Source organism: Erythranthe guttata, chromosome 3 (genome assembly GCF_056151865.1).
Source record: "Erythranthe guttata isolate IM_541 chromosome 3, IM_541, whole genome shotgun sequence".
Lineage (NCBI taxonomy): Eukaryota > Viridiplantae > Streptophyta > Magnoliopsida > Lamiales > Phrymaceae > Erythranthe > Erythranthe guttata.
Genome location: NC_142535.1, coordinates 466,188 through 517,220, shown reverse-complemented (window position 1 = coordinate 517,220; position 51,033 = coordinate 466,188). Strand labels below are relative to the sequence as shown.

Below are 51,033 nucleotides of genomic sequence, written 5' to 3'. Positions count from 1 at the left end.
TTTTTTTTTTAAATAATGCCTAATGCAAGACAAGAAGTAAACATGAGAAATAAACATGAGTGAAGAGACATATGTGAATAGGATACTGCATGGACAAACAAAACATATGGGATTTATCTTCACATTCACGATAAGCGCAATCCCCAAAAATCCGACTGCCAATGCAACCAACAAACTTAATAATCCCAAGTCAAACACAAAGATGCTCGTATTAGGTAGCGTACACACACGTCTAATGGTAGCTTTTTCTCATGAAAAAAAGAGCAATTAAAAGGAACGAGATTATGGTGGTCGTGCAATGTGTAGTCCACTGGGCTTTCTAATTGAGTCTTGTAGTGAGTGTTCGGTCAAGTGGTTTACTGGCTCGACTCAACTAGGCTTCGAACTATTCACTAACCATATGTATAATTTATATTGGCCGTGCAATGTGTAGTCCCCTGGGCTTTCTAATTGAGCCGTGTAGCGAGCTTTCGGCCACGTGATTTACTGACTCGACTCAAAAAGGCTTCGAACTATTCACTGACCAAATGGTTGTAGATATATATATATTAGTAACAGTAGTTCAAGAGTAGCTTTCACTCATTAAAAGAGGCAGCTTTTCCCTATAAAAACATCCAACCATGACAAGACTATTCAGAGAAATAAATAAGTTGGAGCCTTTTAAGTAATCATTTCGGGAATTGGTGAAGTTCTACCCCCACAAAGTTTAGAAGTACACGAAGTATCAAACTCACATTTGTATCAATCATATGCAGTATGCTTAATGCAGGTCCTATATGAGATGCAAAAACATATGAAGTGTCCTACCACTAAAAGTTGCAAGTCTGGACACACAGACTGTTGCAACAGTTCATGCAACTGCATCAGATTAAACAACATAAACTCCCAGCGATTTTCGCAAGGAATCAAATCTCTGTGCATCAAGGGTTTTTGCAAAAGCATCAGTTAATTCATTCTCCGTTGCAGCATTATCAATTGAGACAACCCCCTTTTCAACCAAGCCCCTTATGAAAAGATGACAAATATCAGTAAGCTTAGTTCTCGAATGCTGAATTGGATTCATAAACTTATTTTTCGCATACAAATTATCACAATTCAGATTACCAAGTTTTTTATTCCCCAAACTATCTTTGTCACCAGAACTGTTGGAACAGTTAGTACTATCATCACATGAGTTTAAAGAAGTAATGGCAGATAAACAATTAAGATCAGACTTCTTTACCCAGATTTTTTGTTGAGTTTTATTCACTAAATCAACCTTTATCTTGGGTTTTTGAGACGACAAAAAAGTATGATCAATTTTAGCGGAAAGTGGTGAGCGGGCCATTATTCTTTTAACTAATTTCAAGTACTTAAAACACCTAGGTCGTATATGACCAGGAGCATGACAAAAATGACAGGTAGGGACAAAACGTTTTCTTTGAGATGACTGAGTTGATGCAACTGTCGCAACAGTTTGTGAAACAGTGGATTGTTTAACAAAATTGATTTTTCTTTTTGGATCTTCTTTCTGTTTCAATGCATCATTAGATAGCTGATTACGCCCTATACCTATACGACAGTAGTTCGGCTGATTTTTGTTCAAAATTTCATTCAAAGTTACTCTACCAGTATTAAACTTAGAAATAACATCTTGGGTTTGAACAAATTTAGCCTGCAAGCTATCTATTTCTCTACTAGAAGAAATAACATTTTGTTCAAGAGTAGAAATTCTTACCTTCAATACTTTGTTTTCCTCAATTAGAACAAGCTTCTCTTTTTCTAAGAATTTATTCGACTCGCATACCTGAAGCAATTTTTCGTACATCATTTCGTAGGACTTCTTTAATTCTTCCAAGGTTGTCTCGTCATCATCACTGTTGTTTTCTGAATCCTCATCATCACCTGCAAGAATAAAGGAAGTTAAATCGTTGTCGTCTATTGAAGGCAAATTATCATACCTGAGTTTTGTTGGAACTGTCTGTCCAACTGTTGCGACAGTTTCAGCGACAGTCTCTTTGCACTTGCTCATCTGAGTAGTTCCTTCGTAGGTCTCTTGTAGAACATCCCATGCCTCCTTTGCTGATTTGCACATCGATATCAGTTTGAATTGGTCGTCATCAATACAACTCAAGATAGCATTGATTGCCTTGGAATTATAATTTGCTATTCGTACTTCTTCATCACTCCACTTCTCTTTTGGCGTTTGAATGATCTCGTGTGACTCATTCATTGAGGTAGGAGGTGTCCAACCAATTAGAATCGCGCGCCAGGCCCATTCATCGATAGATTTGATGAACATCTTCATCCTTATTTTCCAATCAGAGTAGTTCAATTCACCCAAGAGAGGTGGTAGGAATGCGCCTTCACGATGATTATTCATGTCTGCACAAAAAAAATAAAAAATAATTAAATCCCAAAATCTCACTAAGTGTATCTAGTGATAGGCTCTTGATGCCAATTGTTAGAATTTATTTCGTGCATATATAAATTATTTGTGTCAGATTCAGTTTTTCGTTACTGTTGCGTGAAGAGTTGCAACAGTTCGTGAAACAGTTTGTAAAAACAGAAATAAACGAGACACAAATTTAATGTGGTTCGGATACAACTGTACCCTACATCCACGGGGACCTGCAAATAAAATTTACTAATTTTTAGTTTTACGAATACAATAATAGGACTTAATCAAAATACAAAGACTCCCTCTTTGTTGACGCCGTTCTTGTATACTACGCTGAATTATAAATCTTCAATTTGCAGCACGTCCCTTGCTCCGCACGGTTGAACTCCCTTCAACGCTGAATCCCTCAGTCGGCGGATCGATCTCCTCCCGAGATCTTCTGAGCCCCTCTCCCGAAGAACCGATCTTCTTTTTATATAGAAGAAGCAAACTGGTGATACTCCTTGAATCTGTGTCTTCACCACAAGCCTTGAAGCCGGTATATTTTCTATGAAAATCACGTATCACGATGGAGCAATAAAAACGAGAGAGAAAAAAATATTTCTCTGAAATCTTCTCTCGATTAACAAGACGCTCCGTGAGCAGCAAAAATAAGAGCGGAAAAATATAATTTTTCTTCTCCAACAAAAGGCGTGCTACAGCAACCAAGAAAAGAGAGATCGGCTTCTCTCCAAAACGACGCCAATAAAAACGAGAGTAAAGAAAATATTCTGCGTAAATTTTTCTCTCTAGGAAGACGTGAGATCTGAGGCGCCGTATTGCTGTATTTATACTTCTACATGTTATAAGAATCCTACAAGGAAAAAAGAGTCCATTAGGGTTAGGAAACTCTTAATTACGTAGGAAATAATATTTTCAAAACAAGGAAACTCTTTAGAAGAATAATTCCTATTATAAATCAATTAATGACAAATTAAAAGAATTAAAAGCTACAAGGACTCTTCCCTTCTTTAGCTCAGGGTATATGAAAACTTGTGGCACAAGTTTTATTAATTCTCGTACAATTAGAATCCATAGGATTCTAACAAAAATAATAAAGATGGTATTGCGCATAATGACTATTACATAAGTTTAATTGGTACATATATATGTAACGCTACATTTTGTTTTGTATCACCATGTTTATTAAACGTACCCAAGAACCGATAGAAATCATCAAGCCAATAATATCTAAGCAAAATAATTATAAACTTAAGTGTATTCATTACATCATTAAATATACGAAATTCATTGTCCATTGACGCATCTCGTATTGTAGGGTATTAAACTGCCCAGCTCCATAAAACCTAGATTAGTATAAGTCCCTCTTGAGCGGTATTGATTACTGCCAAGGAGAATTGATGCAGAGGTGGCGGAGTCGGAATTCTAGTTTGATTAGGATTTGAATTCCGCAAGTTGGGTTGTTTCCAACTTTCGGTATTCTATTAGGTTTAGGAGTTATTTCGTTTTTTTTGCCTTTTTTGGTAATTTTCTCGTTTTTCTAGTTTGATTAGGTTTTTCCTTTTTTTTTTGGTAATTTTCTCGTTTTCTTAGTTTGATTAGGTTTTTCGTTTTTTTTTAGTATAAATAGTTGCTCTAGGGTTTATTTTTCGGCATCTTTCATTATTAATAAAAATTTCTGAGTTTTCTCTCAATTATCTGGTGGATTCCAGAGTTATCGTGTTCTATAGGATTAATTCGTAGAAATTAGTTCCTTTTGTGCTCCTGTCCTGCGTCAGTTGGCATCAGTAGCGAGGTTTTTCCTGGTTAGATGGCGAAAGGTGCGGAACAAGGAGACGACAACCGCGATGGCGATGACCTCGAGGTTGATAACATTCAGGCAGCAGTCGAGCTCGCTCGAGAAGAATCTCGACAGACTATAGAGAAATTTCGAGTAGAGATTCGAGGCGAGCTTCAACAACTTCGGGAGTTGCTACAGGGAATTGCCCTCAATGGCAACAACAGGAGGGGCGAACCTAATATAGCGCGCGCTGGGGAATTAGCCCGAGGTGCACATGTTAGGAATCAGATTCGTAACCAACCATATGTTCACCCGGACAGTGACGAAGACTTGGATGAGAATGACAGAGCAATAGTCGACGGAAATCAACCTAGGCAGGGACAAAGGCAGTACGCAGATTATCCGACAAGGGCTGAGATTCCACCTTTCCATGGAAACCTCTCCATAGAGGATTTTCTGGATTGGGTGGTCGAAGTGGAGAGTGCTTTTGATGTGATGAACACCCCACCCGAGAGGATGGTCAAGATAGTTGCGTATAAGTTGAAAAGTGGTGCGGCTGTATGGTGGGACCAGTTGCAGCGATCACGGACTCGACAAGGGAAGGGCCCAGTGCAGTCTTCGAGGAGGATGAAGGGGCTTATTCACGATCGATTCCTACCGGCCGACTATGAACAACACTTATACAATTTATACCATAATTGTTCGCAGGGTAGTAGATCTATACACGAATACACCACAGAATTCCTAAAGCTGGCAGATCGAAATAATTTAAGGGAGTCGGAGAACCAGCAAGTGGCCAGGTATTTGAACGGGTTGAAAGCTAATATCCGTGACCGAATAGGTTTGCAGCCAGTTTATACCATCCAGGATGCGCAGAGTATGGCATTGCGAGCAGAAGAATTTGAGCGACGGAACAACGTGAATAATTATCGTAGACCGCCAAATTATGCACCACCGTCGGTTGATAGGGGTAAGTTCGTATCCCAAAACCCTAATCCTGTTGCCCCGCCAACACGGGCACCATAGATCCAGACGAGAGACGGTGCCGGTAGTTCGAGCACGCCCGTTCAGCCTCGAACAAACAATCCTTATACGAGACCAGTCCCTGGAAACTGTTTTAGATGTCACAAACCTGGGCACCGCTCTAACGAGTGCCCTGAGAGAAGACCCGTGAACTTAGTAGGTGGGTCGGAGCAGAGAGGCGAGAGTGATCAAGAAGGTTATGATGAAGACGTTTTTCAAGAAGAAGAGGATACGGCAGAATATCATAGTCAGGAGAATGGAGAGCAAGTTAACTGCGTGGTGCAACGAGTTCTTTGTACGGCGATGCATCAAAACCAACGAAATAGCATATTTCGTTCTCAGTGCTCAGTTAATAAGAAGGTGTGCGATCTGATAGTTGATAATAGTAGTTGCGAAAATTTTGTTGCGAGAAGACTGGTAGATTATTTGAAGTTACCGGTGGAAAAACACCCAGTCCCCTACACTATTGGGTGGGTTCAGAGAGGGCCAACAGTCAAAGTGACAGAAGTGTGTCGTGTGCCTATCTCAATAGGAATGAACTATGCCAATGAGGTGTCATGCGACGTGATAGACATGGATGCTAGCCACATACTACTCGGTCGGCCTTGGCAATTCGACATTAATATGACCTATCAGGGGAGAGAAAACTCATGCATATTTGAATGGGGTGGCGCAAGATTGTGATGTTACCCCGATCGGAGTCAACGGTCAAGCCTGCCAGAATAGCGGAAAAAGAACCAGTTTTTGTGGTCTCCCAATCTGAGAGCGAATTCATAAAAGATATCGAATCAGCAGCCGGAGTATACGTGACGATGATGAGGTCTTTGGGAATTCAAAAGGAAGAAGAGGTTCATAAACAAACCGTCGAAATTCCTAAGAGTGTGCAACCGTTACTTACGGAGTTTGACGAGTTGGTGTCCAATGACCTACCGGATTCGTTGCCGCCTATGAGAGACGTTCAACACCACATTGATTTAGTGCCCGGTGCTAGCCCACCAAATCTGCCACATTATCGGATGAATCCGCAAGAATGTGAGGTTTTTCGAGAGAAAGTAGAGGAGCTGCTGAAAACGGGGTTTATTAGAGAGAGTATGAGCCCGTGTGCGGTGCCTGTGCTACTAGTGAAGAAGAAAGACGGCAGCTGGAGGATGTGTGTCGACAGTAGAGCAATAAATCGGATTACCATAAAGTATCGTTTTCCCATTCCGCGGCTTGACGATATGTTGGATATGCTGGAGGGTGCGAAGCTGTTTTCAAAAATCGATCTTCGAAGTAGGTATCATCAGATTCGGATTAGACCCGGGGACGAGTGGAAGACAGCGTTCAAGACAAAAGATGGCTTATACGAATGGTTGGTGATGCCGTTTGGGTTGTCGAACGCGCCCAGCACTTTCATGCGCGTGATGAATCAGGTATTACGACCCTTTTCTGGAAAATTTGTCGTTGTGTATTTCGATGATATCCTGATTTATAGTAAACACGAAGACGAGCATATGGGACACCTGCGTGAGGTGTTAACTGTTTTGAGGGATAATCAGCTGTTTATCAATTTGAAGAAGTGCACTTTTATGGCTAGTCGATTACTGTTCTTGGGATTTATAGTTGGGGCGGAAGGAATTCATGTCGATGATGAAAAGGTTCGGGCAATTCGTGAGTGGCCCACGCCTAAGAATGTTTCGGAAGTCAGGAGTTTCCATGGGTTGGCGACATTCTAAAGACGGTTCATTCGGAATTTCAGCACCATCATGGCTGTTGGGGATCGTGCATGTATACGCAGCGGAATTTAAAAAAAAATTAGATCGAACTAGCTTCGATTACATGCATAAACTAATCACATAGTCAACGTACCTTAACGCTTCCGCCATACACATGGTAATTATCGATTTTATTAAAAACATGTAAAACCGAAAAATATGAAACATGCTTGTTCATCATATTACGAAATCGAAACATGTAATCACATATTACTCATGCTCGTAAATTAAAAATCATACAAACATGTTCGAATCGAATTACGAAAGTTCCGATTTAATTACCTCTTGTAGCGTGAGATTTCGACGAATCGAAATCCAAACTCAAACACGTACAAGCTGCGTTATACCACTCCTAGGGGCTGCAGGAACACCACCAAACGGCAGCTGGTCCGAAAGTGAGGCGACGGCGGCGCGTGCGTGTCAGCGGCGGCGGCGTGTGGGCGGTGCAGCGGCGCGTGCGGCGGTGCAGCGGCGGTGTGGCGATTCCGTCGGGGCAGCAGCTCCTCTCCAATTAGGTTTCACCTCGAATAAACCGATCTCCCCCTACTATAGCACTAGATACAAACGGGTTAGATAACAAGGGAAATACGTAAGAGAAAGGTGAGGAAAAACCGGCGGTTTCCGGCGGCGGACGGCGCCGGTGCGGCAGGGCAGCGGCGTCCGAGAGGCTGGACGGCTAGGGTTTTGGGGTGTGAAAATCTGATCTCAAACTCTTGTTTGAGGTCTATTTATACTAGGGTTTTCAACCCTTGTGGGTTTAAGTCATTAGGCTTGACCCACTGATGCATTAAGCCCATTCCCTCGTCGGCCTCGTTTCTAACAAACGATCGCTCACAAAATTATAACAAAATTATATTTATGACGAGCTCAAAGTCCTCGTCGATACGAGTGCCTCTTCGAAATTTCCAATTTCTAAAATTGGAAACTTCCACTTCAGTGGACCTGCTAAATCGGGAAACTTCCCAATTTTGAAAGTTCACTAAATTCCGCATGTCTCTTTTTCTCTACGTTTATTCCGACTCGTAATCCACAATCACGAATCTTGGACTCAATCATATTGACCTCCAACTTTGCAAAGATTAACATTTTAACCTATGCTTATTGTTATCAAGGATCCGTATTACACGAGAAGTGTGACCCTCAATGGTTCAGGTGTATGCTAGCCGTGGGCTCACAACTCTTTGTGATTCGAACAACACATTGTTCTTATACGAACTCCTCCCAAGAGTCCCGATTAGAGTAAAACTCGTTTTACTTAATCGCCGATCAAATCGGTGCCCAACGAATCAAGATTGGCGTCTAGCAACTACGCATCATGATTCCCTAGATACAAGTGAAGTGCCTGCAAGAACCTTATGATATAGTTAGCGTACAGTACGATCCCTTCGCAGCACATGTCCCGATTGAACTAGAGGCATTGGTTCACCGAGACCTCTTATAAAGTTCAATAACCGTGCGAACGTTCTAGGTATTATAAATCCGTTCGTGTGCGACTTAGGGAAACACATTTCCCTAATCACCCCACTATCAACTCTGGCCAGAGATTCCTTGGATTATAAACCGTCAGAACACACAGGACATCCATGACTACTCAAGCGCTCGAATCCCCTACTACAATGCACAGACTTCACACTAGATTTCGAATTGCACGAACGTTGGCCCTTGGAGTGGTCCGCTGTGGGACTCAGGGACAGGCCACGATACAATCGGTCCTCTAGTGAAGTCACGGTGATGTCTGGGTCTTAATAAGGACTAATGGTGTACAACTATATCTTAGAAACCTATTACTCGATGAATGAGAACCACTTATAGATTTCTAGGGCGAGGGAGTTCCGTGAACTCATCTAGTATGAGCACCCACTCAAGTATGCCGATGTCACAACACCGAGGACTGATGAGACGCAGTACACATACACTAAGTGCTAGCCTCAAAAGGGAAAGGCCGGTATCCTCATTATTGGCGTAACCCATCGACTAGGAACAAGGTTTAACAGTTACATTACATTGCTGAGTTATCTCACGATTCTACTAGATCAACTCACAGTAATAGAGTAACTCGTTAGGACTATATCTATGCTGCTTGCATGGGATAACAGATATAGAATGCCAAATGAAATATTTTATTATTACGAACGAAAAACGATTGTTTTATTACAAGGAAAAGAGAAAGACCACAACCACAAGTTGGCTTGTTGGTCACCTACTCTAACAATGGCACCAATTACTGAATGTATGAAGAAGGGAAAATTTATGTGGGGAGACAAGGCAGATCAGAGTTTTGCAGTGATCAAGGAGAATTAAGCAATGCACCTGTCCTAGCCTTGCCTAGTTTCGAGAAGGTGTTTGAAGTAGAATGTGACGCCAGTGGAGTAGGCGTTGAAGCTGTTTTGTCCCAAGAAAAGCGTCCCGTGGCTTTCTTCAGCGAGAAATTGAGTGACACACGAAGGAAGTGGAGCACTTACGATCAAGAATTTTATGCAATAGTTCGAGCTTTGAAACAGTGGGAACACTATTTGATACAACGAGAGTTCGTACTATACACCGACCACCAAGCTTTGAAGTTTTTGAATAGTCAGAAAAGTGTCGACAACATGCATGTGAGGTGGACGAATTTCCTGCAGAAGTTTCCGTTTGTCATCAAGCATCGGAGTGGAATCATGAACCGTGTCGCAGATGCCCTAAGTCGGCGAGCTGCATTACTTACCACTCTTAGTGAAGAAGTGGTTGGATTGGAGTGTTTGAAGGAGCTGTACGAGGGAGATGAGGATTTTGGAGAAATATGGTCTAAGTGTGTTGCGCGACAGCCAATGGAGGATTATTATATTAGTGAAGGATTCATATTTAGAGGTAACCAGCTGTGCATTCCGAGGACTTCTCTTCGCGAAAAGTTAATTGTGGATCTACATGCGGGCGGGCTAAGCGGTCATTTGGGACGAGACAAGACGACGAGCAGCGTCGAGGAGCGGTTTTATTGGCCTCAACTTAAACGAGATGTTGGTAAGATAGTTGCAAAGTGCTATGTTTGCCAAGTTTCGAAGGGTCAATCTCAAAATACGGGGTTGTATACACCTCTCTTGGTCCCAAGTGGTATTTGGGAAGATCTATCGATGGATTTTGTGTTGGGCTTGCCGCGAACCCAGCGGGGGGTTGATTCGGTTTTCGTGGTGGTTGATAGGTTTTCCAAGATGACTCACTTCATTCCGTGCCGAAAGACTTCTGATGCGTCTCACATTGCGAGACTGTTCTTTCGAGAAGTAGTCCGTTTACACGGCGTACCGAAGACAATCACATCCGATCGAGACGTGAAGTTCCTTAGCCATTTTTGGCTTGTCCTTTGGAAGATGTTTGACACCTCCCTCAAGCGAAGCACCACAGCACATCCGCAAACTGATGGGCAAACGGAGGTGACTAATTGGACTTTGGGAAATTTGATACGATGTATTTGTGGCGATCGCCCGAGGCAATGGGATCATGCTTTACCACAAGCGGAGTTTGCCTACAATAGCGCTGTGCATAGCGCCACTGGAATGTCTCCTTTCGCATTGGTTTATAGGGCAGCTCCGAAGCATGCAGTGGATTTGATACGCCTCCCTCAAGAGCACCGAAAAAGTGTGGCGGCTGAGCGACTGGCTAATGAAGTACGAGACGTCCAAGCAGAGGTTAAGGAGAGGCTCGAGCAAAAGAATGCCAAGTATAAAGCTACCGCGGACGAGCATCGCAGGCTGAAGACTTTTCATGCGGGGGACGATGTCATGGTATTCCTTCAAAAGGAGCGATTCCCGGTGGGAACGTATAGCAAGCTCAAGCCAAAGAAGTATGGACCGTTCAAAGTCCTTCAGAAAATTAATGACAATGCTTACGTAATCGACCTCCCGGCTCACATGGGTATTTCGAAAACTTTCAACGTTTCGGACTTATACGAGTATCAGGAGAATACCCCACTTTATCCCGATACAAGCTCGAGGTGGAGCTCTTTCGAAGAAGAAGGGATTGATGCAGAGGTGGTGGAGTCGGAATTCTAGTTTGATTAGGATTTGAATTCCGCAAGTTGGGTTGTTTCCAACTTTCGGTATTCTATTAGGTTTAGGAGTTATTTCGTTTTTTTTTTTGCCTTTTTTTGGTAATTTTCTCGTTTTCCTAATTTGATTAGGTTTTTCCTTTTTTTCTGGTAATGTTCTCGTTTTCCTAGTTTGATTAGGTTTTTCGTTTTTTTTAGTATAAATAGTTGCTCTAGGGTTTATTTTTCAGCATCTTTCATTATTAATAAAAATTTCTGAGTTTTCTCTCAATTATCTGGTGGATTCCAGAGTTATCGTGTTCTATAGGATTAATTCGTAGAAATTAATTCTTTACCGTGCTTCCGTTCTGCGTCAAGAATATATACTCAAGTACAACAGAAAGATAGAAATAAAGGTGAATAAAATTGAAAGATAAATAGATAAAGAATATCAGTCCAGTCTTCCAATTTTTCATACCAGAGATTCACACTTTCACTATACACCAACAGAGTACTTCAAGAATAACAGATCTTCTTTCTCTCTCAATACACAAACCCTAGTTTTACCTAGAATAACACGAAGGAAAGAACAGATCAAACACTCAAGCTTACCCACTCACCAAAACCCCAATTTCAGAACTCACAAATAGAAAACTGAGAGATTTAGGTCAAGTATAGGGTTTTATCTGTGTCTTATTCTCTTCCAACCTCCATGCCAGTATTTATAGAGACTGAAGTCAAATAGAGCCGGTGAAGGCTGTACTGGAGGGTGAAAGTCAGCTATGTACCGTGCTCTTTGACCTCCAGCCATTAACAGAGTCAAGGCAGTATAAGGGAGGAAGAAGACAAAAGCAGGAGCGGCGGAGAAGAAGGGGTAAAGGCTAGGGTTTCAGAACGAGAGAAAAGATGAGAGAGAAGAGAGTATTTAACTGAGAGAATGAACGGTCCAGATTCAGCCAGAAATCCAACGGATGGATTTAGCTCAGCCATGGACTTGGGCTCACTTACTCATTCTTGGGCCTAACTCAAATGGTGGTGTATAAAATAGGAGAGCAATTGGGCTTTCTGGCCCAAAACACATTTAGACCAAAAATCAACACGTATGTTTGTAAATGGAAAGGAATTTACTACAAGTTATATACCAATCAATGTGTTTTAACTTTGTTCCTGTTATAAACTCATGAGATGTATGTGTCAATGGTCAATCAATTTCTTATAGATAATAACTTTTAGTAAACTCTCTATCTCATATTAATTAGTATTTTGTATAATGAAAACAATTAAATTTATAATTATTTTGATTAGATATTATTGGTTCGATGATTTGTATCGGTTCACTGCGTATCTTTAATGAAGATGGTGATACGAAGCAAATTATGGCGTCCAGCTGGAAAACCTTAGGCATACATGTATGTACCAACAGGCTTATCATGTATTAGTCATTAATCATTATACAATAATAACATGTTTACCAAGTTGTGTATTTTAATTAATTTGCTAACTGCTTGATATGTCACATATCAAATAGTGATATGAAAAGCAAATGTGTTGAGAACATGTCAATGGACCATATGTTAACGTTGTCGCACTACAGTATTCAACGAATCAAGTTACTAAATTTGGTAACTATATTAACCATTTTTATTTTTATACTGTGATAGTTATATATTTTATCTTAATGTATATTCAATTTTAATTAGGTGAGATTGATGTGTCTAACAGATGGTACTGATCGCGACTGCTCATTTAATTAACTAGGTATTCCTTTCAATGTGTCTCATGTATTGCAAACTTTTTAAAAATTTGATTTTTTATAGATTTTTTATCTTTTAAAAAGAGAATCAAAGTTGACATATATTTTGGGTGCAAGTTATGTTATGATATAATTTAAAGGTGGCCCAAAAACATTACTCGGCCCATAGACAATAAAAGAAAATGTCGTGAATGGTGTTGGACCTCGTCCCAATATATGAAATTCAATTCGAATCAAAATAAGAAATTAATTAGGACTTTTGAGAAGAAAAAAAATAATCGAAATTGTTTATCATGTTTAGAAATTTTCAATTTGCCCTTACTATTCATACATTATTTCAAACACTGATTATAAAAAATAACATAAATAATTAATTAATTGGAGGGGGGGATACTTTAGTCAAATTGTGTATTTTTCTGAAAAAAGTAATAACCATACATACATATTTGAATAGCTTACGTGGTCCAATTTAATTTTCACACAATATTATAGGGGTGGTTTCGGTACGGTTACCGAACATTTTGTTCAATACCGTGTACCTACCGTATCTTTCGGTATTGAAAAATTCTATACCATTACCGTACCAACAATTGCGGTATACCGTTATTCGGTATACCGTTAGTTTCGGTACGGTATGATCAGTACGTGGTAATCTACCGTACATCATTTTGTTGATTAACTCGGATGATACCATATTTAAGATGAATACTAAATAAATGCATAAATACAACAAATTAAGCAAATGAGTATGGTAATCAAGCAATTTACATGAATGTACATTATACAACCGTAATAGCATTTCAATTAACTAATGATTACTAAGATATCTATAGAAAAATCGTAGAAACTAATGAGCAAAAAAGTTTCATGGTTTATTTAAAAAGAAATAAAAAAAAAAACTATGTTTCAATAATGCAAATGAAACAAAAGGCTGGGAACTTAGGGGGGAAAGAAAGGGAGAAGAAAATTATGGCAAAAAGTATTCCACAATAAGAGATTAGATGGACTTTGAAAGTACGTGGCATAAACAACTTCAACGAGAACCAAATATTGAGTTTGCATAAATATATGAAAATAATAAAAAAAATTATAATTATGTATATATAATATATATAGGATATATCATATCTTTATTCTTGTTTTTTTTTTTTAATAATATGTGTTAACTATATTTTTTTTATTTAACAATATAAAAGGAAAAATATGTTAACTAATTTTTAAAATAAGTTGCGGTACGATACGGTATTACCATGGTATTGAAGATGCAATACCGCTACCGTACCGTAAGACAATGGTACGGTACCGATACCGTACCAAATGCAGTGGTAACCGATAGTTCGGTATTTATTCGGTAATTTGTGGTAGGTATACCGTGGTAATCGGTATTTGATAATTTTTGCCCAGCCCTACAATATTAAGTTAGTCCAACACTTGAAAAGGACAGTCCTAAATACTTAAAATAAAAATGGGGAAAACACAACCCCATATTTTGTGGTTTAAATGTTAAAAGACACGAAAACTAAAATAAAAATAAAAAGAACCGCTCGGTATATATTTATTGTGGATTTAATATATTATCCATTTATGATATAAGATTTTATTATTTGTTAGTGAAGAGAGGATGATGAAGAATCCAGAGTCTCCAACATATTCGTAATCAACGGCTGGCATCTACTCCTTTCATACGCACGAGCTTACCACCATCACGGCCGACTCCCCATCTATATCTTATATATAAAAGAAAGAAACGCAACCCTAAAAAATTCTAATGTATTTCTGTAATTATTTATTTTTCATATTTTTCTCTACTAATTTCTAACTATAATTTTTAATAATTATCAAAATTTAAACTAAATCGTGAGAATCCTACTCTAATGATACTTCTGTAATTATTTATTTTTAATATTTATTCTCTACTAATTTTCTAACTATAATTTTCAACAATTATCAATCTCTTATTTTTCATCAATATATCTCAAATCTTAAGAGATAAAGATAGAAATACGATTTGTTAAGTTTTAATCTATATATTTGGATTATAAATTTTAATATGTAAGATTTAAAAAAACTAATGTTATATAAAATATGAATAATACTACATTATTATACTATGTTAGTGTATTATATTTTCTTATCATGTATTAAATTGATTATTTTTTTCACTTTTAAAATAATATTCCGTGCATCGCACGGGGAAAAATGCTAGTAATAAATAATAATAATAATAATAATAATAATAATAATAATAATAATAATAATAATAATAATAATAATAATAATAATAATAATAATAATAATAATAATAATAATAATAATAATAATAATAATAATAATAATAATAATAATAATAATAATAATAATAATAATAATAATAATAATAATAATAATAATAATAATAATAATAATAATAATAATAATAATAATAATAATAATAATAATAATAATAATAATAATAATAATAATAATAATAATAATAATAATAATAATAATATAATCCCTTATTTATTTAACCTATTTAATTCTCATCATCTTATATACTCTTATTTTTCTTTTGTACGATGTACTACCGGATATCTTTGTGCAATTGATATAAAATCTATATATATAATATAAAAAGAGGATCTATGCCCTCAATGATTGACATGTGGCAAATGATGATGTCATTTATTAAAATTACTTAGTTGGAGTTCAATTGATGAGGTGGATTCTTCAATTGGTGAGTTGTCAATTTTATTTTGGTATGTATTTACGTTATTTCCTATTTAACATTTATACACTCATTTAAACAATTACCACGTGTATATATATTATTTTCAAAATTAATATTTTATAAATTCGAAATAAAAAAAATCTTATTTACATTTCCAGTATTTCAAAATATATTTATTGGTAGTCTTTTTAAAAAAATTCAGTACACTCAATTTTTTTACGAATATTCAAATAATTTTCAGAAAAAAAAAAAGCATTTTTTTTAATATTCAAATATTAAAATAAAGGGATACAGTTGTTTCTTTTTTTTTCAATATTCTGGAATATTCGAATATCCATTCAACAAAAAACAAATATCAAAAAATAGTATATTGATATTATTTAATAATGCATTAAAATTCGATTTCAAATTAACAAATTAATAATATATTATGAAATTTATAATTTTATTATTGAAATACAGAAGAAAAAAAAAACCGTGTATGTTTTATTTATTTTAAAATTTTCTAAAATCAAAATATACATTTTATGATATGAAATTTGATTTCTTACCTATTTAAGATGATTGTATTTAATTGATATAGTTAATTTAATGAAAATATTCAATAACCATAAATATTGTTTAATATTTTAAAATTAATTCCTAATCAATAGAAATCAAATCATCCGAATTGAATTGATTTGATTTCTTACCTTTTCTTTTTTTCTTTTTCCACCTATAATCATGTCATTTGAAATTTGAATTAAAAAAATTTCCTAATTACTATATACTTATCAAAACTATATAAACCCCCATTTATTTATTTCACCCTACACTATTCTTCTTCACCCATTCCATTCGAGTTGTTTTTGTTTTTCGTTTTTCGTTTTCTCTTTTTGATTTTTTTTTTGTAATTTTTTTTCCAATTGATTTCATGCATTTATCGTATTATAATTTAATTTAGATGGTTTAAATATGTTTAATATTTTTATTTAACTGAAGAACTATGCTAATTCTTTTTCTTTATGTATTTCTTGCAGTTGTTGTTTACGAATCCAACTTATGTCCTATGTACTACATAATTACGGTTTGCATATAATTTTTGTAATTTAATTTATTTATTTTTTATGTAAAAGTTTGTATTTAGTTTTTTAATTTAATTGACTTATATATTTATCATTATCCAAAAATCGATTATTGTTTTGTCAAACAGAAATGAAAGAACTTGAAACTGAATCATGTATTGCATGTGGAAACGTGGAAATGAAAGATTTTTTATTTTTCTTTAATTTTAAAAAGAGGATTGGACAATATTGTTGTATGTACAAGTGTCACCATAATTGACATGTATCGTCTTTTGAATGTCTTATCTTTTTTGTAAATAATAAAGACAACAAATTTCTGTACTTTTACTTCATTAGTGCAATTTTGGAGTTTTATTTTATTTTCTTATAGTTTACATATTTTACATTCATTATAATTTTCTATTTTATGTTCCGATCTTAATTTTTTTGAATAAATTACTACATTAACATTAAGAATATTCAAATATATTCGTTTTAACGTCCTTTTTTTATGAACATTCAAATAAATTTTAGGATTTTTTTTTCATTGTAATAATCGACTTATTTTAATAATTAAATATATATATTTTTTTAATTTTCGTAATTATAGAATATCGAGATATGCATTCAATAAATTATATTTGTTTAAAATACAACATATAAATATTTTTATTATTTAATTATTTCATTTCATAAAATATAATCATATATTAATAAAACAGAATAATGTACAATAAAAATTATTCTTTCTTTTTTTTCTGAAAAATATATAATATTATTTTTTTGCGATAGATAAAATTTCCATATGAGTATTACTTTCTCTTAAAAAAAACATATATATATATATATATATATATATATATATATATATATATATATATATATATATATATATATATATATATATATATATATATATATATATATATATATATATGATTCATTCATATATATTCAATTATCTCAATTTTAAGATATGATTCATTCAAATCAACTTTATTTTTTATTTTTTTTCTTGATTATGTGTATATCAAATAATTACAATTTTTACATTTTTTCATAACTATATTTTCTCCCATATTATATGCATCATAAAATAAGACAAATTATATCTTTTATTGTGGCTTAACTTTTCTCGGATTAGGTGGCTCAATTAGTTGTCAATCAAAATTAATTATTTCCAAATTAACTTAATACATATTTACTAACTGCCTTGATTAACTATTTCCAAATCAATTCAAATCAAATCAAATCATTTCATTATATAATCAATGATTTCAATATTTTAGATTGTCACTCATTTTATAATTCAAATTTTGAAATTTTAAAATATTTTCAAAATTACGTAATAATTCATGCTATATAATCTCCTAAAACAATGTGATTTTCAACATTCGATCCAACTACGTACTTCATATTATCATATCCAATTATGTTTCTGTTTTAATATTTATATATAATTTGCAGCACTTGATCCAACTACTTCATATGATGATCTTCTTCATATTATCATATGTAATTGTCTTTCAGTGTTAATAATTATATGTAATTTTCAACACTCGATCATCCACCTTCTTTTGTTCCAATTTTTTTTCCTCTATACGCACTCGATCCAAATACATATCATTAATATTCCTCACGTTTCTTTTAAATTTTAATGTTTTTTTTATTGAAATGGGATTTATAGTTGTAGGATCCGATATTTTATAAAATTAGATCCCCTTTCAAGCTTAATTTAAATAAAATATTAAAACATCAAGTAAAACTTTTTTAGTACGTATTTTTCAACTTTTGGCACTACTTATGTTTCATCGCTATAAATTTTTATTAGTTGATACATATCCCCAAATTTTATGCAATTCGTTTTTATATATGAATTAATTCGTTTTTATATATGGGCATGGAGAAACGGGAAAGACTTTCATATGGAAAACTCTATCGACTGCTATCCGTTCAAAAGGAGAAATAGTTATAAATGTTGCTTCAAGTGGTATTGTTTCGCTTCTACTTCCATGTGGCAGAACTGCTCATTCCAGATTTGGACTGCCAATAATTGTACATGAGAGCTCCACATGCAGCATCAAACAACAGAGCCCACAGGCAGAATTGTTGTCTAGAGCAAAGCTAATCATATGGGACGAGGCACATGTACTGTTTCGAAGCACTCGACAAAATAATGAAATCTATTCTTGATTCAGATATGCCATTCGGAGGCAAGGTTGTAGTGCTTGGAGGAGACTTTCGGCAAATTTTGCCAGTTGTGTTGAAAGCGTCGAGACAAGACATTGTTTATGCTACAATCAATTCATCACCGTTGTGGAGACAATGCAAGGTTACGAAGTTAAACAAGAACATGAGACTTGAGTCGTCCTCCTCTTCCGCTAATGCAGATGAAATAAGAGAATTTGCGGACTGGATATTGAGAATCGGCAATGGCGATGCTGGCGAGATAAATGACGGTGATGCCACAATTGAAATTCCCGATGACATGCTTTGGAATCCTGCAGATCCCTTTTTGGATCTTATAGAGTTTGTCTATCCCGATCTGGTGACCAACCTTTTCACTCCCGAGTATTTCGAAGGCAGAGCAATCCTTGCACCCACTAACGAAAGTGTTGGTTTTGTGAACGATCATTTTTTGTCGATCATAACTGGAAAGGAGAAGGTCTATTTCAGCTCAGATAGTATGTGCAAGGAGGAGTTGTTGTCGGATGTCAACGCAGAAATATACTCACCGGAGTTTCTCAACACCATATCATGTTCCGGAATTCCACCGCTTAAGTTGACATTGAAAGGAGGTGTTCCCGTTATGCTAATCAGAAATATCGATCAGGCCAGAGGATTGTGCAATGGAACAAGGCTTCAGATTATTAATATGGGAAAACACGTTCTCAACTGCAGGATCCTGTCCGGTAAACATGTTGGTGATATGGTGTTCATTCCTAGAATGACTTTGGTACCGTCCAACTCTGCATTGCCTATTAAATTCCAACGACGTCAGTTTCCGCTGATGGTATCATTCGCAATGACAATCAATAAAAGTCAAGGACAAACTCTTTCTCACGTGGGCCTGTACTTGCCGATACCTGTTTTCAGTCACGGACAGCTCTATGTCGCACTCTCGAGGGTTAAGAGTCAAAGTGGCATAAAGATTTTGATTAACTCGGAATCTGGTGATACGACCAACGTTACAAATACTGTTGTATACAAGGAAGTTTTTCAGCGTATATGAAGATAATTATTTATACAAAAAATTACAATTTTTATTGACGACCTTTATTATCTATTATTTTTATGTTTTGTTATTCCTCATTCGTAGGTTTATTTTAATTGTACTAGGAACTTGCTATGGACTCCGCTCGCTATATTTCATGAAGGTAATCTTTTTACAATGATTTTATGCAATTAAACAGTTATATTGGTATTGTTTTGGTAACAATTTACATTTTCGTGTGACCATTTTACAACATATGCAGGTCAGTTGCATTGTATTGGATTTGTTACATGCGTTTAGGGCGGTTGGTATCAAACAATTCAAGTTTTCAACGTTCATGTCATTATGGATGTACAAGTTTGGGACCAAATATATATTCGTTCTTTTGTATGGGGAAATTAAAACCTTCGATGTTTAGTTTTTTTCACTTATTTCGGCTTATTTTGAACTTACACCATACAAATTATTTTTATTTTTGAATATGTTCTACTTCTTTCTTTTACTTATTAACAATTAATATCACTATTTGGAGAACCTTTTTTATTATTCAATATTTGTTTTACGATGAATACCCCGTGCATCGCACGGGTGTATTACTAGTTCTATTTAATACATGATTGATATATCAAGTTGGGTCAATACAATGGGCCTACAATTGTTTTATTTACTGGGTCATAAACCCAATATTGAAGACCACTGTCACTAAGTCCAATCACCTTCAAAGTAAGGTTTGTGCCCGACAATCTAAATAAAAGTTTTAACTCATTCATTAAGGTACGTCCTATTACCTAAGCAGTTTACAACATGTGTTCTCTGAACTATTTCTTCTATCCGCACGTCTGATTTGAGCGCCGGAGGGGTTTCTGCCGGATCAACCCCAGCTTAAGTTACGTGTTTTATGATCGCAGGTATCTGAAGGTCATCAAGCTCGGAAGCCAATGATCCACTTTGCTCTTGCATGTCATTCTACTTCAACTCTCTAAGGTGATCTAATATTTAGCATCATCAATGACAATAATAATATAATACTAAATAAATAAAGTACAAAATAGGAGATAATAGCCAACCGAAAAATTACACATAAAATTATTTAAAAATTACAAAATAGTTATAAAATTTCGTTAGAGTATTTTCTGTAATGTATGTAGGGATTATTGCTTTTATATATAAGATTTCGTTAGAGTATTTTCTGTATGTATGTAGGGATTGGAAAATTGAAGTTTGTTTTAATAAAGACACAACATCCAAGAAGATTTTATGCTATATATAGGCATTAATTAATATTTTGGGATTACTATCATTGTGTTTTGTTGGTCTTAAACCTTCGGTTGTATTATCCACTTTGTATTTCTTGCTTTTTTTTAATAGTGAAATTCTCTATTTTTATTTATTTATCTACTTATGAATTATTGATATAGGCTTATAATAATAAAAAAAAAAAAAAAAAAAAAAAACAGAATCTAGAAGTGTGTTTAAATAAAATAAAATAAAATAAAATAAAATGCAGGCACTCACAACAATTGGTATAGGTGCGTGGAATATATATTGGCCGTGTAGTTAAAATCCCCTTTGGCACGTTTCCTTCCCTACAAAATAATATAATTATTTATTTCCATTTAGTATGAGTCAATAATAAAAATAAATAAAACAATATCTTTGAATATAAAAATAATAAATAAAAAAATAAATAGCTCAAAAAATTCGACCGCCTTATAATTTTATTTTCTTTTCTTGTAGCCCTCCTCTCTCTCTCTCTTCACTCACCGTCTTATAAGTTAAAACACACACAGAGGCACAGCCGTCAACCCCCACCTTCGCCCGTCATCTCCCTCCATACATATATACACACACAAAACACGCTCTTTTGGTGTTCCGTTTTTTCATCAGGTTCCTAACTAGGGTTTCGTTTAATTCATTCTCAGATTCATTACTTTTATTTTTGTTGAAGGCAGACAGTATACTAATAAATGTATGTTTCTTGTGTTCATCATCATCAGATTCTTGTGCCGGAAAAACAAGAAAAGAAAAGCTCCGACGGCTGCTTCAAGGGTCAAGAAAATCATGGTATTTTTTTTGAATTTTCATTTCACTCACTCACCCACTCTGTTTATAATAAAAACAGAGTACTACAAAACCCTTTTTTCAAAATAATAATAATAATAATCAATTTAGGGATTGATATTGATTAGAGAGGGGATAATTGAAATTGAAATGCAGGTGAGCCCAATAGTTGAAATGGGAAATGAGGGAATGGGGCCGCCATGGTTAAAACCAATGCTTAAAGCAGATTACTTTGTACCTTGTTCCCTCCATTTTGATTCCAATAAAAATGAATCCAATTTGTTCTGTTTGGATTGCATGGGTAACGCCTTCTGCTCTTACTGTTTGTTCCATCACAACCACCATCGTGTTCTTCAGGTCTACTTCCTACTTATTCATTCTTTATTTTATTTCCTTTATTTAGTTTTCGATTGAGGGAAATTAATTAATCGAATGATTGATTGTGCATAAGAACAGATAAGGCGATCTTCGTATCATAATGTGGTGAGGGTGAATGAAATTCAGAGGTTTATAGACATATCTTGCATACAGACATATGTTATAAATAGTGCCAAAATCGTGTTCCTTAACGAGAGGCCTCAACCTAGGCCTGGCAAGGGTGTCACCTTCACTTGCGAAATCTGCTCACGTGGCCTCCCCGATAATTTCAGATTCTGTTCTTTAGGCTGCAAGGTATTTCATTCTTCATTCTTCATTCTTGTTCCGTTTTCGTTGAATTCTATTGTGTATCGTTATTAGTCTTATGTGCTACTTTTGTGACTTTGTTCCTCTATGATCTCTATTGTTGTTTTTGTCAATGAATCATTCTACAACTTTCTTGACCCACAGTTTTGGACAAGAATCGAGTAGAGTCACTATTGTTTTCTTTTTATTGCTTGTCTGAATTTGATCCCGTGTTTGTTTTGGAGAACGTACAGATGAATGGGATGAAGAGAGGAGATAGTGAGCTCTCATTTTGGTTGAAGCCGAATAGCAACAAGCATAACAGGGAAATGTTTCTTGCTGATTGGGATTCCGATGAGTCATCGACCCCTACGAAGATCCACCGTCCCAATAACATATTCAACCGATTTTCAGACACATTTGAGAGGTTGTCTTGTTCCACTAGTTCGGGGGACGAGTTGGGTAATAATAATAGTAATGTTATATCACCAAAAACTCCTCCGCAGTTCAATCATAGCAACTCAAGTCGGAGGAAAGGGGTCCCACACCGAGCTCCGTTCTGAGATTACGAAAACAAAAGGAAGACTGTAAATATTTGGGCAGGTTGTTTGATACAAGAAGCTAAGGGTTTTCTTTCTAATGGTTTATAAGTTAGTAGTGGTGGTTATTGTGAAAATGGAATATATGTAGAAAATAGGTGAAAATATATATACGTTTGAATATATAGTAGGGTTACTTTCTTTGTGTGCATACAATATAATATAATACACTCCAAACTTTGTTATCAAGTAATACTTGGGTTATTAAAGATAAGTGTGTACATATATATATATATATATATACATATTAATCACTTTTTTTTATAGTTTTTCTTTGCTACTCCTTAATTAATAGTAATAGTATTGGGTCGTTAAAAGTATGTTTATTTGACTATTAATTCATTGTGACTCTTTATTTTCCTGTTTCTCCTTGTTTTATTAATCTGTCATTATTAATATTAATATGTGATTAATATTAATGAGCAAAAACAATGTCATAATTACAAAGAAGTGGAAGAGTGAAATTGTAGGCCAATCTGAGTTTTGGTTGTACATTTGGTATTGTGTTATTAATAATTGAGAAGTGTGTGTTTGTTTGTGTATGTGGTTGTAAGTTAAGGTGGACTAACTCTTAACACTGAAGTTGACGAGGATTACGACGAATAACAACGTTGATTTTTCAACACTTTATTTATTAATTTATAATAATATATAAATAAATAAATAAATAGTGTTTGTTTGTTGATGGGTGGTGTAAAATCATGGTCAACAAAAGCTTAGAGGACACGTAACACCCCCACCATCGACACCTACTTGTATAATCGACACTTGTTTTTTGTTTATTTACATATTTGTTTATTATTTATTATCTGCAGATGTTTGATCACTTAATTGTGCACCACCATTATATCTTTATTCTTTATCCCTTTGCTTTTTATCTTTGATGTATGCATTTTTGTTGGCTAGTTCAATATTTGTTAGGCATTAATTAATTAGTTGTTATACATATTATTTCTCTATTTTTATGGAATTTAATTTTAGGAGAGACATACATGCATGTTAGTCTTGGTCAGTCTCCCCATTACAGATGCAACCACAATCATCTATACACACACACACACACACAATTAAAGTGAATTTTCGATAATATATATCTATAATTTCATATAATAATAGGTTACAAATTAACCGGATTATGATCGAATCATAGCAGCCGTAATGTGGGGATTTCAACTTCAATGGATGTTGGTTTCCTGTGGACATCAGATTTGAATCCGCTACCCTAACAGCCGTTGAGTCACCTTAATTTAAATTGCACCATCAAATACTTATCGGGCCAATAAATATAGCCACGTGGGTAAGGAATTTGTCTTTTGTACAAGATTGCACACCAATTAGGCATAAGTGATTTGTAATAAGGTTCGAACTCTGGCTCATTTAATTTGAGTCTCTTGCTCTATACCAATTGTAAAACAAGTGGATGGATGGAAGAGCCGTGATGAATCAGCTCAACTTTCCTATATTCATATTTTTATCCCCACACACACACATATATATATATATATATATATATATATATATATATATTGATGAATTAAATGTTTTTCAGCAATTTTTGTACTGACTGCCACCCAAATTTATGTTTAATTAATTTTGAGTTTGACTTGATAGGCAAGTAAGTAATATTCACAACTCAATGGTTTTTATTTTAACCATCTCTTTAATATTATTGTCTGACTAGTAGTCGAGCTCAGTAATTCCTATATATGGTTCCCCACCATAGACCATACTAATATATTTTATTAATATACATTAATTTGATGTGTTAAAGTTTGATTTATCAAATTATTAAAAAATCACCACCGGGCCGTAAAAACTCTTTATAATTTGCAAAGAAGCGGTAAATTTTAAAATAGCTGCAGGAGATTCTCTAATAATACACATACATAAGAATGATTGTTTTGTGAACAATTGATGTTTGATTTATTGCATTTCCTTCGTATGGAATACATAACATGGATTGAGAAAGTTGGGTTGGACCCTAATTTTGACCTCTTAATTTATTTGTGGATCCAATTGCGCATTAATAATATATATTTGTTACAACTTAATATGATGTTTTATTTGGCCTATGTCACATTCACATCAATAATAATTTTATTAAATAATACTAAATTACTAATTTTAAAATTTTACAAAATTTTGTACTACTTGGGGCTCTAATTAAACGGTTGTTCTTATCCTGAGCTTAATTTAATGCTAGAGAGGACCTTTACTATATATTTATCAACTTATTATAATCATATCATATACTAAAAAAAGTACAAATATTACAGTATTAGATTGTTGGTGTACTGTTCGATAAGATCAGCCAAATGCACATTCAGTAATTTGGATACGCAGCGACTATATGCAATCCAAAATTTACTTAGGGTAAGACCAAATAAAATTTTATACCAGAGAATCATTTGCAGATTCGCCGGCGCGCCGTCGCCGATGAAGTCGACCACCACCGTCGTCGCTGTTGCAGTCGACAGTCGCCACAAGTTCATTTAGAACATAGGGTATGATTTTAGGGTTAGATTCCACCACCATTGTTGAAGGAATTGTGGTTTTAAAAATAACGACCTGTACTTGTAGATATTTTTGTAAAATTTCGACACATTGGTGTAAAAAATTTCACTAAATTTCGACAATAAGTTGTTGTCGATTATTTGCATTTTTTTCGACATTTGTGTGTCGATATTTTGTTCAAAATTCGACATCAGTGTGTCGATTTTTATCAATTAAAACGACATGCTGGCGTCGATTTTTCAGAAACTGAGAAAATCGACGTTGTAATGTCGTTTTTATTGCTAAATATCGACCTGTAAACGTCGAATTTTTGTGTACGCAAAATTATTATCGAAAAACGAAAAAACGATCACAAAGCTAAATAAAGTACAACATTTCTTATCTCATTGTGTTCTTCGACCTAAGAATCATCCATATTAATGTTTCGTGTGTCCATAATGTCGTTCTTTTCAAGTTTTAGTAAGATTATGAAAGAGTTTTTTGTGAAGAAGAGGAGGTTGGGTTTTGTTGGTGAAGAAGAAGCATTTTTATTTTTTATTTTTTTGGTCTTGCAATAGCAATTAGGCATATTTTGAATTAATAATATCAAAATTAATATTGGGGTCATATTTGTAATTTTCAGTCTTGCTCTTAGTAAATTTATTAATATTTTGGTCTTGCATGAAGTAAGGTCTTGCGCTTAGAAATTTTAAGATTGCAAATAGGTGCAGCCATTTGGATAAGCATAGTGTGAAGGTCTACGTTACAGCTTCTAGAATATTTATTATATTATATTATATTTATATTACTCGACGCGTTGGTCATATTGGCCGTGATTTTCTCCCAAGCTGAGTCACCACCACTCAGGAAATTAAATTCAAAAAAATACAATAAATAAAGTCCGTCTTAATCGCTTATTTAAAACTGCGTCTCCCGTCACAAACCGTTATCACCCTTTACCACAAAAAAAGCTCAAAAGTCAAAACCCACAGCGTTGTTGTAATCGTTCCTCTTTGACCAGACCCTAATTCTCTATTTCCCGGCGGCGACCTTGTTCCTTTTAAACATTAATTTCGTAACGGTTTCTCAACATTCCATACAAATTCATTTCCCAATTTGAGAATTTAAAACGAAATTAATTAATTAATTAATGGGTGGCTGTTTGTCTAATTCTGAATCCACCGATATTCGGAATCCCTCCTCCGCCAATTGCAATGTCGTTTCCCCCTCCGGAGAATTGCTCCGCTACCCTCTCCCTGCCACCGTCGCACAGGTTCTTCAATCTCACTCCCCACCGGATTCCGTTTTTCTCTGCAATTCCGACCGATTGTATTTCGACGATTTCATACCCTCTCTCGACCTTCACGAACAGCTCGAGCCGGCTCAGATCTACTTTCTCCTCCCTACCTCCAAGCTTCAGTATCGGCTCGCCGCCTCCGACATGGCCGCCTTGGCCGTCAAGGCCAGCCTCGCCTTCCAGCAGATCAACGGCTCCGATCGCCGCAGGAAGAGCAAAAATCGGATCTCCCCTGTTTTCGTGTCGTCATCGTCGGAGGAGGATCCGCAATCGAATCGTACGTTCAATCCGATTAAAAGCTCCGGCGACCTTCACCGACCGGCCGGGTTGGGAATTACGAGATCCGGTTCGGTGAGGAAATTAACAAAGTACTCTTCGAGGCGAGCTAAATTGGCGGTTCGATCATTCAGGCTTAAGCTTAACACAATATATGAAGGATCTGTGCTGCTCTTAACTTAATTAAACCAAGATTCATGTTTATTCTTTCTTTGTTACTTAATTGTTTTTTAAATGAGATTTTGTTAGATGAAGAAATTCTGCATGTAATTAAAAAGCTCATTAATCAATGGATAATTTTTGTATGCGTTCCCATATTATTCATCAAGATGTATGTCCATTCGTCGTTAACGTACTTAACATGATTTATTTAAATTTACGTCCATATTAGTATTAATTATTAAATTGGGAATTCATTTGAAAGGCAATACACGTTTATTGTTGTTACCTGTGAATTTATTTAATTAATTTATTTTGAATAATAAATTATAAACAACTGCACCACCTTGTGGAAATCAATGTTTGTATATTCGTTGGTAATGTTCATACTATATATTATGCATGAAAAGTATTTGTTGAAGATGGGAATTTGACCATTTCATCCTAGACTATATTAGAGTTTATTTTTTATTCTTTTACTTTTTAAAAGGTCAAATGTCCACTGTTATTAGGGGTGGCAATTTGGATCCGGTTCTATGGATCCGATCAGATCCGGTTCGGTCCACATTGATCCAGTTTAGATTAAATCTAGTAGGAATAAACCGGATCGAACCAAGTTGATTTTTTTGAAAAACTGGATCCATGTGGATCAACTTTAGATCCATTGAAAGTTCAAGTAAAAATGAAGTGGGTCATATTAGATCCAATCAAAACCCATTTAAATACTAAAACAATTTTCTCAAAACAAAAGTCAAACATTATTTTATTTTTATTTTAATTATGAATAATAATCAAAATCATTTTATAACAAATGTTAGTGTGTATGTGTGTGTGTGTAATGTGTGTGTGTGTGTGAATATGTGTTAGTGTGTGTGTGTGTGTGTGTGTGTGCAAATTTGTGTTAGTGTATGTGTGTGTATGAATATGTGTAAGTATGTGTGCGTGTGTGTATCTGTGTGTGCAAATATGTGTTTGTGTGTGTGTGTGTGTGTGACTATGTGTAAGTATGTGTGTGTGTGTGTCTGTGTGTGAAAATACGTGTGTGTGTGTGTGTGTGTGTGTGACTATGTGTAAGTATGTGTGTGTGTGTGTCTGTGTGTGAAAATATGTGTTAGTGTCTGTGTGTGTGACTATGTGTAAGTATGTGTGTGTGTGTCTGCGTGTGAAAATATGTGTTAGTGTGTGTGTGTGTGTGAATATGTGTAAGTGTGTGTGTGCGCGCGAATATGTGTTAGTCTGTATGTGTGTGTGTATTTGAATATGCCTAAGTGACATTTTATAGCAAATGTTAGTGCGTGTGTGAAATGTGTATGTGTGTGTGTGTGAATATGTGTAAGTATGTGTGCGTGTGTGTGCAAATATGTGTTAGTTGTGTGTGTGTGAATATGTGTGTGTGTCTGTGTGTGCACATATGTATTAGTGTGTGTATATGTTTAAGTCTGTGTGTGTCTCTGTGTGTGCGAATATATGTTAGTGTGTGTGTGTGTGAATATGTGTAAGTGTGTGTGTGCGAATAAATGTGTGAGTCTTTGTGTCAATATGTGTAAGTGTGAAAGTTGATGTATAAAACCACATAGGTTGAGATATACATCTCTAAAAGTTGAAATATTCAACTTCATAAGTTGAGTTCATGATGCAATGAATCCATATGGATCCAATCCGGATCGGTCTTAATCTGATCCACATTAAACCTATTTATATAAGTTAATTTTGGATTCGGTTCCTTTTGAATCCGATCCACATGAATCCGGATCGGATCCAGTCCAAATTGAAAAATTGCCACCCCTAACTATTATGCAGGGTTGCAGACTCTCAACTTGCATAAGAGAAACCTAAGTCAACGGTATCATACACGTGTCACAACACTAATAGCCCCAAAATAATCAATTTATTGGTGTATTTATTTAAATATTCAAATTTCGTTTATAACATTGAAAACTATATCTTATTGAAACAATTGAGTCCCATGTGTGTCTTTTTAGTAAAAATGTTAGTTATTAAGGTCTTATCATATCAACAAAAACTTGTATTTGATTTGACTTTGTATTAAATTTAAGTAATGTCATATTAAAATCAACATTGAGTCCTCTTTAGTTGTGTTTTTATATTAAAATCAAAATGTTGAAGTATAATTCTATGTTGAAATTGGAAAAAAAATTATGAAATCGAAATCTACGTTTTGAGTACGTGTCGTAGTGTACTTCATTTACTCGAATTCGATATAGGATGAATGAGTTAATTTTGTTCGGGCTTAAAAAATTGAGTCGGGCCACAAGCTAAGCCCACTCGCATAGTAGCTTATCAGATTAATCCCATAAGGCTTTAAAGTTCTTCAGCTAAATATGTAATTTCTATCATAATTCTTTTTATTTAATTCTACTCAACCCCTTCGAATCAAATGCCAACTCTCATTAAAAATAAATAAAATTCTCTTACAAAATAAAAAAATAATTATCTGTATAAGTAAAATTCAAAACACAAAAACTGTAGTCCTTTGAGTTAGCTCAATTTGAATCAACTATATTTGATGTTATACGGCAAAGTCATGCATGAATGAATTATATTTTGAATTTTAGACAACTCAAAACATCAAAGTTGTGAGCATTGTTCATTGATTCTTTCATATCTTTCTCATATAACATCCAATCTTTGTGATTCAAGTTGTATTATAAAGCTAACTCAAAAAACTATAAATTCCGTGTTTTGATCAGTTTTGCTAAATTCAGCCCAAAAAACATGGTCAAACTCACGTTTGAAGGTCACTACTATAGTATTAAGAAAACTAAAACGACATTTATCACATATTCGTTAAAAGAAAGACCACTCACCCCTGCAGGCCGGAGGAAATTCAGTCAAAGGAAAACAATATCTTTAGATTCTTTACAAATCACACTAAACTAACAATAATTGGTTTTTTTTCTTCTTTCTAATTATATATATATGAATGAATCAAAGATAGAATTATTAAGAATCTCATGCATGTAATAAAGCCTAAGAGAACGCAAAAAGTCAATCTTTTACAACTAATTAATAATAATTTTACCCCAACAAAATATTTTTTATTAAAGAAAAGGTTTTTGGTTCCTTTTTATATTGAAGAAAAAAAAAGAGAGAGACTTTCTCCCTAAATTTCATGCCGTACCCTACCACCAATCCGAATTGTGGACTGGTAATGCTTGTGAGATATTGTAAATATTTATAATAAAGTGTAAAATGATATGTCATTTAATATTTATATAATTATTAATATAGATTATTGTAATATATACCTAGTAATGATGTTTTTAACATTTACATTTTAAGGGCCAATGTATATATTGTAGAAAATCCGAATTAATTTATTTGAAGAGATCTTATATAGGATGGCATACTATTTGACATGATAGATTATATGGTCTGAGATTCATATGCCATCAGAAATCAAACCAAATTATTCGATATTAGAATCATGCTCGATCACTAATAATTTATTTGAGCTTGATTCGTAACCTTTGACACAACTTTATTGGTTTATTCACTAAATTCCAAACCCTAGAAAATAGTGAGATGGCAACATATTGATTAATGATGGAATTAAAAAATATTTAGTTATGGAAAAATAGAAGAAAAAAAAAAATTGCGGTGGGTGAATGCAAAGAAAAGCGGTTTAGGGAGGGAAAATAGGCTTTTGAAAGTGGTGATGAATGTTATATGATTAGACCAAATATATTAGATAAGAAGAAATAAACTTAAGAAATAAGTTTGAGTATGACGAAAATGTTATGAGTAAATAAAATAATATATATATATTGTGAATTGGGGGAATTGGGACCAATTTTTGTGTGGAAAAAGGTGTCAGAATGATTAGCAAAAATGCACGCACGCACGCACGCACCAATGACCAGACCAGACCAGACCAAACCAAACTGTTGGGAACAAAACAAAAGAAATATGCTCTCATTTCAATATGCTTCTTCTCAATACACACACACATATATTCACTGAACAACATAACTCTGTCAATTGTCATTTATAACATTTGTTTTTTTCTGAAAACATGACTAAAACACAGAGAAAAAAAACATTAATGAATAATTACAATTAAATAAATCAAATATTATTAATTAATTAATAGTATATATTTTCAGGATTATATATATATATATATATATATAGAACCACCGTGTGGATCAGAGTTGATGAAAATGATATGCAAGCTGACCCTACGTACTACTACTTTTTGCACATGCATGCATGTTTTTAAAGTTATAAAGGTCATATATATATGCATACATATGTGTACCAATCAATTAACTACATATGCCTTGTTATTTATACACCTACATATATAATACGTACTACTCTATATATACTCTCCATCTTCATTATTTATATTCCTATCTGATCTCTCTCTCTCTCTCTCTCTCTCTCTCTCTCTCTCTCTCTCTCTCTCTCTCTCTCTCTCTCTCTCTCTCTCTCTCTCTCTCTCTCTCTCTCTCTCTCTCTCTCTCTCTCTCTCTCTCTCTCTCTCTGCGTACAGATCAGAGGTTGCATATATATATAGATAGATGAGGAGGATGATAGACTTAGGGAGATGGCAAAGGGGTCCATTCCACAATATCATCGACACTCCTACTTCACTCGATTGCGGCGTCAGCGTCGGCGTAAGCCGTGACGTCAGATTCCGCCGAACCTTCCGCACTCTCGTCGACTGCATGTTCCCTGCTTGCTGCGCCTTCTCTCATGAATATTTATATGATGACACCTTCTCCACCGTCGTCACCGGAACCATCTTCGGCCACCGCAACGGCAGGGTCACCTTCTGCATCCAAGACGGCACCAGGGTATCCCCACCTCTCCTCCTCCTTGAATTCTCCGTCCCAACCTCCTATCTCGCTAGACAGATGCACCACGGCCTCCTCAGAATAGCCCTCGACTACTGCCCCGACCCCCTCCGCCGCAGCTCCGCCGCCCCCCTCTACGACGTCCCCGTGTGGTGCATGTACTGCAACGGCAGGAAGGTTGGCTTCGCCGTCAGGCGCCAGATGAACCCCGCCCACGCGGCGGTGCTGAAGCTCATGCAGTCGATTTCTGCGGGGGCTGGTGTATTGCCCAGGGCGGAGGACGGCGGCGGCGAACTCATGTACTTGAGAGCAAGCTTCGAAAGGGTAATTGGATCGGCAGATTCAGAGTCGTTTCATATGATTAATCCTGCGGGAAGCTCCGCCCAAGAGCTCAGTGTTTTTCTGTTGAGATCTTAATTATTAATAATCATTAATATTTAAGCTAAGTGGTCCAACTATTTTATTTTAATTAATTGATTTGCATATATATATATAAACTTGATTAATTAGTGTATTAATTAAGTTAGTGATAGCAGCAGCAGCTAGCACACTTTGTAATGGAAGTATATACAAATCCTTGAATACAGCACACTAGCTAGTTAGTGCCAAGTGATACCTGGATTCTATAATTAAACAAAAGATGAATATATAATATTATCGATCAATTATGTCTAATTTATAATTATATCCATAACAAGTAAATTAATGTTCATTGTAATTTGTCCATATAAGAATCCAATATGTTGGCGCCAGATTTTCACAGATAAACAAAATTCGCCACAATTGGGAAGTAAAGATTGGTAGAGAATTGTTCCCATGTTTATTTTGGAAATTTAGAGTCCTTTCTTTGGAATAATTTAGGACCTAAATTTATTTCCTTGTACTCTACTCTAGTTAGGAATCTTTTATGGTTATCTAGATTAGAATTAAATATTGATTAGGATTTTGTTTCCTAGTTATTCGAATCCTTTGGGAACAAGGTAGGTCTTTGGAGGCCGACTTCACGTCTATATAAGTCTCCTCTCCTCACAAAGACCGTGACACTTTTTGGGAGAAGAATTACTCCATAGTTTTGAAGAATTGCTAAAACGTTCTGCTGGACAGAACTGTGCCACCGTTGCATGTGTCAACATATACAAATCTGCTGTATAGATCTCAAGGGAGATCAACCGCGTCACTGAAGGGAGTTCATGCCTGAAAGGAGTTCTAGGCAGGCGGTGTGGAGCTGCTGTTAGAAGAGACACGGAGTTCGAGTTGTGTACAAGAACGGCATAAATAATTAAAGAGGGAGTCTTAATTATTTTAATAAGTCTTATTAATGTACACTGTAAATCTGAACTAGTGAAATCGTGTTTGCAGGTCCACGTGGATGTAGGGCACAGTTGTCTCTGAACCACATTAATTCTTGTGTTCTGTTTATTTGCTTTAGTAGAATATAACTATGTTAACATAAGAATTATAGTTGTAACTAAAACATTGTTTCGACTAATCAAATTGTTACAACTAGAGAATTACTGTATTTATAGGCATATAAATCTACAATTGGCATCAAGAGCCTCTCACTAGATATACATAGTGTGTGATTTTGGGAATTTGATTTATTTGACATTTACCTTTCATAGGTACTATGAGTTCTCATATGGAAGGAGGTTCCACTACTCGTCCACCACTGCTTACGGGAACCAACTACTCCTATTGAAAGACTAAGATGAAGATGTTCATAAAATCAATGGATGAAGACGCGTGGCCGACAGTGTTGACTGGATGGAAACGACCCGTTGCCACAGATGAAAAATGAATTGAAACTGAGAAGCATGAGAAAGACTGGAGCAAAGCCGAACAAATTGCAGCAAATATGAATTCCAAAGCCTTGAATGCTATATTCAATGGAATTGATATCAATCAATTCAAGATAATCTCTGCGTGTGAGTGTGCTAAAGAAGCATGGAAAAACTCCAAACAGCCTATGAGGGAACTGCTTCAGTTAGATTATCCAAACATCAAATGCTTGCCACCCAGTTTAAGGATCTTCGAATGGAAGAAAATGAGACCGTGAGCGAATTTAACTCCAAATTATGTGACATATCAAATGAAGCTCATGGCCTCAGTGAAACCTATCCTGAAGTTAAACTTGTTCGGAAAGTACTCAGATCCATGCTAGATCGATTCGCATACAAGATCACTGCTATAGAGGAAGCCAGTGATGTGGACTCGTTGCGACTTGAAGATCTAATTGGAAATCTACAAACTTTTGAAAACAAGTTGAACATCAGCAGAATGGACAAGGAGAGAAAAATTGCTTTGCAAACTGCATTGGACACAACATCATCTGTGTCTACTGTTCCTATGACAGCACTTGAAGTCAATCTTACAAAATCCATGTCCTTAATATCAAAAAACTTCGGAAAGTTCATGAAAAGAAATGGACATCCTACAAACTCTGAGAGAAAACCCAGGACTTCTACAGATAAGCCAGCAGTCAAGAAGGGAATTCGATGTAGAGAGTGTCATGGTTATGGTCATATCCAGGCAGAATGTGCTAACACTCTGAAAAAACAGGGAAAATCACTTACCACAACTTGGAGTGATGACAACTCAGATTCTGATGATGAGAGTGAAGCTAGTGACGATGATACAAACAATGATTTATGTGGAACATGCAGGATCACTGAAGACACACTAGAAGACACCATATGCACAGAACCACCACATCTCATGTATGTCACACAGAAAAATGAGAATCACGAAAAATTAAATACATCTTTTCTGTCCACAGGGAATGACGAATCAAAAGATGAAGGTGAAGATTCTATCCAACAAATTTAACAACAGTTGTATGATCTCCTAAAGCAGTGTCATGAAGTCAGTAATGAAAATAAAGTCTTGAAAGAAAGAATCAAAGAACGAGAGGAAGAGAACGAAGCTGTTATAACAAAGTTGAATGACAGAATCGATGAACTTGAGATGGAGATTGAAGTCTTTGAAGTGGAACAGGACTTCGCACAGACAGACATCGACAATCTAAAAGATCTGTTGAAGTATTGGCAGGACTCTGATGGTGAAAGAGCAAAAAGAATCAGGAAAAATCTTTTTCCAAAAATACAGGCTGAGGATGATCACCAAGATATTTCACCATGTGTTGCCACAATGTTTGAGGCTTCTGTCAGTAAGTTAAATCGCACTACATTTCTTCCCTCAAATAGATTAGATGAAATCATAAATGCTCATCCTTCTAATCCCAAGAGAATTGGTCTAGGGTATACTGGTGGACAATCTAATGCTAACACTGGTTCGAACCAGAGAATTAGATTCGTCAATCCCATATCTCCGCATGTGACTACCCAAAGCCATCCAACTAAGTTTGGTCCTATCTGTCACTTCTGACACGAAGTGGGGCATGTCAGGCTTAAATGCTTTAAAATACGGAAACTGATAAATAAACAGTTAGCATATCAGCCATCCAATTCCGCTGCGTGGGATATTTACTCCCAAAGAAAAAAATCTAATAAAAAATGGATGACAAATGATAGTACTAACTGTTGATCAGCTATTTTATCTTTAAATGCATGTGCTTATAACTCTTGGTATTATGACAATGGATGCTCCAAACACATGACAGGTGAAAGGAATTTCTTGTCAAATTTGCATAACATGTCTAGTGGACAGGTCACTTTGGAGATGGAAATAAGGCTTACGTAAAAGGAAAAATGAACTTGAGTGTTGGAGGATTGCCAAACCTAAACAATGTTCTGTATGTGGAAGATTTGAAATCAAACCTTCTGAGTGTAAGTCAACTGTATGACCTATACGACTCAGTATTGTTCACAAAGCGTAAGTGTGAAGTATTTGATGAAAGCAAAAATTGTGTTCTAACTGGATCCAGGTCATCAGATAATTGCTACAAAATTGATCAGATTGATAAATCCGATCAATGTCATCACACTTCTTCTGATCTCACTAATCTCTGGCATCGGAAACTAGGTCACCTAAATTTTTATGATCTAATCCGTCTTGTTAATGCAGGCTGTGTGAAAGGAGTACCACAACTGAAGTCTGACACACCAGAGTCATGTGGTGATTGTCCATTGGGGAAACAAGTACGAACATCTCACAAGAACACAGATCATGCATGGACTAGCAGGACCTTGTAACTCATTCACATGGATTTAATGGGGCCAATGCAGACCGAGAGCATTGGTGGAAAAAGGTATGTGTTAGTTTGTGTTGATGATTTCTCAAGGTTCACTTGGGTACGGTTCATTAGGGAAAAGTCAGAGACTTTTTATTAGTTCAAAACTCTATGCAAAAAATTGCAAATTGAAAAATTCAGCAATATTGGAAGAATTCGAAGTGATCATGGAAGAGAATTTGAAAACTCTTCATTCACAAAATTTTGTGATAAACATGGTATCTCACATGAGTTCTCAGCACCAAAGACACCATAGCAGAATGGTGTGGTAGAAAGAAAAAATAGAACTCTCCAAGAAATGACACACGTAATGCTTATCTCAGCACGAGTGGCCACAAAGTTCTGGGCTGAAGCTATGAGTACTGCCTGTTACACTATAAACCGTGTACATCTTAGACCAGGTACCAAGAAAACTCCATATGAAGTATGGAAAGGTAAGAAATCCAACTTAAGTTACTTTCATATGTTTAGGTGTAAATGTTACATCTTGAATGATAGAGAACAACTCGGTAAGTTCTCTGCAAGAGGAGATAAATGTACGTTTCTTGGTTACTCTCTGAACAGCAGGGCTTATCGCGTTTATAATGAACGTACAATGACTGTCATGGAATCCATAAATGTAAGCTTTAATGAAGTCTTATCTGCAGGAATAGATGATAAAGACTCTAGCCATGGAAAAACCGTTGTATCAGTTCAAACTCCAGAAGTAAGCACAGAAGATGTGACAGCGGTAAAGGAAAGCACAGAAGAAGAAAAAAGGCCATCAAAAGGAGTTGTAAAAAACCATCCTTCTGAACAGGTGATAGGAGAAATTGATGAAGGTATGAAAACTCGAAATAAACCCAAAGTTGATTACCAAGAAATGGTCAGGTATGTCTGCTACACTTCTACTATAGAACCAAAAAATATCAAAGAAGCGATTCTTGATGAATATTGGGTACAGGCTATGCAAGAGGAACTTGAACAGTTCACTCGACATGAAGTGTGGGAACTAGTTCCACGACCCGACCAGGTAAACGTTATAGGTACTAAATGGGTGTTCAAAAACAAAACGGACGAACTCGGTAACATAACTCGCAATAAAGCTCGTCTAGTTGCTCAAGGATACACCCAAATTGAAGGAGTAGATTTCGATGAAACATTCGCTCCGGTAGCTCGACTTGAGTCAATACAACTTTTTACTCTCGGTAGCTTGTGTTTTAAAGTTTAAACTTTTTCAAATGGATGTTAAGAGTGTGTTTTTAAATGGTCTTTTAAATGAAGAAGTGTATGTCGAACAACCAAAGGGATTTCAAGATCCTCTCAAACCTCAGCATGTTTATAAACTTAAAAAGGCCTTATACGGTCTCAAACAAGCTCCTCGGGCTTGGTATGAGCGACTTACGACTTTTTTAGTTGAAAAAGGTTATAGAAGAGGTGGGGTAGATAAAACGTTATTTGTCAAGAACTTTAAAAACGAAATCCTATTGGCCCAAATCTATGTGGATGATATTGTCTTCGGATCTACTTCTGACCACAAGAAAGATGAATTTATCTCTCAAATTTCAAAAGAATTTGAAATGAGTATGGTTGGAGAGCTAACATATTTTTTTGGTTTGCAGGTAAAGCAGATGGAATTTTCATCACACAAAGCAAATATGCTAAGAATCTGGTAAGTAAATTTGGGTTAGATAATGCGAAGCCCTTAAAAACTCCAATGAGCTCTACTGAAAAGTTGGGACGAGACTGTGATGGCACAGACATTGACCCCACATTATACAAGAGTATGATCGGAAGTTTACTTTATCTTACTGCAAGTAGACTTGACATTTGTTTCAGTGTAGGAGTATGTGCTAGGTACCAATCAAATCCCAAAGAAAGTCACTTAAGTGCAGTCAAGCGCATTATACGATACGTGAGTGGAACACTAGAACTAGGGATGTGGTACTCAAAAGATACTAACACTTGCCTTGCAGGATACAGTGATGCTGACTGGGTAGGAGATGTGGATGATAGAAAAAGTACTACCGGAGGATGTTTCTACATGTGTAACAACTTAGTATCTTGGTACAGTAAGAAACAAAACTGCATCTCTTTATTAACTGCTGAGTCTGAGTACATAGTTGTAGGTAGTTGTTGCACTCAACTTCTTTGGATGCAACATATGCTACATGATTATGGTTTTCATGAAAAACATCTGCATATCTTCTGTGACAATGAAAGTGCTATAAATATCTCAAAAAATCATGTCCCGCATTCTCGAACCAAACACATAGATCTTCGGCACCATTTCATTAGGCATTAGTTGAGCAGAAACGTGTGACTATAGACTATGTGTCCACAGACAATCAACTAGCTGATATTTTCATATAGCCACTTGATTTCCATAGGTTTGATTCCTTGCGTAAAGCGCTTGGAATTTGCCATGTGCAAAACTGAGTTTTCTATGATAGTGTAATTAGTGTTTATGTCCGGATTGCACTTGAATTATTAATCGGACATTATATGTGTCATTCTCTATTGTGACATCATTTTCTTGGAATAGGAATGATAGAAGTTTCATTTTGACTAATTGTGGTGTGTTAGTTTTTATGAATTAATTTCTTGTTTCCACAGTAAGCCATGATAGAAGTGTGCTGCCTCCTCTATCGGGACCGATCAATGTCTATGACTCCATTCATCTCAAAGATCATACCTCTATTGGAAGAATTATGTTACCGCATATGCATTCCTGACTTCTATTTAAAAGCTATGTGGATTCTTAAGAAGATTGCCCTCCTAATGTTTGCTTGAACATCATATCAAAAAAAAATATATCGTTGGGATGATATTCAGGCATATATTAGCGAAATTCTCCTTGAAGTCCACGATCGAATTGCTGTGCTAATCGCATACGCATTTATAACTCTATTAAAATTACCTAATTTATGGTTTCTTGAGTATGGTCATGGGGTTATAGTTATATCGTGCATCCAAGAACATGATGGGTGGCCTTCTATAGTGGTTTTCTTTAAGATCATCAAATTAATCCATGAAAACCAAGCCCTCGACTTTTGATCTTGTGATCTTCTTGATTTTTTTTCCTTAAAAGAATTGATTTTTTTTTCCTTTTAAAAGTTGTTTTTGATATTTTTAAAAAATTTCCAAATATGGGCTTGTGAATATTTTTTGCTATCTAGTTGTCTCTGTCCACGTGGCTATGGTCATGTCAGCTGCCTCCTCAATTTTATGATGTTTCGTGTGGAGAATATCTATTTTGTTATTGGTTACGGATTTTATGGGATCTTCTTATGATTTGCAATTATCGGGTATTTGAAGAGTCCTCTCTTTTTCTGCCCCTTTTATCGGTTCTTGTGCTTTAAATATCTGCCCTTTCTAGGGTTTCTCCTTCTCTCACCACTTTATTCTTCTTCTCTCTTCTACCGCCGTCCTCTTTTCCTTTTCTCTCTGTGTGTTCACAGTTCACTATGGGTAAAAATCGTTCTGCTGAGGGTTCCAAGAAACGGCAACTCACCCCCTCTGCCTCGTCTGCTGAGAAGAAGTCAAGAAAATCCACCGAGAAGGTACGCTCCATTGTTGTAGATGTCCCTCCTGCTCCCGTTACAGATCTCAATCCCACCTCTACTCCTGTGCTGTCGCCATCGCCTAGCCTCAAGACAAGTGATGTGCCTGATCCTGTTGATGCATCCGTGGCTGATCTCGAAGGTGATAGCCTCTCTGAATCCCCACACGATGATGTGGGACTGCCCTCAGATCCGGAAACCGTCACCCACGATGTTGTGTTCCCTGCCCAACTTCGCCGCTCTAATCGCAATATCGAAGGACCATCTGTCTCCATTCCTTATTCCGATTATGAGGATCATCAGTCCTCCTCTTCTGAGCCCATTCCCGAAGATGATCCCATGCCTTTTGAATCTTCTGATTCGTTTGTGGGCTCTCATCCCTTTGCCGGTAACTGTTTCTCTTCCCTCTTTTATTTTGCTCTTGCGAAAGAAAATTAGGATAGTATAAGTAAGCGTGCGTGTTCTCCTGAGCGTGTTGTGTCTAGGGTTGTTTTACCTCGGTCTGGGATTTTCCGTCTTCTTAAATCCCAAGATTCGTTAGGCACTATTGTGACTGCACAACCCTATGAACGGTCTGTCATTGTTGAATTTTATGCCAATCTATCTGATCGTTTTTCTGTTGTGGGGTCTCGTGGGTATGGAAAAGTGTTTGTGAGGGGTTCTTTCTATTCTGTAACTCCTTCCTTGATCAATGACTTTTATAAATGTCCAAACGATGTTTCTTCCAAACCTTCTGTTTCAAAAGACACTCTGGCCTCTGTTCTCACAGCCAAAGTGTTGAAAAAATGGCCAGGTCAGAAATCTGCTTTTCATGTTTCTAAGCTGACTCAGCTGTATTCTGTCATGTTTAAGATAGGCATTTCCAACTGGTTTTCCACTACCCACAATACCACTCTCAATCCCACCCAAGCTGAATTTTTATGATGCATCACTCATGACCATAAAATCAATATTGGTGATTTGATTTTCAATTAGATTGGTGTGTTGACCAATTCCCAAACCGAGCGTGAGCATCTGCCGTTTCCTTCTCTGGTCTATCAGCTCTTGATCAAACAAGGCCTGCCCACTCGTGATGCCACTCTGTTGGATCCTCCTGGCCGTCCAATCACTATCCATGGTAATGTCCTTTCTGGACATTTTGCTGATCTGCCTCCTGTCGATCCTTTTGTTGTTCAGACGACCCCTCGCGCGAAGAAGGCTCCCACTGTCTCTTCCTCTGTTCCGCCGCCAGTTGATGTGGTCACCAAAGATGAGCTCACCCGTTTTCAGGAGTCTATCCAGGCTCAGCTTGCTCAGGGATTTGCATCTATTCAGGACCAGTTGCTTAAGACTTTGGCACATTCTGGTCAGAAAGGGGGAGTAGCAACAACTCCTGCGGCTTCAGCCAAGACCAAAGACAAAGGCAAAAAGAAGGCTTCCCTCCTCACCCCTCCTCCTCCCAGCTCTCGTGATGAGGATGATATGTTCTCTGGCTTTATCTATTAAGGCAGAGATTTTTTTTTGCTCTCTATTAGTCTTTCATCTTGAACTATCTGCTATTACTTTTGGTCTGTAATAGTTAGTATTTTTACTTTCTGCATCTTAGACTTTTTGGTTGGTTATCTCCTTATCTGCATTGATGACGATTTTTGAGTTAAATTTTCGTGTTGCAGTGATGTATTGTCACTCTCTTATATGTTACACTGATGTGATGCTAACACTTCTTATTGCAAGAAATTTTTCTGTTTCTACAGTTCTGTGTTGCAATTTCTATTGTGCTAACAATATGTGATGCAGGGAGAGTCATTTTTTCTTCAGAAAGTTTTAGTCTTGCCTGCAGGGGGAGTTCTTGTTAAACATGGATTGTGACCAAATCTATGCCAAATGGGGAGATTGTTGGCGCCAGAATTTCAAAGATAAAGAAATCCGCCACACTTGGGAAGTAAAGATTGGCAAAGATTTGCTCCCATGTTTATTTTGGAAATTTAGAGTCCTTCATTTGTAATACTTTAGGACCTAGATTTATTTCCTTGTACTCTACTCTAGTTAGGAATCTTTTATGGTTATCTAGATTAGAATTAGATATTGATTAGGATTTTGTTTCCTAGTTATTCGAATCCTTTGGGAACAAGGTAGGTCTTTGGAGGCCGACTTCACGTCTATATAAGTCTCCTCTCCTCACAAAGACCGTGACACTTTTTGGGAGAAGAATTAATCCATAGCTTTGATGAATTGCTGAAATGTTCCGCTGGACAGAACTGTGCCATCGTTGCATGTGTCAACATATACAGATCTGCTGTATAGATCTCAAGGGAGATCAACCGCGTCACTGAAGGGAGTTCAGGCCTGAAAAGAGTTCTATGCACGCGGTGTGGAGCTGCTGTTGGAAGAGACACGGAGTTCGAGTTGTGTACAAGAACGGCATAAAGAATTAAAGAGCTAGGGAGTCTTAATTATTTTAATAAGTCCTATTAATGTACATTGTAAATCTGAACTAGTAAAATCGTGTTTGCAGGTCCACGTGGATGTATGGCACAGTCAGGGGCGAGTCCACCCAAGGGCTAGGGTGGACTCAAGCCCCCCTCACTTTCCAAAATTTTCCTATTTTATATATATATATATATATATATATATATATATATATATATATATATATATATATATATATATATATATATTTCATTTTTTAGTTAATTCAATTATATTATTTAAGCTCATTTATTTTTAGTCCACTTTCTCAAAGCCCTCCATGTATATTTATCTATTTATTTACTCAAAGCCCCCCATGTATATTCTATTTATATTTTTAGTCTATTCAAATATATATATACTAGCATTTTTTTCCCGTGCGATGCACGGGATCTTAAAAGTGAAAAAAAAGAATTAATTTAATACATAATAAGAAAATAGTACACTAAGATAGTAAAATTTAATAATGTAATATTATTAATATTTTATATAACATTATTTTTTTTAAATCTTACATATTAAGATTTATAATCCAAATTAGAGAAAAAAATTAAAAATAAATAAATACTGAAGTACCATTAGGATAGGATTCTTCACGGTTTAGTTTCAATTTTGATAATTGTTAAAAATTATAGTTAGAAATTAGTAGAGAAAACATATCAAAAATAAATAATTATATAAATATCATTAGGGTTTTTTTAGGGTTGCCCAACGTTTCTTTATTTTATATATAAGATATATATATATATATATATATATATATATATATATATATATATATATATATATATATATATATATATATATATATATATATATATATATATATATATATATATATATATATATATATATATATTCTATTTAATTTTTTAGTTATTTAATTATATTATTTAAGCCCACTTATTTTTAGTCCACTTACTCAAAGCCCCTCATGTATGATTTGCTCTCATCTTCTATTTCTCAACTTCATTACGTTTCTTGAAAAAAGAAAAAAAACTTTGTTCTCTCCCACAGTCACACTAATAGCGGTTAAATTGCCACCCATCGACGATCGTTTTAGCATTTGACAACTTCTCTATATCAATTTGATTATCGACTTGATATTCATGTTTCTTAAATTTTCATAGCAATTTAGCTTTCGCGATTCGTTTTGGTATTATCTTCTGAAAGTGAAGGAAAAAAATTCATATCAAATTTTCATCTTAAATTTCTTTCGTAGCAAAATTTTTTTTAGGGGCGCTGCCCCCGAACCCCCGTGTGTTTAAGCCCCCCCTCACCAAACTTCCTGGCCTCGCCACTGGGCACAGTTGTGTCTGAACCACATTAATTCTTGTGTTCTGTTTATTTGCTTTAGTACAATATAACTGTGTTAACACAAGAATTACAGTTGTAACTAAAACATTGTTTCGACTAATCAAATTCTTACAACTAGAGAATTATTGTATTTATAGGCATATAAATCTACATAATACATTTGGTCCCTTCACCGTAACAATTTTTATTTAAAAATAATTTATTTAAAAATACATTTGGTGACCAGTAACGCATGGTCAGTAAATTTATATTTCTTGTGCAACGTTTAGTAATGTGACCAACTTTGATCTTGATGAACGTCAAAATTTGGTGATCCGACGTTGTTTAGATCCTCATTTTAGGAGATTATAATTAGGGTAATATTTATTACAGAAAATTCGGATTGCAATTTCGCAAATTGGGTTAATTGTTTCCAGAATTAAGAATAACAAAATAATAAGATATATTTAATTTATCTCGTTTTACTAGTTTTTATATTTTCTGAATTTGAGAACAGTTTGGTTTTAGTATTGGAAGAGAAAATAGAATAAATGATATAGAGAATATGTAGTGTAATTAATTGTTGTCCCTACGACCCTGCGTGCGGTGGCGCCCACCGGTCTGGATGCATGCACGTGGGTTTGATGTTTGCATGTCTGATGGTAACTATACAAATCAAATAATCAATCACTCTAAACTTTATTGAATCGACTTAATTCATTCCAACCAAATATATAATCAAATTAATTATTTATTTGATTGGGGTCAGTGATATTGAGCAAATATCGAAACATCAAAATATATGTAGTCTATTACGAGTTCAAACTTTATGTATTAATTTATAATTACACGCACGTACGTCAACTATGTATGTATTAATGAATATTGTAATTATTATGAATATAATAAAACGTGAATGACAATATTAGAGAATGGATGTATGTGGGAGATGACAAGGAAGAAACGGAAAGGCACACGTACGTAGGAGTGAAAATGAATGAATGAATGAATGAATGAATGGCAATTTAGTAATTAAACATGTATAAGATATTGCTTCATACATTTGTGGTTGGTTTCTTGCTGAAATTGGCATCTAGCTTAGCTTAGCTTAGGTAGGTCATCTATATATCCCTAATGACCTTACGAGCGATTTATTTATTTACCTACTGGGTCACAAGCTCGATTTAGAAGAACACTATTACTAAAATTCATTTACCTTCAAATAAAGTTTGAACCCAACAAATTAATCTCGACCCAATCGACAATGCATAAATAATGTTTTAATTCATTTATTAAAGGTACGTCATATTATCTGAATAATACTACAAGTCATATTCTCTCAATTATTTCTACTATTCGCACGTCTGACTTGAGCGTTGGAGGAGTTTCCGCCGGATCAACCCCCGACCTAGTTCACGTATTCTCTGTTCAAGAAATCTATTGCAGAAAGACCTCCAACCATTCTGGAAGAGCTACTAAGTCGCGCTGAGAAACATGTGCGCATCGAAGAGGCTTTGGCCCTCCCTCACCCCAAGAGGAAAAGAGATGAAGATCACTTCAACACAGGGCGACGAGATGGCCGATCGACGACAATCGTCGACATCTCATTGACAATCTCCTTCTACATCCCTGGACTTCCAACGATGTCAATGACACTTGGAGTCTCTCGAGCCCATAACATTGTTAGTGATCGCATCATCCTAAACTGGGGGGCTATCCTACCTTCAGGATGATGCATCCCCTCACATCTCTACATCAATTGGACGAAACACCTACATCATGACTTAGTACAAGTTTAGCTATTTCGAGCGATTCGCTCCCTACTTGTTTAGTTGCATTCGCCTCAAGCTAGTAGGTTTGTAACCTTCACATTTTCAAGCAATGAATAAAGCAAGTTATTTCCCTTACACTCGGTGTTATTGCTCTGCCACTACATAATTATTAGTTCAAGTCAACATTAACCCTAGGAACACTTAGAGATGTTATGATAATCTATATAGCCTAGCCAGCTTGATTTCATAAACTTCTCTATATGTCTTCATTGGGTCCTACATTTAAAACATGGCCGCGGTCCTAACATACTTACGACCCATGAGGTCTAACAAGGGCCACGATCCCCATCAAAAAATCTTGAGAGACCGATCCCCTCATCAAGTAAATCACGCACAAGGCTAAATGTATACACATACAAGCAATGCGTCAAACCAATGACAATGTCATACAATATAAACGTCAAATGAAATAGTAGTGGGCAAACTCATCTACTCCAAGTATGAAGACAAAATGAAGAACCTACAATTTAGCGCCACTCGGGCAACGTGCCATTAAAAAAAAAAAAAAAAAAGCAATCGCGCGGCGCCTCTTCACAGACCGCGCGTGAGTCCACGCGCCACGCGCCTGACTTTACCGCGCCAAACACCTCTCCGCGCGTGCAATGCACGCGCGCCAGCTTTTCTCTCTCCGCTCGTTAATGCGAGCGCGTCTCCCCATGTGCTCGCGAATTCCAATGTGCTCCAGCCCTTTGCACCCCATTTCTCTCTCCTCGCCTCGGGCTACGTGCACGGCTCCTACACAAAGAATAATCGCGCGGCTAGGCTCCAATTCGCGCGGCTCGCCTCTCACATGGTAGTCGCGCGGCTCCCCTCTCACATGGCAACCGTGCAGCTCGCCAGCTCCCTTCACATCAAATCATGCGCGAATTTCAACACGCTCTACTAAATCGGCACGCTTCACCAAATCGCCCACGAATTTCAACACGCTCTACTAAATAGCGCGCACTCTCCGACACATCTCACCAAATCGCGCACGCTCTCAAACGGATAAATACAAATTATTATCTCTCCACACAAGCCAACGATTAACGGAACACTACAACTCCGATCTACTCTCGACACGATCCGGTATCCTCTCCGACTTGGCTCCTACATCGACTTGAGAGTGGGGGCTTATGATATTGTTATAATTATTTCGTGCAAATTAATTATATATTTGTGTCGGATGAATCCCAGATTCAGTTTTAGATATTGTTTTACTGTTTTACGGAGAGTTGCATTAGTTAATGAAACAGTATTAAAAAAGACACAAATTTTAAAGTGGTTCGGATACAATTGTACCCTACATCCACGGGGACTTACTAGTGAAATTTACTATTTTTTAGTTTTACGAATACAATAATAGGACTTAATCAAAATACAAAGACTCCCTCTTTGTCGACATCGTTCTTATATACTACGCTGAATTATCAATCTTCACTTTGCAGCACGTCCCTTGCTCCGCACAGTTGAAATCCCTTCAACGATGAATAGACGAGCCCTACAAAAGGACAACATTACAACACACTGGTGCTTCTATATTTATACTTCCTTGGTTGAATAGACGAGCCCTACAAAAGATTAGAGCCCATTAGGTTAGTTTCAATCTTACGTAAGGAAAAGGAATTGTGTGATAAGGAAAGTCTTTGTCAAGGAAATTCCTTTTTAACACATGACTCACACTATTAAATAAATTAATGACAAAATAAGAGTTTAAAGCATTAAGGAAACTTCCCTAGCTTTAGACACACGTTTTTCACACGTGCTGAAAAATAAAGTCAGAATCCTCTCGGATTGTAACAGATATGCCTAATTGGGCCAACCCAATAAGCCTACAGTTTCTCTACCTATTGGGCCACGAGTCCGATTTAGAATAACACTATTACGAAAACCCAATTACCTTCAAATAAGGTTTGGGCCCAACAAATTAATCTCGACCCAATCGACAAGGTATAAATAACATTTTAATTCATTTATTAAAGGTACGCCCTATTATCTGAATAATACTACAAGTCATATTCTCTCAATTATTTCTACTATCCGCACGTCATACTTGAACGTAAGAGGAGTTTCTGCCGGATCAACCCCCAACCTAGTTCACGTGTTCTCTGTTCGCATGTATTTCACGGTCATCTAGCACGTGAGCAGTGATCCATTTTGCTCTCTCAGCTCCCTCTATTTCAACTATAAGGTAATCTATTTATAGTATTATCAGTATGTAGGGGCATATTTAGTAGAAGAGTTCAATTTAAAATGAGCTAGGGTGAGTAAAAAATAATGAGAATTCAACCGGGAATTGCCCTGATTCTTTTTGGGGCATTTGTAGAGATCGATCGAATAACACAAAAATAATTAAATATTTTCTTATGGAGCTCGATCTCATTGCACTTCCGAACTTAGAAAATTTCCAAATAGTGCACTTATATACAGATATAAATAGAAGAATTACTGAATTCATCGAAGAGGGTAAAATTACTTCAACAAGATGGAGGATGTAGTTATCCACGGAACCATCATTGATCAATTGTTAGAGCGTACGTACGTGATAAATATGGATACAACTAACCTTTAGGCGCCTTTTGGTTCGCTGGATTTGGCCGGATAGATCTTGTAATCCACCCGGTTCTCATCTTTGGTTGATTTAAGGTGGAACCCGGATAGATCATGGGCCCGGGTCGCGATCTGCCAATCAGCGGATATAAGATCCGGCCAGGGGAGGTGAGATCTGTGAATCCCATCCTTTTCTCGCTCCTACCCCACATGTATTTATACGTTTATGCCCTCATTTTTCTTTCGTTATGACAAATGTACTGCGTATATAATACATTTTCCCCCAATCTCATATCTCACAAGCCCTAGCAACCCGACTATCAATTATCTACTCGAATTGGTTTCTTGCCCTCTCGATTCTGTTTTTTCTTCCATAATCATGCTTAATGTTTGAGTTTTATTTTATTTCCTTTAATTTTTTTTTTTTTGTTCTGAATTATAAATTTGTTGAACCAGTTTAAAGTCGGCGGCGGCGGTGGCCGATTGTAGCATCAGTCAGTTTCGCTTCATGGAGCTTTACCTTAAAGTCAGTGGTGGACGATTGTAGCATCAGCAAGTCGTCGATAGTGGAAGCGTACATCTCAAACGGGTTAGTTCTATGAACTCTCAAATTCTTTGTGGGTATGTTTCTGAATAAATTATTTTTCTTTCACATAAAAATTGGGACTTTCAAATGGAGTTATAATCGGTCCTGGAATGATTATTAATAATTTATTTATTGACTGTAATTGTTGTGTGTTACTGTTGGTTATAATTTGTGATTATCGGACTATTTTATGCCATCGGGGGTTCGAGTAAACCGATTGTATTGTATTCTCTGCTTAATTTCATGTTTCGACTTTCGACCAAACACATGAGAAAGAGAATATTAATAAAGTATAAAGTTACTGCTTAAATAATTTTAGTATGGGGTTAATTACATGGTTGAATGTGTACCTTAAATCCTGTAATGGCGGAGGTACGAAACAAGCTCTGGTTCTGGGGTTTGATGGTTGTTGGGTGCTAAATACCTAACACGCAAGTGCACGTATCGCAAACAAGTAGTAAAAGTGGACTCGTGAGAGTCAGATGTCGATCCCACAGGGAATACTCAAATTATCTAATCCTAAGTACCAAATTCTAACAATTATGATTTTTATCCAGCCTACGCAAAGTTGTCAAATTAAATCAACTAAATAATTAAAATAATTATGAAAGCAAATAAACACGAGAAAATATCAATAAAAACGGACCTAGGATTTTATCTTCCCCCTATGCAAGAATTGCTCACCCGAAACCCCTCAATTATGCAATATATGATTCATTATTATTAACCCGAGACATTAATTTACTCATAACCCGCTGTCGCGTGTATTATGAGTCTATTATTCATAAACGGTTCACTATATGTCTATGCAAACAAGTTATGAATAAAGCATTAACTAACAAGTTTCGTAAATGGCTACCTAAGTGATATCTGTATGTCTACGACACCACATGCAATTGACACACTCATCCGGTGAAAACTACTCGAAGGTTCTTATACTTACCGTCTAATTATCAAAATAGCTCTGTCGAGTCAATCCCAATAATCACAGATAAAGCACATAAATTGATCAAGTTCATGCACTAACAATCATAACAAGTATAAGAAATAATCATAAAATCATAATTGCATAATCTCAAGAAAACGGGTTCACCATCCCCACATAGGGTTCCAACAAAATCCTAGATTAAAAACTTAGCTACTCGTAATTCTTATGATAAGCAAAATAGAATAAATAAAATAAATAAGAAAAACTATGCTCGAGTCTTCGTTGATCTTCGTTCTTCGCGTTTTGTGGTGTAAAATTTCGTCCTTATGGTGTAGAGACTTTTTGCTTTTATAGGCTTTCTTGATAAGGAAGTAGTGGAAACCTAATAGGAATCAATTTCCGCCACTTTCCCCCATCAAGATTTGTTCGTCGATTTGTGCCATGTTGGAGTTCGAATTTTGGAATGTTGTGTAAATAAGAATTGTAGCCCTTGAAATTAGCTTTCCAATGCAGTCAAAATCACCTAATGCGGAGTTTGTATGAGAGAGATATGCTCGAAATGGTGGACACTGTCAAAGCTGTGGCGAGATTCCTTCTTCCAATTTGATTTGTTTCCTTATTTGAACCTTTTTCCTTTATTTTTGATTTTTTTTCTTCATGGACACCTAATTCTCGTTTTCACCTATAAAACACAAAATAAATCAATTAAAGCACAAATATAATTAAATCTAAACAAAATATCCACGTAAAGTAATCGTATTGGGTGTAATATCTACACTCAACACACCCTCAAACTTGAACTTTTGTTGTCCTCAAGCAAAATCTAATCGTAATCAAATAACTCAACTACCGCATCTCATCACATAGATTAATGACCAACTTCATGTTTTCAGAACTTGTAATTATAATGAAAATTCTTAGGCATTCGCAAGCTCAAAATTCAAAAGCACTTAGTCACTTACCATAGCCAAAAACCACAAATCATACAATTGCTTCAAGCATCCAATATTTGTAAATTAAAGATAGAAAAAAAATTATGCTTACATGCATATGTTTGACTCCAAATACTCACCAAATTATTCTACTCTACTAATATCGAACATTAAGCTATTGGGATCATTGGGGCTTTTTGGCTTTCAATTGTTAGGCTCTTTGGTTCGAGGTAGGAAATATGGGTATATGTGGCTATTCTTCTTGAATTGAGGTGATTACGCCGAAATTTGAAATATAAGCGTTTGAAACAATGAAGTCACCTCTAAGGACTTTAATAAACTCGATTCTTAAGAGTTCAAAAGTCTCCACTTTTGCTCTTAAGACAATGGATCGAGCTTTCAAAACAATTCAACAACTAGTCCTTACTTCTCCCATCTAGTCTCTTCTTCTTCTCTTTTTTTTTTTCTTTTTTTTTTATATATATATAGACACATATATATTTTTCTTCTTCTTTTTTGTCTTTTTTTTTCTCTCTCTCTCTTTTTCTTTTTTTTTTTTTTCGGGGAAGAAGAAAAAGGACCTTATACAATTTGTCAACCGAACTCCAAGGGGTAATTTTTCAAGAATCTCCATCTATTCTACCTTATATACATTGGATAAAAGAAAGAACACCTTTTCTCCGAGGCTCAAATCAAGGTTTTAAGGAAAATTTTGATAAAAAGGTC

At 35.8% G+C, this 51,033-nt stretch overlaps 4 protein-coding genes across 4 annotated transcripts; all 4 read left to right on the top strand.

Moving 5' to 3' along the window:
* The first annotated feature begins 18,616 nt into the window (after positions 1-18,616).
* Positions 18,617-19,672, top strand: LOC148771445 (uncharacterized). Its single transcript, XM_088815985.1, has one exon. It carries the CDS (start codon positions 18,617-18,619, stop codon positions 19,670-19,672), a length of 1,056 nt encoding a protein of 351 aa, XP_088672111.1.
* Positions 19,673-21,312: 1,640 nt separating this feature from the next.
* LOC105953642 (protein RGF1 INDUCIBLE TRANSCRIPTION FACTOR 1) lies at positions 21,313-23,336 on the top strand. Its single transcript, XM_012977317.2, has 5 exons — positions 21,313-21,541; positions 21,652-21,718; positions 21,872-22,072; positions 22,172-22,387; positions 22,633-23,336. The coding sequence occupies exons 2-5, from the start codon at positions 21,716-21,718 to the stop codon at positions 22,939-22,941; spliced, it is 729 nt and encodes a 242-aa protein (XP_012832771.2). The 5' UTR covers positions 21,313-21,541; positions 21,652-21,715; the 3' UTR covers positions 22,942-23,336.
* Positions 23,337-26,404: 3,068 nt separating this feature from the next.
* Positions 26,405-27,354, top strand: LOC105953643 (uncharacterized). Its single transcript, XM_012977318.2, has one exon. The coding sequence runs from the start codon at positions 26,621-26,623 to the stop codon at positions 27,224-27,226; it is 606 nt and encodes a 201-aa protein (XP_012832772.2). The 5' UTR covers positions 26,405-26,620; the 3' UTR covers positions 27,227-27,354.
* Positions 27,355-31,617: 4,263 nt separating this feature from the next.
* Positions 31,618-32,608, top strand: LOC105953644 (protein MIZU-KUSSEI 1). Its single transcript, XM_012977319.2, has one exon. The coding sequence runs from the start codon at positions 31,750-31,752 to the stop codon at positions 32,440-32,442; it is 693 nt and encodes a 230-aa protein (XP_012832773.2). The 5' UTR covers positions 31,618-31,749; the 3' UTR covers positions 32,443-32,608.
* The last annotated feature ends 18,425 nt before the right edge of the window (positions 32,609-51,033 follow it).

What these genes read in the sequence shown, in the direction of transcription:
- LOC148771445 (XM_088815985.1), top strand. Translation starts at nt 18,617, where the DNA reads ATGAAATCTATTCTTGATTCAGATATGCCATTCGGAGGCAAGGTTGTA.
- LOC105953642 (XM_012977317.2), top strand. An exon ending in ACCACCATCGTGTTCTTCAG is followed by an intron (nt 22,073 to 22,171) that starts GTCTACTTCCTA and finishes GCATAAGAACAG; the next exon opens with ATAAGGCGATCTTCGTATCA. An exon ending in TCTGTTCTTTAGGCTGCAAG is followed by an intron (nt 22,388 to 22,632) that starts GTATTTCATTCT and finishes GAGAACGTACAG; the next exon opens with ATGAATGGGATGAAGAGAGG.
- LOC105953643 (XM_012977318.2), top strand. Translation starts at nt 26,621, where the DNA reads ATGGGTGGCTGTTTGTCTAATTCTGAATCCACCGATATTCGGAATCCC.
- LOC105953644 (XM_012977319.2), top strand. Translation starts at nt 31,750, where the DNA reads ATGAGGAGGATGATAGACTTAGGGAGATGGCAAAGGGGTCCATTCCAC.